Raw genomic sequence first — 72,089 nt, 5'->3', positions numbered from 1 at the left:
CAGTCAGTTTATAAGTCCACGAATTAGATGGTCCCCCACGGCCCAGACGTCTGCCCTGCTGAAGGTCTTATGTAAGAACCTCAGAGACGCATCTGTCACTGACAATGTTGGTTAATGCAGAATAACTCGCAAAAAAAGAAAGAACGCAATGTGAGAGGGGTTAAACCAAGGTCTGCCACGGCGAGTTAAATATTTAACCATTGGAGAAAAGATCAGACCATTTCTGGGTGTGTGCACATGTGAGAAGGGCTGGGGACGAGCGGAAAACATTTTCCCACTGGAAAGAACAAATTGGGATGGGCCCGCAGGGATTTGGGGGCAGGACCAGGCAGAAGAGCGCGGGACCGCGCTCAGCGGGGCGGTGCAGAGTTGGTCAAGAGCTGGGAGGCGGGTGGAACGGCAACACTGACTGAGGATGTTGCGTTTGGGGCTCAGAAAAAAGACCGGGGCAGGGTCATCTGATCCGCATTATGTTAGAAAAAGGAACAGAGCAGTGCACAAAATTCTGGGTTTTTTATCCCAGATTTCTCGTGTTTATTGCTTCACTGAAGTCTTTACATGTGCTGAACTGCAGCCCAGAAACTCCCAGGGTGGCACGGCTTCCACGGGCCTGCTGCCAGTTGGCACCTCGCGGCCAAAGGAAGGTGGACAGAGAGCCCTTTGGCCCTCACTTCCGAAGGACACAGCATGCTGGGGGCCCGATGTGTTACGAGTCTAGGCTTCAGCATGACAAATGCCAGTCGCCTCGTCACCTTTCTCCTGGCCTGGATCTGCCCTGAACACCACAGGCTATCACACGCCGACTGATCTTGGACTCCGAAAAATCCTCTGTGTCTTTCATTTTGGGAGGATACGGGGGATGTGGAGAAAGTGATAAAGGGGTACAGAGGGCGAACCAGCAGGACAGAGTTAAGCAACACCTCCGTTTCCAAGGAGGCAGCTGGAGTGAGATGCTAGAACCCCGGAAAAGGAGTGGGTGGGGCCCGAGCTCAAGCCCTAACCTCACCGTGATTTACTAGCTGTGTGATCTTGGGCAAGTCCCTTCACCACCCCAGCCCTTGTCTGTAGGAGGAGCCATTTCAATCAGTTCAGCTCTGTGATTCCTTCACATGCTGAAATCTGAACCCAATCCTACGCTAGACGCTTTTTCATCTCTTTCCTTTCCATCCTTATCCTTATGGAACATCCACTTAATACTAATACACTGATAGAGGAGCCCTGGTTTTGGGTGTGGCTCGCGACACTGGTTGGTGGGGTCTTGTGGCTTCCCTGGATGACTGTCTGATTTTCAAGCTAAGAGTTATGTTGAAGGAAATCACATCATCTTAGTTTCACATACTAAAAAAAAAAAAAAAAAAAAAAAAAAGGTTTCTATTTCCTTATTTAGAATTGCAATCCCTTCGTAGGTATAGCATTGTAAATAGTAAATGCATTCAGAATATAAACTCTTCCCATCTATTTACTTTGTAAAATAGTATATTTTAAACAATTTTACTGAGCAACAGTTTCTACCAGTTTAGCAGGTTTGGGTTGAAGGATTAGTAGCATACACTTGCCATAACTCAGCTCACAACTTCCAAGGGCAGCTTAAGGTCAATTTGCATTTTTGTTGAAACCACTGTAGTGTGGAAGACAGCCATGGCTGATCCAGTGATGATTGCAGTGCCACCTTTCTAGAACCTCTAGACTTTGATAAGCACAATCTGTCAACACACATATAAGCAGAAAAGCTGTAACCCTGAAATTTACTTTTTTTTTTTTTTTTTTTTGCACACTAGGCTGATAAAATTCAGCCATGAAAGCAGTGTACGGTTTTTCAGTGTTGGTTCTTCTAAAAATAAATTTCAAAGCTTTTGAATTTTGTAATTTAACATTTATATTGTATTCTTTCCAATGACTGGGCTTATGCAATCTTATAATTAAAGCTAAGAGTTAGTGAAACTAACTTCTCATATCCTTCTTGGGAGGGAATGAGAAGTAATAGCTATTCAAGTCATTGGAAACTCTAAACAAAATGATTAAAAGGCAATTCCAATGTTTCTAGACTTGAATAATTTCAAAAGAGTTTAAAAATTCAATCATGTCTTATGCCAGGTCAAATCTGTTTGATAAATCAAAAAAAACAAACCAGCATTTGTCATACTCTTGTTTTAGACTCCATGGCCAAAGTTCACTAGATACTTCAGATTTCCCTTAGAAAGTCAATTTTCTCAGCATTTATTTGGGAATGTCAAACAAATTAGTTTCCATTGCTATGGAAAACTAAAATGAACTTAATTCCAAAAATCCAGCTCTTTCTCTGGATTAGAAACATAAAAAGAAAGCCGTTCTCTAGTGAGAGCAGCTCAGCTATCATACCATTATTTTTTATTTTTTTCAGTTTGATGTCTTTGAACTAAGCCAGCTAGAAAAAAATTAAACTGGAGGAAGAAAATGAGGGTTTATTCTTTAAAAATAAAGCAGTATGTGAAATCTTACTCTAATTCAATATTAAAGATAGAAAAATAATCTGTTATATAGTGTAAATTGAGAGGTTTATAAGTTTCAATTTCCTGTAGCTTTGAACATTACATCAGTCTTGCAACTGGTTCTATATAATGTACTATTAGAAAAAAGAAATCAAGTTCTGTCTCTGATCCTCAAGCATGATTGTAGTCAGGATACAAATAGAGGAGGTCAATGATTCCTAGAGTTCATTACAGGGGGTTTTATTTAAAATAACAACATAAAAAAAGAAAGGCAGTATTTTATGTGCACTGTGAATAGACCAAAAAAAAACCTTAACATATTTGGATTTCTACTTGACCACACTGCAGGGAAGCAATATTTGCCACCCCAAAATGTGCCTCCTGGGCATGAGTATTATTTTATTTTTAAGAAATCAAAGACTCAAAAAAAAAACCAAAACGACTTTCTCCCTAAAAACCAAGAAAAATTTAGATAGGGACTCATCCAGGAAAAGGATCTCTGAGCAGAGCTAACTACAAAAAATACATAAACCAGGTATGGTAGACAGGAAGGACTAGCAAAGCATTTTGATCAAAGTTCTTGCTGTGCCCCATTGTCTCTGGGACAGTAGGGTAAATATTTGTTTACTAAACATTTGCTTTTCATCTCCATGTGAATTGCCTCTCTCCCCTTTGAGGTCTCAAATAACTACTTTCTTCAGACTGACAACTGTCCGGAGGGAGGGGACAGGGAGGATATGATGAGAGAAGGTAAAAAGATGAGCCAAAGAATGTGTATGCAAAACTCAGAGACATTCACAAGAGTGTGGTCATGGCCGGAGGGAAGTGCAGGCAGGGGCTGGGTGGAGGAGGGCAAAGTAGTGGAACATCTGTAATAGCGTCAACACTAAAAATAAACTATATACATATGGGTGTATGTACATTTACATATATATTTACATGTATATTTATGCATGCATGCCTCAACTGCTTGAATTAACATTGGGCCCCATATTCTTATAGAATATCCCTATCAAATGTACATGATTAAATTTGGTTATTTTCTGTTAATCTGCCTCTTGTCAATTTAATTCTTAGGCATACAAAAAAACTAGAAGAGTCAAAAACAGTTTCTTCCTCTTTGACAATATTATCCATCCAGCTTCCATTGCACTAAACAAAGGCTGGTTATTTTAAGAACAAACTTCTCCAGCGCTGGCCAGTGTGATTCAGTTGGTTGGAGCGTCATCCCTCAAACTGAAAAATCACAGGTTCAATTCCCTGTCAGGACACATACCTAGGTTGAGGGTTTGGTCTCTGGTCAGGGAGTGTGCAAGAGGCAATCAATCAATGTTTCTCTCCCTCTCTCTCCCTCCCTTCCCCTCTTTCTAAAATCAGTAGGCATATCCTCAGGTGAGGATAAAAGAAATTAAAAAGAATGTACTTCTCTGTATACAATAGAGAATCAGTGATAAGAAATTTAATTGTCACCTATTCCATATATAAAATGACTCTAAATAGAAAAATGTCTCATGATTTTATTAAGCCAAGCCCAACAATATGCAAAAAATCATAAGCTAGGCATGAAAATAACCTTAGTTACTAATTTATTTTCTTTCATTTATGGCAATTAATGACAATCCCAAAGGAAAAAAATTGAAATTGAGATGATTTTCAAGGGCATAACCCAGGGAGAATCAACATCTGCAGAATTTTAAGAGAAAGAGAGGACCATGTAAGGGTATGAGGAAAATAAAACAAAAAACATAGAACTTGAAAAGCATTGTTTTTTGAGGACCACAGGGAAAGGTTCCTTAAAGTAAATTGTTATTTGGCAAAGTCAGAAGAAAGATCAAATAAAATAAGCATTAAAAATGGTTCACTTTAACAAAGCATAATATAATTATGCCTGATAGCTTGCCTTAGTACTTACAGCAGAGTAGTGGGTAAAGAACCTAAATGTTAAAGCTTTTTAATACAGAATGGGGTTATAAAATTTGAAGACACGGAATGAAGAAACCTTTTTTAAAAAATCTCGGCTGTAAATGAAAATTGACAGTTGGCCTACTAATTAGAAAGGTGAATTTGTTTGAAGTTTTTCATACTGGCAGAAACTTGAACATGCTGAGGGAAATGATTTCGGATTATAAGAAAATGGCTTAAGCCCAATAATATGCTAGAATGACAAACATGAAATATACATATTTTAGGAATATCCCTTGGAAAATAAAAGAAAAAATATTTTACTGAGATATAAAAGATGCAGGCAAAATGGAGCACAGAGATAAGAACAGGTGTGAGGGTAGTTTGAGGCATGACAAACCAATGACAGCTAGACTCTTAGCTCCACACTCCAGTCACTTAGAGGTCCTCCCTTCATGCCTTCTTCCTGATGCTTTTAATCTTCCCATTTTCAGCATTTCTTTTGCACTTTGTCACAATTTACCTGCTCCAAATCTATTTAGGTTCTTCTTACTATGGTGCTGCTTGCTCTTTATCACTTTAAAAATCTTCACAAGATCAGGCAAACATTGACAAAAGCATTAACAAATCACACATTAAATGTTGTGAAATATCCTATGTCCCTAGCTTGGAGCCCATTATTCTGTGATGGTGAGTCACACATGGTCCAGAAAGTAGATCCTGATTACTTAAACAGCTTCTATAGCATACCTGTTTTTATTATCGTGCCAAATTTATGAATTTCAAATTTAAGAATGTAAGACTGATCTTGACCTCCTTTAGATTTGCTACCAAACAAAGTTTGAGTTGAGTAATTTCTCTTTCCTATTTATATTAGCTTAATGAAGTGAAATCAATGAGTGAGATGCGTAAGGGTGTGGAGCTCACTATGATATTTTGAATACATATTTATGATATTCACCAAAGTGCTGAAGTAACCTTGTCACATATATGAAATTTTCATAATTTTTTAGAATATCAGAATTCACCCTCTTTTAAAACAAAAACATCTTTAAGAAGTGATTCTAATGTTTTTCTTTTTGTCCCTTGTAATATTCTTTGTCTGGCCCTGCTTCCTTACATTATCATGTTTTTCTAGTTTATTTTCTAAATTATATATTCCCTCCCACTTTCTGAGGAAGGAGTTTTTACATACCCATTTGTTTCCTTCAGAAAAGAAAACAATTTTAATTTATTACAGACATAATTAATGATGAACTCTGATATAAAGACAAAATTAACACACAGCCAGAAGTCCAGTGAGGCATTACCCACAGTATGTACTTTTTATGTCTTAAATTACAATATTTTGTTGTTTTATGTTTGTGTGTTTTTTAATAAAATTGTTCATATCCCTCGGGTGTGTTTTCAAGTTTCATCCCCTATGTGGTACTAATTAGTTTGCCCATTTGCTTTCACAATATAACTTTAAGATCTATTTAACTGCTAACTGGTAATAAGCAGTACTAATTTCTAATTCCACATTAGAAATTGTGTAAAAAGCCTATTATGATTTTAGAGAGAAATTATAGAAAGATTCCATTATATAACCTTTATTTCAAGTTATTTATTTTTTTCTTATCTCTTTTTTTAAAAGGAATTTTTATTGTTGTTCAAGTACAGTTGTTTCTATTTTCCCTCTACCACTCCCTCCCCCGCCCAACCCATCCCCACCTCCCACTCCGATCCTACCCACTTTTGGCTTTTTCCACGCGTCCTTTATACATGTTCCTTGATGACACTTCTCCTTTTCACATCCAATATCCCCTCTCCCCTCTCCTCTGATTACTGTTAATTTGTTCTTTATTTCAATGTCTCTGGTTATATTTTGCTTCCTTGTTTGTCTTGTTGATTAGGTTCCACTTATAGATGAGATCATATGGTATTTGTCTTTCACCACCTGGCTTATTTCACTTAGCATCATACTCTCCAATTCCATCCATGCTGTTATGAAGGGTATGAGCTCCTTTTTACTTTCTGCTGCGTAGCTTTCCATTATGTAAAGGTACCGTAGTATTTTGATCCACTCATTTACTGATGGGCACTTAGGTTGCTTCCAATACTTGGCTATTGTAAATAAAACTTTTGATCTGGCAATTCCACTGCTGGGATTATACCCTAAGAATCCTGAAACACCAATTCAAGCCATTTAATGTCTTCAAATTCAGATATAAATATATGTTTTGGAATAATTGACTCAAGGTATAAACTATAGAATTTTTGGTAGCATAGGAAGTGCTGAATTATTAGTAGCATGCATTTAAAGGGCTAACATGCATTTCGTTGATTCATTTGTGAGCTTGGGATATGTAAAACAAATATTTATCCAAATATATATATACTTAGTAGATATTTATCCAAATATATGCATACTTAGTAGATATATACCCAAATATATACATACTTAGTAGATATAGTCTTGTCTATAGAAATATTTATCCAAATGTATACATACTTAGTACATATAGTCTTGTCCCAACCATTAGCACTTGGGGCAATAAACTTGAGGATTTTGTATTGCAAAAACCAAAACTCAGAAAGTGACTATTAGTTATCAATAACCCTTCAACTAAAGCTTTATAACAAGCTGTGACTTCAACTTATGGAAATCCCCAAGTTCCACATGTAGGTATTTTTGTCTTCCTATTCAGAAATCTCTCTTATTAGATTGCTATGATAAGGGAATAGCTATATTTACCTATGACATTTCCTTGAAACTCTGGGAAAAAATGACACTTAAGTAGTCTTCTTTTAAATTTCTCTTTTTTTCTCTTAATCCTCTAACATTTCCACATGAAGACTTAGTTTATGTGACCTGAAATATGGGCAATAAACAATTTAATATTATGAGAAAGGCCATATAAGATCTATGCTGCAGAGCATTTGGATTTCATTTTAATCTGGAAGATAAAGCTGTAGAAAATATTATACCTTAAAAAATAAATAACAATAACAGGGAAAATCAGACTATAAAGCATTTACTCCAAGTAAAGGAAAACTGTTCCCTATTTAATGCAAATTCCTTGAAACTGAATAGACTCTTTATTTCAAACTACTTTTACATTCGTTAACTCATTCATCACAAAGCTCAGAGGATTTCAAGACAATATATTTTATTCTCCTTGTAGGCTTGATAATTTAAGCACATTCACCAACTTTAAAGTGGGAGAATTAGACAAATTTAACATCTTACTCAGTGGCTATTGCTCTTTCCATAACACCTGATTTTTCTCTGCAGATGGAATTGGATAAAATGAATATTATGATTCAAGAGGAATGCCAGGTGTCTAGTGATTCATTTCATCATTGTCATAAGTTAGCGTAGCGTTAAATGATTACTAGATATAAGTATATTTGATATGGATAAAAAGAGAAAAGCTCTCTCCTCTAAAAACTAGAAATTTAATCAACAGACAAATATTACAAATATCACAAGTTAGTCTTGATTTCAACAAGTAAATTCAAACACTAAAGCAATGTCGGAATACCTTTTGGAATATACATAACAGAGAGAGCCATTCCTCTTCTGAAATTTACCTAGAGACAAAAAGCCCACAAGACAGTTTTCTTATGTAAGGAAAATTCTCATTCATATAAATGATGCTTTCTTTCTTTCTTTTTTTCATCTTCACCTTTGTTTTATCTTTGCCGCTATTATGTGATACCACTTCTCCAATTGCTTTCCAGTACAGAATCCCTATTCTTTGTTCTTAAACTTATCTTCACTCTGAGAACCCTGGAAATGTCATTCTTGAATTATATATTTTGTTACTATGTTTCTCCTGGATCTTTATCTCACTTCCTCATTTTTTTAAAGCTAAACAAATATGACATGTCAGGAATGACAGTCTTTTAATATCATGGCTGATTACTCCTGGAAGATGAGCAGAGTTTGAGTAATTTTTCAGACTTTGAAATACTAGACAAATTACTTTAACCTTTTTGAACTTCTACCTCCTCATCTATAAAATTAGCTGATATGTGATCTTAATTACATAATATTATGGAAAAAAATTTAGTATAGTCTGACATTCATTCATTCATTTTACAAATATTTACTGGAGCCAGTTTTGTGCCAGAATGTTTCTACTTACTGGGGATACAGCTGTGAAATAAAAGGAGTCTCCCTCTCCTGATGCTAAAATAAAGAATTGTAAGTTGTCATTTGGTAAGTATAAGCCAAGAAATAAGTAGAATATAAGGGGGATTTACAGTGAATGGAGGTCATCAGAGAAGATCTCTATGATAGGTGACATTTCTTCAGAGAACAAAAAAAAAAAACAATGAGGGAAAAGTGATGTCAATTTTTGGAGAGAACAGCATAGCAAGAAGATGAAACAATAAAAGTTGATATGCAGATAAATAGTTGATGGCGTTTGGAGAATGGTGATGAAGGGAGGTTTGTTAGAGCAAGGATATGCTAACTTAAAAATGACTAAAAATGAGATCAAAGAAATGATGGGTAACTAGAGCATATATTTCATTCAGATTATATAGATCCGTGAAGGTGCATGGGGTTTTAATCAAATAAGTTTAAAGAAATAGCATCTAACACTTTTACTTAGACAAGCAAACTTAAAATCACTAAAGTATCTCCTTTAAGAAATGTCTTAAAACCAGCATAATCTTGAGAAGGGAAATTAAATTTATCTTTGAGAGTAAAGCTATAAAACCAAGGCATAGGATAGTAAAGTTCAAAGCCTTATAAAAACACAGAGTGGTTTGTGAGTCAATAAGTATTTGTGGTAAAAGGTTTGCATATGATAATATATTAAAAGAAAGAATGTATAAAATAAAAGATTAGTGGATCAATGAGGAAAGCATAAAAAAGATAAAATTAGAGGAAATATAAAAGAATCATTGTAAGGTACAGAAGTCTTGAAACACAAGTGATTAAAATGTGTGTCTTCTAAGGTACCAAGAGCAAGTCTCTTGGAAAGATAAATGTGTGATGCCACTTTCCGGTTAGCAACTATTGATCTTTCAGATGGTAAATGCCGCAAGCTGTCTTTGATGTATTGACAGAGTTATTATATAATTAATGCATGATTAGATATGATGTACTGATTGTATTGCATATTTTATTGATTTAACCTTCTTTATTTTTATGTCATGTGCATCAAATGACCTGATTATAATTTGGCATTCCATACAGATTCTCTTATAAACATAACATGGGAATTCAAACATTTTGCAGCTATAGTTAATAAATTGATCTAATAGTTTTATATATCATAAGAATTTATTTAATGTTTCCTGTTTTCTGTTGGTAATTTGTTTTATTTTTGTCTGAAAAAAATTGACAATTATTTACTCTTAAAATATATATTGGTATGTGCGGTTTATTTTACATTTATTTTTTACTTTTATCACCTTAAGGGTATCACTTCCTTGTCTTCTGACTTAATAGTTTTTTAAAAGAATGCTAAAATCCTTATCTTTTTTTCCTCTGAATATAGTTTGTTCCCCACTTCCAGGTGTCCTCAAAGTATTCTTATAATCATTGATTCACAAGAGTTTAAATATATGTGTATCTGGCATTAATTTGGGGGGAGGGGAAATCATCCATTACATTTTAAATATTTCTTTTGTCCTGCTTTCTCTCTCTTATTCTCCTAAATTTTAATTACACATATATGATATTGTCCCATGACACCTGGATAATTGATACTGTTTTATTCTTGTTATTCGACCGTTTTTATCTTTTTATATTTTAGTTTGGCTAATATTATTGACCCATGCTCAGATTTACTGATTCTTCAGTTGTGTTGAGCCTACTGATAAACTGTCAAAGATATTCTTCATCTACTTTAACATGTTGTTCATTTTTAATATCTCCTTTTGATTCTTTATTATACATTATATGTGTGTCAAAATTTCCCATGTACCCACGTATGCTATCTTTACCACTAGAATTATTAACATATTAATCATCATCATTTTAATTTCCCTATATGTTAATTTCAACCTAAGGTTATATCTGAGCCTAGTCATTCATTGATTTCTTTCTTGACAGTGTATTAGATTTTTATTTTCCTGTTGATTCCTCTGTGTTTCAAAATTTTGGTTGGAAATTGGACATCTTGTATTTGATAGTTGTATCAGCCAGATTTCAAGCAGAGACGGAAAACAAGTAAAGACATATTTCAAGAGATTTATTGCAAGTAATTGGCTTATATGATTGTGAGACTTGGCTAGGAATGTTCAAAATTCATAGGTCAGGACACCAGGAACAGATGACTGAAACTTCTGGGCATGAGCAACAGCTGCTGTCCATAGGCAAAATTTATTATTCCCTTAGAAAACTGAATCATTCATTGAAAGCCTTTCAATTGATTGAATCAGGCTCACCCAGATTATCTTGGATAACCTCCCTTACTTAATGTCAAATGATTATGTACTTTATTCAAACCTTCACAATAATTCACCACAACACCTAGATTAGTGCTTTACTGAATAACTGGGGACGATAGCCTAGCCAAATGGAAACCTCAGAAAGGTCATTACAACTTTTGTGAGGGCACTTCTTGACCTAATCATCACTAAATCCCCACCTCCTAATAGCATCATTTTTAGTATATAAATTATTTGGGGGGAGGGTCCCAAAATTCAATGACAACCTTCTTAGTATAGTTTACTGCCAGGTATTTTCTTCCTTTGGTGTTGTTATAAATGAAATTGTTTTCCTAATTTTATTTTCTCCCTTCTCTCCAGAATTATGTTGTTTTCACTATTTACTACCAACACAATAAAAAATACTTTACCTAAATTTGTAGTGAACTATACATGATACCAATAAAATTATTTTAGTAATATTTCAGTTAATTAGAGAATTCTATTGTTAACTGTATGTGCACTCTATGTTATTTGACTAGATAGCTTTAAGAATAAGTGGTGGGAGGTAGGCAGAGACAAATGTATTTGAAAAAATAAATTAAAATAAAATTTTTTAAAAAGACAAAAAAATAAGTTAAAAAATGAATATGTATATTCTTAAAAGATTATTGTTGTATTTGTTAGTCTCTAAGAAAAAAATGTACTGCTATAGAAATGGCTAAGATATTTTAATTCGTGATGGACAATTCCTTCACCCACCAAAAATACATAAAATTAATTTTACATTTAAAATGCTAAAATATGTATATACATTGTGTACCTTGTTAAGACAATAACTATAAAATTTGATAGAGGATTGTATAACTACATTAAGTAGTTAATTCTAGGGTTTATTCCAAAAGACTTTACAAAGAAAAGAGCTAAGATATGATAAGAGTACAGTCAGAAATACAAATTATATATTGCTAAGTTTTAGTTTTCATCAATTATTTAATACAGTTCAACACAGTTTCCCCAGCTTATCTGTAAGACATTGATTTGAGGGTTTCACATTTTATCCATTCATTTCAAATCTATCAACTTTCAAGGGAAAATATATGCAACTATGAGCTAGATGTTCAATATCACTTTTTCCTGCCAAATTAAAATGTTTTCCCTGCTGGGAACTAAATCTTAAAAAACATTATTAAACTAGTGTGGAAATATATAAGCTCCTTACTTGTGTTAATTCAGCAATATGTATTAAAGTTTTGGACAATTGATACTAATTTTACTGATTAGATGATTTACATAATAATAACAAAAACCTTAAAACTGAAATAAATTATAGTTATCTCTGAGCAATTTCTCATAATAAAAATATTAAGATATAGACAAAATCTAAATTTTAAAGGTATTTTATCACATTAGATAACATATAATCTCATATGATTATCCATTTAGTGCTATCTTTTTCTTCTTCCAACCATCACTAGCTAAAGTGTTTATAATACTAATTCTGCTACAGTCACTTTCTCTCAGTTGATCCTTTCATTGTGTGGCAATGCATAAACTCTGCATTTTTACCCAATTCAATGTACCCAAACACAATAAGGCCAAGTTTCAAATATAATCAATATAAAATTATAATTTATATCAACCTTATCACTAAGGACACTTTACTCTGAAACCCATTTTTTTGCCCTGGCTGGTGTGGCTCAGTGGATTGAGTGCCGACCTGTGAAACAACGGGTCACCGGTTCAATTCACAGTCAAGGCACATGCCTGGGTTGTGGGCTAGGTCCCCAGTGGGGGCATGTGAGAGGCAACAACACATGGATGTTTCTCTCCCTCCCTTCCCCTCTCTCTAAAAATAAATAAATAAAGTCTATTTTAAAAACCCATGTTTCATTTTAGCACCGTTTTCATTTTATCACTGTTGTGCAGTTCACCATGTCTCTTAGTATTGTCTCCTGGTCTGTAACTGCCCTTGACTTTCTTGCCAGTGGAAAAATAAATTGGAACATGAATTCTTGATACACATACTAATGGTTTCTGCTTCTCCTTAGCATTCAGGGACATTTTTATTTCTGCTTTCTTTTATGATTTGATCAAGAGCTTAATTAGAACTTCCTCAAAAGTTGGCTGGGAAATAGGGACAAGCTAGAAGTGAGGGTGGACAGCGGAATGCAAGCTACCTTTCCTCCTCATACTAGCTCTAACTGGGCACTTTAAACTTTTGCTTTATTTTCATAACATCTTTGCAGGAATTTCCACATATTAACACATACATTTTGCTTTCATATTTTGTTATCTAAAGAAAAAGCCTCTTAACTTGCCTACTTGCTCTATGCAGGTACCTGTGGTATAAGTTAAATCTTATTGTGCCATGTTATCACTTAGCGTTCTTCAATGATACTCCGTTAATTGATATAAAGGTTCAACTCCCTTAACAATACAAACGAGACAACAGTCATCTCCAGCCTTCTCTTTGTCTACCACCATTCTTCTGCTGTCTTTAATCTAGCATCAAATTCCCTAAAGCATGTTTTGCAGATGCCATTGCATGACATGTTAAGAGGTTGTATCAAAACAAGTTTAATCTGGATGAATAAACTTCAAAAACCCTGGGCTAAAAGATACTCAAAAATATTTTAAGTGAAGATTTTCCTAAAGCAATTAGGATGCATTGTAAATCTCCAAGAAATATATAAAGTGTTTCCTCAACCATTTGATGAGAGTTTTTTTCTTTTTAATGAAACATCTTGAGTTGTGATGTTTTAGCCATATTACTTTTGAATAGCATGCATTCTTTTTTCACCCCCAATCCTTCTGCTTTAAATGCCTTTCTCCAACTATGTTAAATCTTAAAAGTTTCCTCAGTCACAAACTATTTGAATCCTTTTTGAGCTTATCTCTCTATAATAAAGAGACAAGAAAAGGCTAAAAGTGATCTTTCCCAGACACCCTTGCCGCTTGGATTCTACATATCTCTAAGAATAAGCATCTCCATGAAAAGTGTGGAAGCAGAAGAAAGCAACATTAAGATAATGACAACATGTGAAGTTATGGGATATTCTGCTGTCAGGCATGTAAACTTCTCTGAGGCCTGGTAAAATAGTATAGATGCTGAAGTATGGGCAACTTTAACCATGATGACTTCAGAATATCATGTGTTAACGGCAGCACATTAATGATCTCTGTTGATTCTTTCAGTAGGGCATCAAAACTCGGTTCTCTGAATCTTTCAAAAATGTTATAATCTAACCAATTTCTTTATTTTACCATTTTTCCTACATAAGCTACTTGGGTTTGGAGTGGAGGATTATGTTGCCTTAACCTACAAACTTTACTGATAGAATTATTATCAGAGGACATATGAGGTTAACATATACTTAAGAAATTGAGAATCTAGGAATTATTTTCTATCCTATATGAGTTTTAATTCAGTGGTGATCCATTTAACTTTTGATGCTGGTACACTGATAATTTATGGCATAGTATGGTGAAACAGCTAAATTATTAACTGAAATAAGTCATTTATTAAAAGTAGGATTTTGATGAATACTGTATTAATTTTTATAGAAAACTGAGAATGGCAGGAGGAATAGAAAGATTAAGTGTTTTTTAATTTTATTTTTAATTGAATTTATTGGGGTGACATCAGTTAATAAGACTATATTTCAGGTATGCAATTCTACAATACCTCATCTGTACATTGCATGGTGTGTTCACCACCCCAAGTCAAATCTCCCTTAATCACCAGTTATCCCCCCTTTACCCTTTTCTACCTCCCCCACCCCTTTCTAAAGATTCAGTGCTAACGGATTGTTTCTAATTGTACGGGAAATCTTAAAGAAAATGTGAAACTGAAAGTTTAAAATCTCTGCTGGATACCAGATTACAGAAAACAGAGATTTCTTTCTTTTTTTCTTCCTTCCTTTCTTCCTTTCTTTTTTTCTGACAGAATATAGACAGCAAAAATTTGATGTAGATTCTGATCTTGTTACTCAAAACCTGACCGTTGTGAGGATGGAATGAGTTAATCTCTAAAAAGTCTAACAATGCTGAGTGGATGGAGTAAGGCCTGAAGGAGTATTAGTTACTATTATTCACTACCCCTGGTTGGTTAAGAGTTAATTTTCTTTGACATAATTCAAGTGTCATTTGTTTATTTGATTGTCTATTCCATATCAGGTTATTTTCTTTTAGAGTTATACTTTTTTTAGCAGCAAAGCAAATTCTTAATGTGCGTGGCCATTGTGATATAGATTGCTTATATTTTATATTTTGTAATTACGTGGAGTGCATAGTTTTCATTTTCAATACAATTATGTAATGTTATTTTCCTTTATGTCTGACTTTCAACAAGACACAAATAATTCTCACAAAATCTCTGTGAGAGAAGATAGCTGAGCTTAGTCAGTATAAATCATTCATTCTATAGCATGGGCTAGAAATGAGAAAAAAGAAATGCATCTACAATATGCTTTGCCCAGAGCCATGCCCTCCAGTAATCATCAAGAAAGAATAATAGGCTAAAAGCTGTTTATATCAGAGGATATTTTGCCTTTATGTTAAGGTAAAAATATAAATCCTCCTTGGAGAACTGAAAAATCTAAATAGACCGATCAAAAGTGAGAAATTGAAACAACCTTCAAAAATCTCCCCCAAAATAAATATCCAACGCCAGATGGCTTCACTATTGAATTCTACCAAACATTTGAAGAAGATTTGATACCTATCCTTTTCAAACTCTTCCAAAAACTTAAAGAAGAGGACATCTATCCTAAAACATCTTATAAGGTCAATATAACCCTGATAACAAGATCTGGCAAGGATAACACACACAAAAAAGAAAACTATAGATCGATATCTCTGATGAATACAGATGGAAAAATCCTAAACAAAATACTAGCAAATAGAATACAACAATACATTAAAAAATAATACATCGCCGTCTAGTGTGGTTCATTCCAGGGGCACAAAGATGGTTCAATATAGGCAAATCAATCAATATGATATACCACATTAACAAAACAAAAGATAAACATAGTATGATATCAATAGATGCAGAAAAAATATTTGATAAGCTTCAACATCCATTTATGATTAAAACACTCAACAAAATAGGAATAAAGGAAAGCAACTCAACATAATAAAGGCCATATATGACAAACTCTCAGCTGGTATCATATCTGATGGTGAAAAACTAAAAACCTTAGCTCTAAAATCAGGAACAACACACCGATGTCCAAGCTCACCATTCTTATTCAACATAGTTCTGGAAGTCCTAATCAGAGTAAGCAGGCAAGAGAAAATAAAATAAAATAAAATGCATCCAAATTGAAATTAAGAAGGAAAAGTGTCACTCTTTGCAGGTGACATGATATTATATATAGAAAATCCCAGACTTGACTAAAAAATTATTAGAAACAATAAACAAATACAGTAAAGTGGCAGGATACAAAATCAATGTACAAAAGTTCACTGTGTTTTTACATACTAACAATGAAATTTCTGGGGGAAAAAAACTAATTTTCTTTTGTAATTGCAACAAAAAGTTAAAATATCTAGGAATAAACTTAAATCATGTGAAGGACCTATATACTGAAAACTGCAAAGAATTATTAAAGATACTGACAAAAACACAATGAAATGGAAAGTATTTTGCATTCATGGATTGGAAGAATCCACATAGTTAAAATGCTCATATTACCCAAAGCAATATACAGATTTAATGCAATCCCCAACAAAAAGCAATGTCGTTTTTTAAAGAAACAAAACGACATCAGATGTGAATAGAATGTTCTATGTTCCTTGAAGCACTATGTACAGTAGCCAAGACATGGAAACAAGATGTGGTACATATATACTATGAAATACTACTCAGCCACAAGAAAAGATGAAATACTGCCATTTATGACAACATAGGTAGACCCTGAGTATATTATGCTAATCAAAACAAGTCAGAAAAAGCAAGACACTATATGATTTTACTTGTATGTGGGATATAAAACTAAAACTTGTGGACATAGAAAACAGTACGGTGGTTAACGGGGGTGGTTACCAGGGTGGTGGAGGAGTGATAAAGTATACGGAGTCAAATACATAGTAACAGAAGATGGTTTGACATTCGGTGGTGGACACACAATGCAATATACAGATCATGTATTATAGAAGTATACAGTTGGAACCTAAATAATATTATTAACCAGAGTTACCCCAATAAATTTAATTTTATATATATGTGTATATATGTACATATATGAGTGTATATACATATGTGTGTGTATATATATGTGTATACACACACACATATCTATATTCCTCGGTATTGGCTCAGTAGAGAGCCTTCACTGTAAAACAGATGTCTCAATGCCTGAAGGGTAGTTCATCTGAGTCTGAATCAGAATCACAAGTGTTCTTATCAAAATGCTTATTCCAGGTCCCCACAGCAGATCTAAGAGATCATGGTATGTGGTAATCTGCAGTGTCGAAACATTCCCAGTGTTTCTAATGCTACACTTGAGGAAATAGTGCCACAACTACTTTTTTTTCTCCATGAGAATTTAATAAACTGCTGAAGGCTACACATAGTTAAAGGCTGTAGATATGATGGAAATTTTAATTAGATGTGTCTATTCCCTTGAAATGTGAAAATTGAGAACTAATTTCAGTGTTCTCATTAGATGTCATTTTTTAGTTTTGTATTCCTTTTTCTTTAAAAGAAAAAGTTTCATAGAAATGACATTAACATTTAAAAAGTACAACTTGTTTTATAATAATGTAGTTCAAAGTAGATGCATTCATCAGATTAAGAAATTATTGACTTAATTAGGAAGATGGCAGAGGAGTGAATGGGAGTCACTCTGACCTCCTCCCAAGACCAAACTGGAATTGTGACTAAATAGTGGAGTAATCACCTGGAAAACAATGGAACGATAGTGGGAGAAGAGCCTTGGAGCCACGGACACTGGATTCGACTCTCACACATCCCAATGGGTGAGAAGTGCGGTGGAGGCTCAGAGGGTGGGCTGGGTGCCCACAGGCACTAGCACCAGAGGGACATTGAAATGGCCAGTTAGCGTCCCCCCGAGAAGAACGGGGTCTGAATCATAAACAGGAACCCTTAAACTACAGCAGCTAAAGCCGAGAAAATACAGACAAAACGCAACCCCAAAAAGCTTAGGGGCGCTCTCTGCCAGAGACAGGTGGCTGGGGATGCAAAGAGACATTTAAAGGGCCAACACAAAAATTGCAGCGGCAGCCACCCTCCTTGATCTCTGGGTAGAGGCGGCAGCAGGGTGGGCTGGTGCCTCGGAAAAGACTGGTGAGGAAAACTTTGTGAAGAGAACTGACACTGCGGCCGGTGGAGGCCCGTGATAACGCACCTTCCACTCTGCAGCTACCATCTCACTCAGGCATAAGGGAATCAGTTAACCTGCCTTTTGTGCGCTCCGCACACAGCTTGTGTGCATGTGAGCTGTGGGGCTGCGTGCAGACTGGCTGGGAGAGCCTTGAGGAGAGACTGGAGACGGAGGCGTTGGGGAAAGAATGGGAGGAGGAACCGGGGAGTCCCGACTCCCTCCCCGTCCTGTAGTCTCCATTGTGGGCTGGAAAGGCGCGACCCCAAAGAGGCAGAAGCGGGGTGCCCACGAATCAGACCACCTGCGATTGAAACGCAGTCTGCACAGGGGGTGGATCCTTGGCCGAAGGGGTCACAGAACTGCCTGGAGGCCCCGAGGAGAGACTAGAAATGGAGGCATTGAGGAAAGAACGAGAGGAGGAACCGGGGAGTCCCAACTCCTTCTCCTTGCCTTAGTCTCCATTGTAAGGGAAGAGGCCACACCCCCAAAGAGCCAAAAGCTGAAAAGCACACATAGACACCCCCAAAACACCCAGAGCAGGCGTGCACAATTGCACCGAGTGACCGGCGAGGGTTGGCGAGCGTCTGTGTGACCCGCGCGGGCTGGAGAACGCTTGCACCGGCCTAGCAAGGCCTCCCACAGATTGGCACCCATACGGCCTGCGAGGGTGTGCACAGAGCGGCAAGGGCAGGCGTAAACTGACCCGCCAGCCCGCGATTGCAGAGCAGCCCACAAAATTAGTAGATCCCGGGCGGAAGGGGTCACAGAGCTTCCCAGAGTCCCTGGAGGAGAGACCGGAGACAGGATTAACCTGAGAGTCCTGGAGCTGACTTCCTCCAATTTCTGTAGTCCCCATTTGGCAAGGGCAAGCAACGCACCCAAAGAGCCAAAAGCGGGGAAAACACACAATAGAAGACCCTAAACTGACCAGTGCCGGGGAGCTCGCCGGCCAGGGGGGCTAGATGAGTACGCAAGGTCGCGAATAAGCCCCCTGGTCTGGGGCAAGCACACCAGAGGCCGGGCAGCGGAGTATCCTGCCCGGCGGGGAGCGTGATCAAGAAGCCAGCGTGAGAGTGCAGAGCGATCCCAAAATATTGTCCAGCCCCAACCGAAGGGGTCACAGAGCTGCCCCAAGCAGGAGTCAGACACAGACAGTAGACTCCTGGAAGGCTCAAACAAACAATCAAGGTCATATAGGGTCAACAACTGTCATCATCAGAGGCAGGCCCAGAAAGAAAAGTAAAGGGAAAAATAAATAAATAAATAAATAAATAAATAAATAAATAAATAAATAAAAAGACCCACCTACTACCATAGAAGTTTAATACACAAAGTCAGGAAATCTAGACAGCCCAATTTAAGCAGAAGCAAAAATAAATAAAAAAATAAGTAAATTACTTAACAGACTCCCACAAAAATGGGAAGAAAAAGAAGTTCCTCCCAAATGAGTGGAAAAGGGGACTCCCCACAGAAACAGCTAAATGAAATAGAGGAAAGGGAACTATCAGATACTGAATTCAAAACAATGGTTCTAGGAAGTTCAATGAGCTCAGCCAGCTCAAAGAGAACTATGAGAAACTGCAGAGAAACTATCAGGATCTTACAACAAATTATATCAGCCTTGAAAAGGACATAGAAACTATCAAGAAGACACAAGAGGATATGAAGAATACCATTTCTGAATTGAAGAACACAGTGGAAGGAATCCAAAGCAGGCTGGATGAAGCTGAGGATCAAATCAGTGAGATGGAGGATAAGGTAGAAAAAAGCTCCCAGAAAGAACAGGAAATGGAAAAAAGACTCAAAAAGAATGAAGAGGCATTTAGGCAAATGCAGGACAACCTGAAACGCAATAATATCCGTATAATAGGGATACCAGAAGGAGAAGAAGAGGAGCAAGGGATAGAGAACCTCCTCGAAAAAGTAATGATGGAAAATTTCCCTAATTTGAGGAGAGAAAGGCTCTCATGGATCCCGGAGGCACAGAGGACCCCACTCAAGAGGGACTCAAAGAGGCCCACTCCAAGACACATCATCATTAAAATGGCAACTATCAAAGACAAAAAGAGAATCCTCAAGGCAGCAAGGGAGAAGGAGAAAGTAACATACAAGGGGGCCCCGATACGCCTAGGAGCTGACTTCTCAACAGAAACACTACAAGCCAGAAGGGAATGGCAACAAATATTCCAAGCCATGAAAAGCAAGGGCCTACAGCCAAGGCTGCCCTACCCAGCTAGGCTCTCAATTAAAATAGAAGGGGAAATATGGAGTTTCCCAGACAAGAGAAGGCTAAAAGAATACATCTCTACCAAACCAGCACTCCAAGATATGCTAAGGGGACTGGTTTAAGCAAATGAAGGAAAAGAATGAGACAGAGAGAGGAACACAGGTACAAGGAGAAAAGATGAGTAAGTTTCTCTCAGTAATATCTCTCAATGTGAATGGACTAAATGCCCCAATCAAAAGACACAGGGTAGCTGAATGGATAAGAAAACATGACCCACACATATGCTGCCTACAAGAAACCCACCTCAGAGCAAGAGACCTACACAGACTGAAAGTAAAGGGATGGAAAAAAACATTCCAAGCAAATGGGCTAGAGAAAAAGGCTGGAGTTGCCATACTTGTATCAGACAAAGTAGATTTCAAAACAAAAGACATAAAAAGAGACCCAGAGGGGCACTTTATAATATATAAGGAAGAATCTATCAAGAAGACATCAACATTGTAAACTTATATGCTCCCAATATAGGAGCCCCCAAGTTTATAAGGAAATTGTTGGATGACTTCAAGAAATATATAGATAGCAACACACTGATAGTAGGGGATTTCAACACCCCACTGTCAAAAATGGACAGATCTTCCAAACAAAACATTAATAAACATATCGTGGCGCTGAATGACACACTGAATCAAAGAGACTTAACTGACATATATAGAACCTTACATCCCAAAGAAGAAAAATACACATTCTTTTCAAATGCTCATGGCAGTTTTTCAAAGATAGACCACATGATAGGACACAAAGCAAACCTCTGCAAATTCAGGAAAATTGAAATAATACCAAACTTTTTCTCAGACCACAAGGCCTTGAAACTCGAAATCAACCTCAAAGAGAAACTTCAAAAACTTGCAAACTCATGGAGACTGAACAGTAAACTATTAAATAATGAATGGGTCAATAATGAGATAAGAGAAGAAATCAAAAAATTTCTGGAAACAAATGAAAATGAACAGAAAACAGTCCACAACCTATGGGTCACAGCAAAGGTGGTCCTGAGAGGGAAGTTCATAGCAATACAGGCTTACCTTAAAAAGATAGAAACATTTCAAATAAAAGACCTAACACTACAACTTTAAGAACTGGAGAAACAACAACAAATAAATCCCAGAGCAAGGAGAAGGAAGGAAATAGTCAAGATTAGAGCAGAACTGAATGACATAGAGACAAAAAGAACAATTCAGAGGATCAACCAATCCAGAAGCTGGTTCTTTGAATAGATAAATAAAATTGACAAGCCTTTAAGCAGACTCATCAAGAAAAAAAGGGAGAGGACCCAAATTATAATATCAGAAAAGAAAGAGGAGAAATAACAGCTGATACCACAGAAATACAAAGGATCGTCAGAAACTATTATGAACAATTATATGCCAAGAAATTTGAAAATCTTGATGAAATGGACAAATTTTTAGAAAAGTATAATCTTCCAACATTGAATGAGGAAGAAACAGAAAGCTTGAACAGACCGATAACAGCTGGGGAAATTGAAGCAGTCATCAAGAAACTCCCAGCACACAAAAGCCCAGGGCCGGACGGTTTCCCAGGAGAATTTTACAAAACATTTAAGGACGAGCTAACCTCTGTTCTTCTCAGACTATTCCAAAAAATCCAAGAGGAGGGAAGACTCCCAGACTCTTTCTATGAGGCCAGCATCACCCTGATCCCAAAACCAGATAAAGACCCTACAAAGAAAGAAAACTATAGGCCAATTTCGCTGATGAACATAGATGCTAAAATCCTCAACAAAATATTGGCAAACCGCATCCAGCAATACATTCAAAAGATTATCCACCACGATCAAGTGGGATTCATCCCAGGCATGCAGGGATGGTTCAATATACGCAAATCAGTGAACGTGATACATCACATAAATAAAAAAAAAGACAAAAACCACATGATCATCTCGATAGATGCAGAAAAAGCATTTGACAAGGTACAGCACCCATTTATGATCAAAACACTCAGCAAAATGGGAATCAATGGGGCATTCTTCAACGTAATAAAGGCCATATATGAAAAACCTACAGCCAATATCATACTCAACGGGCAAAAACTGAAAGCTTTCCCACTAAGATCGGGAACACGACAAGGATGTCCGCTCTCACCGCTTCTTTTCAACATCGTATTGGAAGTCCTAGCCACAGTGGTCAGACAAGAGAAAGAGATAAAAGGCATCCAAATAGGAAAGGAGGAAGTAAAGCTATCATTGTGTGCAGATGACATGATAGTGTACATAGAGAACCCTGTGGACTCTACCAAAAAACTCCTCAACCTAATAAGTGAATTTGGCAAAACAGCAGGATACAAAGTCAACATTCAGAAATCAAAGGCGTTTCTGTACACCAGCAATGCAACAGAAGAAGAAGAAATCAGAAAAAAAAATACCATTCAATATAGCAAGAAGAAAAATAAAGTACCTAGGCATAAATTTAACCAAAGACATAAAAGACCTGTACGCAGAAAACTATACAACATTGAAAAAAGAAATTAAGGAAGACACAAATAAATGGAAGCATATACCGTGGTCATGGATTGGAAGAATTAATATCCTCAAAATGTCCATACTACCCAAAGCAATTTATAGATTCAACGCAATCCCTATTAAGATACCAATGACGTATTTTACAGAAATAGAACAGACATTTCAAAAATTTATATGGAACCATAAATGACCCCGAATAGCCGCAGCAATTTTGAGAAAGAAAAACAAAGTAGGAGGGATCACAATACCGGACATCAAACTCTACTACAAAGCCACCATACTCAAAACAATCTGGTACTGGCACAAGAACAGACCCATAGACCAGTGGAACAGAATAGAAAGCCCAGAAATAAGCCCAGGTCTCTATGGACATCTAATATTCGACAAAGGGGGCAGAAGCATAAAATGGAGCAATAACAGCCTCTTCAACAAATGGTGTTGGGAGAGCTGGACGGCTACATGCAAAAAATTGAAATTGGATCATCAGCTGACACCATACACAAAAATAAACTCAAGATGGATAAAAGACTTAAATATAAGTCGCAACACCATCAAAGTCCTCGAGGAGAACATTGGCAGGAAACTCTCAGATATCCCACGCAGCAATTTTTTCACTGATATGTCTCCTAAAGCAAGGGACATAAAGGAAAGAATAAACAAGTGGGACCTCATCAAAATAAGAAGCTTCTGCACGGCTAAAGAAAACATCAGCAAAATGAAAAGGGAGCCAACCATATGGGAAAATATATTTGCTAATGATACATCAGATAGAGGTTTGATCTCCAAGATATATAAAGAACTCACTCGACTCCACTCCAAGAAGACAAACAATCCAATCAAAAAATGGGCAAAGGACCAGGGCAGATGCTTTTCCAAGGAGGAGATATAGAGGGCCCAGAGGCATTTGAAAGGATGCTCAGCATCACTAGCCATCAGAGAAATGCAGATCAGAACCACCATGAGGTACCACCTCACACCGGTTAGAAAGGCCATCATAAGCAGATCCACAAACAACAGGTGCTGGCGAGGCTGTGGAGAAAAGGGAACCCTAGTCCACTGTTGGTGGGACCGCAGACTGGTGCAGCCGCTGTGGAAAGCAGTGTGGATTTACCTCAAAAAGCTGAAAATGGAATGCCTTTTGATCCAGTGATTCCCCTGCTGGGACTATACCCTAAGAACACCAAAAAGTCAATACAAAAGAACCTATGCACCCCAATGTTCATAGCAGCACAATTTACAGTAGCTAAGTGTTGGAAGCAACCTAAGTGTCCATCAGTAGATGATTGGATCAAAAAGTAATGGTACATATACACAATGGAATACCACGCAGCAGAAAGAAAAAAAGAACTACTAAACTTTGCGACAGCATGGATGGAACTGGAGAGCATTATGCTAAGCGAAATAAGCCAGGGGGCGAAAGACAAATACCATATGATCTCACCTATAAGCGGAACCTAACCAACAATACAGAGATGCAAGGAAAATAAGACCAGCAACACTGAAAGGAAAAGAAATCAACAGAGACAAGAGGGAAGGAGGGGGGGCGGGGACAAGGAAGGGAAGGGGAAAGTCAAGGAACATATAGCAAGGACTCATGGACAAAACCAAAGGGGAAGAGCTGAAGGAGGGAAGAAGGGAGGGGGCAAGGGAAAGTGGTGGGGGGGAGGCAGAGACAAATGTATTTGAAAAAATAAATTAAAATAAAATTTAAAAAAATGAACACTAAAAAAAAGAAATTATTGAATTAGTCATTGAAATTCAGGCATAGGAGAAAATTTATTGGTGATTTCAATTATTACTGTTGCATGTTATATACCATTTGTAATTATTACAAAATTATAAAACCAGCAATGGAATGCTTAACACATGCTAATGATATGCAAATTTTCACCCACATAACATTGTTTATCTAATAATGATAAAGGAATGCTATTATATAATTTGTTGTTGCCAACTAAAGTTTTGTTCTTGGAAAATAATTTTTTGTTTCATTTTATTTTGCAGGGTTTCTGTGAATGTCAACAGTGTTAGGGTATTGCAAGAGAAATGCATGAATATAATGTAAATGTAAAACTGCATTTTCATCATGCTGAAGTCAGTAAACTTCTGCAGTGCACACAGGCCATCTGCACCTATGAAACATTATCCTAGAAGATCACTTTTCTGTTTGGGATTTAAACAACCTTGGGCATCTGGTCCTTTGAAATCCAGGCGATATTGTAAAGGCTCTATGGGCTTAAAAATCATGTCTATCTTCATTTCCTTTGGGATAAAACATAGGTTAGAAATCCAAAGTCAGTTTTAACTTATTTTACTGAAGAAAATAGGAATAAGAACAGGTGCCTTGACAATGTAGCAAAAATGGTGAAACAACACCTGTAAGGTATAATGACCTAGAATGCATCTGTGTTCCCAAGGCCCACCGAACTGGGTGTAAAATCCAAACTCCTAGCTCATCCCACAAGACCCTGCAGGGTCTGGTGTCTGCTGACCTCTTCAGCCGCATAACACGCCGCTCTTCTTACCTTTTTCAACTGTTCTCCAGCATCAGTAGAGCCACAGTGGTCTGTTTCTCTCTCACATGGAACTTTCTCTCTCTCTCCCTTCCCCTTTGCCTTCCTCTCCCTCTAGAAGCAAAGAAAAAATGTCCTCGGATGAGGATAAACAATAAATAAATAAATAGAAGGCATCTCCAGTTAGGTCTGTCTTCTTCTCATTCTTTATTGCACCTCCTCTGCTTTCCTTACACAGTACATGTTACGTATAGAATTTAGTCATTTTAGTAATTTATTTTGTTTTTTTCCTGAATAGTCAGTAATTACCAGGAGGACAGAAAATACATCCATCGAGTTAATTACTGTATACTACACACTTAGCATGGAAACTCAATAAGTATTTTTAAGTGAATAAACATTGTTTTAATATTTCCCAAGGGTGTTATACGCACAAACACATGCACAAATAAAAATAAATCAAGTACTTAACTCTCTTTAGTTTATTTCCTCTTTGGGCTTGAAGTCTAAATATGTCAGCTCTTCACTAATAGCTCAACTATTCTAACTAATCAGTGTTTGTATTGTTCTAGAAATAAGATGTCTTTCACTTTTTTATGCTGACAAATACACAATGGAGGAGTGATTATATTTGTTTATTTTCATTTTGTATATAATATAGTCATATGATTCAAGTCAAAAAAGTATAGAGAATAAGCAATAAAGATTTTCATCAGAATTTTTCCTCAAGCAAAACTCATGCATTGTTCCATATCTCCTTTATTATTTTTCAGAATATCAGCACATCTTGGACTTTTTTTCATGTAGTGTTTTAAATTTTAAATTAAAATGTACTCATCTGAACCACAGACATATTTCATGTTACTTTTATATCTCTTCTCCAAGGGAAACATATAATGTTCTTTAAGAAATTTTTATTGTACAGGCTAAAGCTTGCTTACCCTTTCTTCGCCCCACCTAATGCTACATCACTGTGAGTAAAATTAAAACAAATTGTATATACACTATGATAAATGTATGTATAAAAACATTACTTATTATTTGGCATCACATACAAGTAAGAAAGCAATTCTACCAAAACTATCAAAAGGGCTTCGTAAAGGAGTTATTTGAGACAGGGTTTGACCTATAAAATGAATATAAGTGGATTGTGATAAATGGGGAAAAAGGTAAATCTTTTACCTTTGTTAATAAAATAAAACTAAGGTCATTTAAGATTGACAATGGAGACAAAATCCATTTGGACAGGCATAACTGAACTATGAAATATTAGCTTCAACTGTATGCAATTCACCTTCTTTTGGGAGATAATTCACATATTAGAGCTGTTTACTATCTTTATTGCCTTCTAGAGGACAAAAATCTAAGGCCCTACTGAACTTATTTTATAGTGGAAGAAGAGACATAAACAAACTATCTAGAATATTTAATAGTTTTAAGATTAAAAAGCTATGGGAAAGAGCTAAATCAGGAACAGAGAAAGAAAATGGGGTTTTATGGGGTAAAATTTTAAATAGAGTGGTCAAAGAACACCTGAATAGAAAGTGACATTTGAGCACAATCTGAAGGTGAGAGAAAGCCAGGTGTGATGAGTTGTGCACTGGGTACATTGCTGTAATCTGAGGACATAAAACAATGCCCAACACATAGTAAGCACTCAACAGGTGTTTGTTGGATAACTGAACAAATAATTTATTTTGCGTTGATAAAGGGAGTGTGTGTATCAGAAGTAAATATCAAGAAAAGTAAATATCGGAAAATTGGATTGGATACATGAAAGGACATTTATTTTGTTATGAAAAAAATTAATCTTGCAAGCAATGTGGAATCTATGAATACTTTGATATTATACTTGTAGACTTCCTAATGATGCCATAAATCACATTTCTTTGTTGAGAAAATAACAATGACAAAGTGGCAGAGCAAAGAGAAACATTTTTCATACCGTAGAGTTAGAAATAAGCTCATGGCAAGCCTCTGGATATTTGATACTGGTGGCATAGTTGACAGAGAAGCTGAGGGTTCAGACATGCTTTTTTTCTAAGCTACTAACAAGATTTCAATTGTGCAAATACAATTCAAGATGAGGCACAGAATGTAGTTACTAACACTTTCCAAGTTTCTGACTCAGTGACTGAGACAGATCAAGAGCAATTCCAATCACTTACCTAATGAAGTCAAAGTATGAGCAACTTGGCTCTGGAAGGATAAAACATTGAGTTCCATTTTGTACATACTGAATATGGAATGCCTTGAATTACTGACAGATATTTGGTTTATTATACTACATGCATTAAATAAAATAATATGGACGCAAATAGAAGGCTGATTATTTGCATTTGGGAGTGAAGGTTTTAAAGAAAGCAACAAAGAGAAAGCAATGTTTGAGGCAAATTGTGAAAGATGAGATGGCATTGGCCAGGGGCAAAAATAGAGTACTTTGGGTGATGGGCACATAACGCAATATACAGATCATGTATCGTAGAAAAGCACACGTGAAACTTCTGTACAATGTCAGATCAATAAATCTAATAAAAGTGAATAAATAAAATTTAAAAATAGACTACAGGTCATTTGAGGTAGGGAAAATATCTTAAATTCATAAAACCCTAAAAATGCTATGATATGGACAAGGAAGAGATAAAATACTTATATTTCTGGCATCTTTATTTAATGGTGAATAAAAAAAGCCAGGCAAACAAACTTACGTTGTGCACAGAGACAAGTTCTTACATTAGTTTTTCACATGATCTTTTCTGTACCTTCATTCTCCAGAGTACCATCCTGGCTTATAGTCAAAGTCCTTAAGGAAAGATCTGCTCCTATAAAGCATAGACATGTGTCTGAAAGCTGTAAAAGACTTTGCTGGATTTGACTAATCGGAAAAGAAGCTATCACCATGGTCACTTAAGTGTCTGAAGAATGTTTTGTTTACAGTGGAGTATTTGTGATATTGCTAGTCACTTCCCATTACCTTTTGATCCACAGGAATGGCACTATCAGAAGCAATTGACTTTGACATTGTGAATATATTTAATGGAGTTCAGTCATGGCTGTGAGTTTCATATGCTACCCACTTGACTTCTACTATAATCAATTATTATAACTTTAGCGATGGTTAAATTGAGTGACCTCTAGGGCTACATATTTGAAATAACACTTTAGTAAACCTAAGTAATATATAGGCCAACTGGCAAATCCCAATTTTAGTTCATGATGGTAGTATCACTTAAATGAACTTGGCAAATAACCAGTTTAATAATATGAGTGATACTTTTGCAAAAGACATTATATCTTTATGCTCCAGTGAATCAGGCAATTCTAAAGAAAACTGTAAAAATCTAAGAACAGGCTTTTGTCTCCTTTATTGCCTTATCAGACATTTTTAGTACTATTGACACTAGCTCAATTATCTACTATTTGCATACATACATATATAAAATATATTACTAGTAAATTTAGGAAGTAAAATTTGGATTAAACTCTAGTTACTCTGAAATTTTTAATGTGTGACCTAAAAACTCTATGAAAACAAATCTGGTATTAACTGAGCAATTGACCAAATGTTCATTTAATGCATGTTGTAATCTGCCTTAGTTGTACATGCACAATATCCAGAACTCAAGAAATATAAAGCTTATTTTGGAGTAATATTTTAAGACATTAACACACAGTTAATAATACACCACACTATAAGGAAAATGCCAAATGCCAAAGCCACGTTATAGTGGACAGAAAGGATTTTATGACATGAAAAGAGGCTTGCAGGCCATATATATATATATATATATATATATATATATATATTTGATCAACTTGTTTTTCTCAATTTAACATGACAATCTTAATGAGCATATTACTAATACTGCGACTGGAATCCAATGAACATAAAGGTCCCAGTCTTCTGTAATTCTTTCTATTGAAGTCAGTATCAGTTTATCAGTGGCAGGCATGAGCATTTAAGTACTGGTAATTGATTTGCAAATCATCATTCTAATCAACCAGACCTCCAGCCTTGGACACAGATTAAATGCCATTTTTCACAAGGTCAGTTTTCTTTCTCCCTTATGCAATGTGTTTTTCTTCCCAATTATTGATTTCCAAATAGTAGCATTTAATATGCACTATATAATAATAACATTTCTCTAAAGCTGTTGACAATCTGCTTCTATAATGTCCTCAATATGTTTAAACTTGTTTGACTAGATCTAAAAGAGATATCCCTGTGTTTCTATTAAACAACATATAAGCCTATAATAACTTAAATAATAATAACAATAAATTCATGGTGGCAAACCTTAAATGAGTTTAATGCATACAAAGTATGTAGCTCAGGACTGTGAACATAAGGAGGTACACATGTGTTATCTACCAGTGGTACTACTAATAATATTAGTACTGCCACACCAATATCACCACCGTGACCATCACCACTGTTATTGCTTGTGCCCCATAAAATGGAGATGCCCACTCTTTTATTATCTTTCCTCTAATGAAGTGAAAATAAAGATTAATTTGAAGGAGTAATATACAGAAAGAGGGAAATAAAAGGCTATTTGGTATGATGTAGAAATACTACCTATCTTCTCTTTACTAATCCAATAAAAGTTTTGAGAAGAGATCAGAAATAAAGGTTATCTGCCTGCATTCATCCAGAAATGCTTAAATGTTCTCATTACATATTTCTATTGCCTTCTAAATGCATTGCTCAGTTTCTTTTTTTTATTTTTGCATTATCATATCAACATAAAACATGTCACTCTTAAATTCAAGTGATAATAAAGTAATTACTGCATCACTTTATGAGCAAAAAATCATAACCAGAGCCATCTGCAAATTTCAATATATTATTCACTGAGTTTTCTAGATCGTTAATAAACTTGAATGATAATAATATAACTAACACTGACTTCCAATGATCATAATGTCTACTTTTTATGGAAGTGTTTACAACATATTAATTTCTATGTTTCTCCATCATTAGTTTGTTTTCATATATTGAAATTCTTCCTTTTGAAACTAATATAAATAAATTATTTCTATGATAATTTTATGTAAAACCGTATCACTTCTTTAGCTAGGAAACAAACATGGAAATATTATGACTTTTTCCTATTTTGTAGTTATGAAAAAAAGTTTTTTAATTTCTCTCCTTTATTCAATACTTATTACTTTCTGTCTTATGCCAAGCACATGGGCTATGTTCTCAATCAGAATATAAACGTCTTTAAAAATTCTCATACTATATATAGAAACTCAGCCATTATCTTCTTATTTTCACTTGTCCATTACAGATATGCTAGTGTTCAATATTGAGATCACATTATGACATATAATATGAGAAAAAACAATTCAAGCTTAAGAAAAGCCTCAAAATGTTCTTTTAGAAGACATTATTTAACACTTCCTTAATAAAGATGCTTGCCTATCATGATACTAACAATGCATGGGATTCAGATATTTACTGCTTCTGATTTGTGGCCAGCTCAGCAAAAGTATGAGGACATGATGTAATTCTGCTTTAAGCTACTGCACTTTTGAAATAGACTTCTATCTGAAATATTGACTTACCGTTTAGCATTTATTAGCTGTCACAGGTGGTTCCTGTAAGAATAGGCACATTCTCATGCACATGGAGAGAAGAATGTTCATACTCCATGAGCTTGGGGTGAGTGGTGAGCATCACAGATCTAATCAGCTGGCCAATTGGACTGAAGAAAGGAGACCTGAGAAACAATTGTTTTCTTATCTCACAAATAGAATTTTCTTTACCAAAAAAAAAAAGATGAAGTGTACAGATAAAGTCTCTTCATTATCTACAAAAGAAAATTGTCAAGTTGTATAAAACAGGACAAAATGCATCATTTAGATCCACTTCTAGACCATAACCCATATTTTCAAAGCCTTTCCAATATGGACTAGGGATAAAATACACAAATATTAATCTGCTAATCTTCTTCTAAAGTTATTAAATACAAGAGATACTTTGTCAATTAAAATTATTTACCGTATATTTTCTTGGTCTTACAAATCAATTTTAATTTAAAATAAAAGAGTGATGTCACTTCTTACAAATCTGTAATTCAGTCTAAAATCCTGCTCTGTAATCACTTTCAAGATTATTTATTTGCTAATATGTCCCTTTTCTTCCCATGGAAACAATGAAAGGAAAGAAATACCAAGTATTTATTTTCTCTTTCATAATAGAGCTAAAAGTAAATAAAATAAAATTTCTCTCAAATAATAGGAATTTTTGGTAATTGTTTAACTGTTCATAGTTATAGGATTAAACCAAATTCACTGTTTATCTTTTTATCTCCATTTCAAGTAAAAAAAATTTCTCCCATATAACATTGAATGTGGTATTTATAAATAAGTTTGAATTAAAGTTAAAAATTATGTTATGTGTCTATTCAGTTTCCTTAATTTACTGACCAATGGAAATAAAACATTAAGCATCTTGCAGGCTATATTTGATTTTACATAAAGACCAATAGAATTATGAGATCAGCACTCATTAAACCCTAGGTGGTATAATAATTAGAATGTGGATGGTATTTTTAACCTTCAGCTTCCAATATGTATAACAGAGAGTCAGTACAAATATATATATATGTATCTATATATATACAAATATGTATATATATAGATACATATATATATTTTTTTTTTTACTTTGCACATTTAATCAGTCAAAGAAAAGATACTTGGTAACCATGGCAAACAGCATAATTAGTTGACTATTGTGATCCTTCAAACAATCAGAAATCACTCTAGTATCTTAAACATCCTAGGAATTTAGAGGAAGGAGGGCAGTCTTTGACTGATTTGAGCTTTTTAATGAGCAAAAACAGTTATGCTTGCAGACTTAGGCCAGAAATATTAAAAAATTAATTAATTTATTTGCTATGGAAAATTTCTGTCTGACCAACTCTCTGGTAAACAATTAGCTTCTCTATGTCTCAAAAAACCTAGTTAAATTTGTCAAAACAAGAAAAATTTAGTCAGTTATTTTAGGCAATTGATTTTTACAATGTGTTCAATTAATATAAAGAACTAAACACAGACTCTTGTTAGATTGACTCCTGATTACATGAACAGTAAACTTTGCTTTTCTGATCTCATAATTAAAGACACTTAGTTTTATCAACTATATGGTTCATATTTTAAGAAAACAAATAAACATGTAGGTATAATTTTATTCAAAGTTTTTCAAAATGTCTTACTTGAAATTTAAGATGGAGGGAAGTTGCCTTGAGAAAAATCAGGAGAAATAATTGACATAATTTCCTATATGGTTGATTGTTTATTTTGTGGTTTATTTAATGTAAAGACTATAGAGAAGATGTGGGAAACTGGATTTTAAGACATCTCTGCAGAAATTATTTATTGCATGTCTGATATCAGTGCTTGAATTACTATATGACATGCTGTTAAATTATTTGGAAAAAAATACATGTGTTCATAAATCTGAAGAAAAACATAGTGTTTCTAAGTCAACTTCTTGCAGAAACAGCTACTAGAAAGAAAAGAAAACAAAGAAATAGTAAGGCATTAGCAAATCTTGTGGAGGGACAAGTCTATTCTGTAATTTAGTAATTCTAATCAAAGTAATGGTAACTTGCAACTTCATTTATTATCTATTGATGTCATTATTTTCTGTAAAGATGAACAATACTAGGCCTTGGCCAGGTAGCACAGTTGGATAGAGCATTGTCCCAATGTGCCAAGGTTGTGTGTTAGATCCCCAGTTAAGGCACACACACAAGAATCAGCCAGTGAATACACAGATAAATGGAACAACTAATTGATGTTCTCTCTCTCTCTGTCTCTCCAACCAATAAATAAAAGTTAAAAAATATTTTAAAATACCAAAATAACCATGTACACATGGTGTAAATTCCTTTCTTCAGCATTATACAGAATGTTAAGAATTGGTAAAACTAGAGAATAACAATTCTAATTTATTTCAATTAATTTATTATAAAGACCAAATATTTCAAATTTTTGTACTTTTACTTTGTACCCTTTGTTTTAATATAGTTACAATTCTCTTCAGGAAAAAATGAACTATACAAACCAGCTTATAACTGAAAGTACTTTCCACATGCATAGCTAAGATGCTGTAAGGAAAAGTCATCACTAACTGTGAAGGTCTGCCTGAGAAAGTGTATTGTGCAGAAAGGTTGATTGTGCAGACCATTTAGACTCATGGTTTCTTTGACATTTCCAAGAAGTCATACCTCTTTACCCTAATACCCCCCACAAAAGCACAAAAGCTGTTCAGAAATTTAAGAACAAGTTCTAATTGTTGTATTTACCATCATTTTACTTTAATGCTAATAAATAAAATACGTATTTTAAATAAACCTGTGATTAAATAGACAAAAATACACACATAATATTGTGACAATTGTCAAGTCAACAATTCCCACCAAGAGAATCATATATAGAATATCAGCATTTAATAAACTTCACTTCTATAACCCAGGTTGAGTTTAAATATTTTATTTTTTGTGGGCCTTATTCTAATGTCCTGGTGGGAATAGTCTGTTTATACTTCATAACAAAATTAACAGATCATTGTCATAAAAAAAAGAGATTCAAAATTATTTCAAGGTGAATTTGTATGCATTCATGTGCCACAATAGGCATTTTTTATGTTTGGCTAAAAACAAAAATAATTAAAATGAGTGACTAGAAGATAAGGGTTTGGCAGGTTCATGTGTTGATTTACTGCCAACTAATTTTGCTAATATCATAATGCAATTGTTCTTGATATTTTGAGAGGTACCCATTGCTTTTGAACAGACTAATTTGGATTTGAATGACAATATGCAACCCAAATAAATTTAATAAAAGCCGAATTCATTGCCTTATACAATGCAAGTTGTGGGACAAAACAAATCTCAGACAAAATTGGGTCCAAGGACTCCTCTATCCCCCTTTCCCTCTCCCCTCCCCGCCAGCTCCCCACTCCCACATCCAGAGCTGCTCTGTCATGCCCAACATCATTCTCTTCTTTGTAGATTAGGCTTCTTCACTGGAAGAACCTGAATACTGAATACCAGCCGTATTCTTTACACTCCTTCAGCTCCACAACTTAATCAAACAGAAGGAAGTTGGGTTTTGAAACACACATTTCCTTAAAGTGCATTAAAGCATAATTTGTGCATTTCTGCACATGAAAATTTTCCTGAGAAGTTCAATCTTCTTCAGATTCCTAAAGGTGTCTCGTAGTATATACATTTAACGACCCATTCCAACTTTCCTTTGGGTTACTGTTGCTCCCCTAGTCCAATGATAGACTTGTAGTTCTACTACCTCTCAGTCCTGGTCAAGATGCCACTGACTTCTAATGCTCAGTTTTCTGGCCATGGTGATTGGTTCTGGATAACAGAAATGACCCTTCAAAACCAATGAGAGGCCTTTCCTCAATGTTTTTATTTTGAGCTGGCAGTAAAGAAGTAAGGAATCTTACATTTAGCATTGGGCTTATACGAGTACTATAATAGATAGATAATGTCTGCAACAGCTGCCCAACAGTAATTTATGCAATGCTTTCATTTGCTTGGCTAAATTCGTAGGCTCCAGGTAATTAATTGAATTAATCCAAATCAACAAACAATGTGGAGAATCTACCACATGCCAGGAACTATTCTTGTTGCCTCAGTCTTAAGCATAAGTAAGATATATTCACTTTCTTTACGAGTACACACTTCTTTACTCAAATGTTCATACTGGCTGACCATGGAAAAGGATGAAGTTGTCTGAAGTAGTGCAGTGATCCTCAGCCTTATCAAATTCAAAGTCTTCTTTTCTATAAGATAAATATCCCTATCAAATTCAAATTCCTCTCTTCTATAAGATAAATATTTCATAAAACTCCCTTTAACTTCCAGGGTTAAAATCTATGCGTAGTATTTCCTTCTACATGTAATTTCAAAAATATTCACTATAGTTAGTGCCCTTAACTATAACTTTTAAAAGCATGAATGATAATTTAAAATAAAATGTTTATTTAAATATGTATGTTCTACTTAAACCAGATTAGCAGAACAGATCCAACAACATACTCCTTAGGGACAATCCTGCCTTCCAGGTATTGGACTCCAGAAGATGAGAGAGATTGGATTGAGAGTGATAATTTTGTTTGTTTGGTTTGTTTTTTAATTTCCTAAAGCTCCATCCCCTGCAGTCCACAGAACTTACCCAGGTCACACCAGCATGTTGTGTGAATATATATGAAGGACAGCTCAGACTTGAAATATGATGCCCTCAACTTTCTTAATAATTATTCCAAATATTTTAGTTTGTGTGACAAATTTTTGAATTAAGCACTCATGTAATTTGGTTTATTTCCTTAATGAAGATGAAAATATTATAATGATCAATATACACAGGTTTCAGTGACAGCTGCAATGGGCTACGTTACAGTAGAAACTTCAGTCTCACCCTGATTTTTACATTGTCTCTATGTCCTTTCTTTAGTAACATTCATATTTGAAGTGCCCATATTGTTAGAATTTTATTTTGGCTTGTTTCTTAATAGGTAAGCAGTGATATTAAGTAAGAAGTTAAAAATCCTGCTTCCTGAGTTTGCTAATTCAAATATTAAGGGAAAATTGGAACTTGATTTATAACAACAGAAAATCAAACATGAATAAGGACATTGTAAACCTGAGAATTAATAGCAAAATTGTCAACTGCATTGAAATTTACAACATCATCAAATTTCATTGCCATTGCCATGTGCAAACAAGTCCAAAACCTACTTAGAGTTAAGATTTTAGCAAGCAGTTGGCTATAAACTTGAAGAATCACTGGCAGGACTTTAAAGAAATGTGTTGAGTAAGCAAGAAAATTTGGTCATGGCAAGTTGATGATCAAGTAAAAAGCAATAATTCTACTGCCTATGTTCCTGAAAAGCTTTAAAATTTTCAGAAATATGAATTCAACAATAAAGTCCAGAAAAAGATGCATATGTGAATACAACACTATACTCTAAGTAAGGCATGTTTGATGATATGAATAGTAATGTAATGGGTTGCAGTGGAAGAAACTCGACAAATTATTCCTACGTGAGGCTGTATAGATATTACAAGGTTGAAGCTGAAAGAAATATTTCATTTAGAAGCCAAATCTAAGTATTAATATCTAAAAAGGCTGAGATTTGAATTCTCATTTGGATTGTCTTAATTTGGGCAAATCCTATGGACAGGCATGTAATGACATAATTTAAAAGCAAAATGACATGGTTCTCATTCTCATGAATATTCTCATTCATTATTCTAGAGAAAACAGGAATGACCTCAAAGCAAATATTTTATGTTGCAATATATAATTGTTATATTAGGTAAGGTAATTTTTTTACTTGAATTAATTAAATTTGGCTCCATAATACTTTATCTATCTACCTACCTATCTATCATCTATTCATCCATGTACCTACCTATCACCTCTGTCTAATTTCATAACTAATGTGTGTCTGCAAAGAGTGGGTTGCAGAGGGGAGGGAAGCTTCTCTGCAGGAGACAAAAATGTACACCACAGTGTGAGGATCTAGAATTTTCCCTGAAGGAAGTATTATTCACATTGGCAGCTGTCTGAGAAGAGCACGGTTCCGAGGTAGAAAATGAGAACCATTTAGATGGGTAATATTGTAGAGGAAGTTTTTCTTTTCCCTTCATGTCTTGGTATTTGGGTCTGTCAAGGACATGTGGAGTCTTCCTGTGGGGGCTGGTTTTCTCTGGGAGCCATGCTACTCTTTTAGTGGGCATTTTAGAAAAGAACAAAAGAGAATGTCTAGGTTGTCATGTAATATAAGTACCTTGGAAATTCGAAGGAAGACCCACTTGCCAGTCTATCTGTCATGCACACTAAATATTGAGAGATGTTCACTGAAGTCAAAAGTCTGCTTAAATTATCTGCATTTAAAACCTAACTTTGTTTTCTGACCTAACCTGTAGCTGTTTAGTATTACAGGTCTTAGTAAGGCATTTGTTTGTTTTTTTTTCATTTTTTTTCTGTATCATAGCTTGCTGTTGCATACAGTGTGCTCCCTTATGTAGATCTTCAATTAAGTGTATTCGGAAGCCCCCTACCAGATGGTCTAATGCTAAGATACATGCTCAACAGCAAAAGAAGTATTTCCATATGGAACTGATCTCATAGAAGATAGCTTAACCTAACAGTGGGGGAATGATGGGGAGCTCGAAAGTTGGAAAATTTTAGTGTAAGTAATAGCTAATAAGCTTGGTAAGCAATGCATGTAAAAGCTATTGTTCCAGTAACTGAAGATATGACCCATCCTGATTCCAGGAGACCATAAGCAGTTCCACCTTTGTGCCTAAGGAGCACTGCAAGCAATCAGGATGGTATCTGAACCATTGTACTCCAGGCTGGTATAACCCGTGCCCAGAACACAACCAAAAACCACCAGCTGGGGCACAGCTAAGGACCACTACCCAGGGTGAGAATGCTGCAGTTTTTTAATCCAATTAACTTTTCCCTGAATTCTGAATCCCTTACCTACATCTTGTTCTTCCTTTGTTCCCCTTATAAAAAAATAGTCGTTTTAAAATGGAATTTAAGACAGTCTGTCAGGGTACAAACCCACCGTCTTCTCAGATTGCTGGCCATCTGAATAAAGCACCCATAAAGAATCAAATAAATAAATACATAACTAAATAAATAAAACTTAACTCTGTTTTGCATGCAAACCAAGGTGTATTTTGGTAAGTTTAATATATACTTGTGTTTTTCTATAATGTCATTATTGTGAAAATCAAGGTAAATTGTACTTCAGTTGGTATATCGGGTGTTCACTCAGGCAACAACACATCAGCATTTGTACCTGCTGCTTTTATTCAACTACATTGTACTTGCTGATTCCACTTAAGGTTCAAGCTTGGTTTGTTATTTTCCTTCTATTTTTTCTTTAAATATGTTTTTGAAAACTATGTGTTTATGTTATACTATGCCTGAATTTCAATTCATTGCAATATGTAGAAAGTTGAAAATACTTGTTATCAAAAACAGCATTCAATCTAATAATGAATTAACTGACAGAGGTAAGCAAGGAGCTGTTCAAAAATCTTATCTTGGGAAAGCTCTCAGTCCTGGTTTGGAATGAGAATAATTAGAATAATGGATATTAAAAATATTTTTCATTGATTAAATGTTGATTAAATTACAATTAAGATAATTGATATTAAAAATATTTCTCACTAATGAAATGCTGAGTGGCAAAAATGTTCTAGAGATGTGTTTTAGTCCTTGATGTAAAGAAGCTATGCAAACCCGGTGACTGTAGTAGCCTCTAGCCTTAGGGACAGCGTCTAAAGCTTGACCATGAATGGCCTTGATTCCAGGCCTTGTTTTCAAAGGTAGTTAAATTCTGCCTCCAGAATTTGGCTGATTGTCACATTTTTCTTGGTGAATATTTTATGTAAAATTCTATGCGAAAGTGTTCAAAGTTCATATAAGGAGGTGATGAGGAATCTGACTCCATTTTTGGATGTTTGACTGCTGACAACTTTTTTTTCATTATTGATTTTTAGAAACAGAGGAAGGCAGAGAGAGAGAGAGACAGAGAGATTGATTTGTTGTTTCACTCATTTTTGCATTCATTAGTTGACTCTGCTATGTGCCCTGACTGAAGGTCAGACCTACAACTTGGCATATTGCCACAAGGCTCTACCCAACTGAGTTACCCAGCCACGGCCACTGCTGACAGTTTTTAAGCCTCACCCTCCGCTGGTGTCTCACATTTGGACAAACAGATAGAAAAAGTCCTAAGTGTCCACTTCTATGTTACTGTTGTGAGATTTAAAGCAAGCCATCCCTTGGCAGTGCATAGAAACTCTTATCCCCACCCCATGCCCTAACCATGATAAAAACCAGGCCAGTCTCGCCGTTTTGCTTTCTCAAGCCATTTTGAACCAGCTTGAGAGGCCTTATTCTGCTGTCCCCAGAGACCTCAATTGTGTAAGTAATAAATCACTTTATACCTTCTCAGGGTGCATGTATGTGTGTGTGTGGGGCAGGGGGGAAGGACATCATGTCTAAACATCTGAACAAGAAAAAGTAAACCTAATTTTAACCTGTCAAAAGCAACATTGAAAGCTATAACTAGTAAAATTAAAAGGCGAAGGGATTAAGCAAAAACAAATAAGCAAACAAACAAACAGAAAGCTCATAGATACAGACAACAGTATGGTGATTACCCATGGGAAACAGGATTGGGGGGAGACAGGAGGGTATATTGGGAATAAACAGTGATGGAAGAAGAGCTGACTTGGAGTGATGAACACACAATACAATATACAGATGATGTATTATAGAACTGTATGCCTAAAACCTATGTAATTTTATTAACCAATGTCACTCCAATAAATTCAATAAAAAGGGAAAAAAGTGCTAGGAGAAAATAACCATGAGTTTAGAATTGCATAACCAACCAAACCTCAGAATGGAAGTAAACATTTTCAGATATATTAAAAACAAAAGTTCACTAACCTCTCTTTAAAATAACTTATAAAGGATATATTCCAGGATAAAGGAATTGACCTCAGGAAGCAGAAAGATGTTTGAAGAAATAAAGATAAAAGAAAGTGGTTCCCATTTATTTTTATAAGAGAGGCTACTATACAAAGATATTTATCATAATATGACATAATAACTGAAACGGAAACAAAAAAAAACCTAAGCTGAAGATACACTGATTTAGGTGATAAGTCAATTAAAAGAATTCCTGGACAAAGTGATGTCCCTATACACACACACACACACACACACACACAGAGAAACCTTAAATGTGTGTGTGTGCATGGTGCGTGTGTGTGTGTGTGTGTGTGTGTGTGTGTGTGTGTGTGTGTAAAGAAAGAGAGAGGCCTAAATGCCACTGCTTTATGAAGGCACGGGGATTTCTGAGAAGGCAATATTGGAGAACAAGGAGAGTTGAGGACAAGGAAATCAAGCAACCTGATGGAAATCTGGAGTGCAGTTGCTTAGCCAAATAACTTCTTAGAATTCCACCTTACAGCATTTGCAATGCTATGGTAACAATCCTTGTCTCCCTAATAACTCAATGAAACATTCTGTGCGTACAAATGTCTTGATAACGACAAAGGAAAGAGCATTTCTTAACTAGGTTGACAGTGTGTGAGATAATACTCCTACTACTACTAATAATAAAGTATAGAGAAACCCTAAACTAAATCAGTATGTAGGGCATCCTGGGCTCAGAACCAAAGGTGATCCTCAAAATGGGGAAGACAAAAATTAACAGAAACCTTGAAAGAGGTAATGAATTATTACAGAATTTCCAAAGACAATATAGAGAAGTTGTGCATTAGTGTTATTATATGCAACTTAAAGGACATCAAGACAACAGTTATGCCCTTTGTTTAAATATATGCACCAGAACATGAACAAGTTTCACTACATAATGGAGTTATTTTTCTATTCTTTCCTCCCTCCCTCCCTTTTTTTCTCCTTTGCTTCCTGCTTTACCTTGTGGAATGGGACTACATTAAACTAAAAAGATCTTTTAATCTTGCATCACTGTCCCAGAGAGGCTAATCCCCCCCACCCACACCCCCCCACACACGCACACTAGGTACAATACCAAGCTCTCTAAATGCTCTCGGCCTGTTTTAGTCCTCCTCACAATCGGTAATTATAACACACACATACACACATAAACTGACGTGCAACTACTTAATTAATGTCTTTTCTTGTAGAATTAGTTTTAAGGAAATGAGAAAGCTAGGCTCATGTCAGGGTTTTTTTTGTTTTGTTTTGTTCTGTTTTGTTTTGTTTTGTTTTTTCCCATTCCCTTCACATTCTTATGGGCATGGTACCTTGCACACAGAAAACTAATGCTCAGGAAACTAATGAATTCATTGTCCTTTGTTTTATTACATTTTCCTACAGGTAAAATGGAGATATCCAACAAATATTTATTAAACTCTCACTTTCTGCAAGATACCTGCTAGACTCTGAATCACTTTCACCTTGAAACAGAAGGGATAGGAAACCCTGTCCACATGGAGCTGCTGTTCTAGTGAGTAATACTGAACAATAAACCACATTTAAAAATGAGTAGGCAGTTAGTTAGGGGTTGCAATTTTAAATAAGATGTTCAGGAAAGGCCTTAGTGACAAGATAAAATTTTTTAAATGTAGATTCCATCACAAATTTGCAAATAAGCAAGACAAAAATAGTAGCTAGTTCAATAGAAGTAATTCTCTTTACAAATGAAGTTCAACACTAGACTATTTTTCTCATATATGGAAAGGACAAGCATATATATCTATCTGGGAAGCAGAAAAACTTATTCAATAATTAGGCAAGCTTGAGGAAAATCACAGCAATTAGAATATCAACTTTTTATGAAATCAATATATTGAGAAAAATAAGCACCATGGACCTTTTTAATGAAGTGTATACCAAGCTCTAATATGTCATGCATAAATTGAATACCATTTATAAAATATGTACCTATGTCTTCTTTTTATGTCTAACTTAACAGCATATCTCTTTGATATTTGTATTGTCTGGGGCCTCAAGCAGCAGTTAAGAACTCCTGCTGCTACTGTTCATTTAGGAACAGAGGAAATCATAAGCTAACAATATAACAAATAAGGCCTCTATTTATTAAAATAGGTTAGAAATATATATTCTGGTATTTTAGAGTTAAGTGTCTTGGTCTGAAAAACTTTGAACATCACACTTGTGTCACTAAGGGATGCACCATGTGAAGAGAAAGATGTAAAGCTTAGATTTTGTAGCAGCTTTTGGTTAAATCAAATATTCTAGATAATATGAAAAATAAAAGTTTTGGAAAGAACCTATCCTTAGATGTTAATGTGCATATTCACAAGGAGATGTATTTAGGTTCTGATACAATTCAAAAACAATAGACAAATATCCAAAAGTCTGGCTTAGATTTTTTTTTTGTAACACACATGTCAGTTTTGATATGGGGGAATGAACTTAATAAATAAGAGTATAAATATAAAAATGAAATCATTGATTCAAAAACACATATGGAGTACAAACAAGACTATCAGTATGTTTTCACCATGAAGTATTCTGATTCCTTTAACATATATATATCTTATAATCACAATACATTGACATTAGGAGGGATCCTAGAAATACATTACTGAAATTCCTTACTTGATGTATGAGTCCTAAACAATTGTCACATAATCTACCAATGACCACCTAAATAATAAAACAATAAAACTTTCATTTCTTTTTGAGGTAGGTTAGTCATTCCAATCTCAGACAGCACGTTCCAATGTCAGATGGCGTGCATGGTAGAAAGCTCTCCTTATCTAGCACTGTAATGGAATCCCTAGAGGGCAGTTAAAAGTTAAAGACTGTGGAATTTGGTGATGATCAATCCTTACCAACAGTATGACTATGAGGAGGTGAACTAATGCCCTGAAATTTGTTTCCTCAGCTATAAAATGGAGATGATGACAGTTTCATCAGGTTATTATAAGGACTAACTGAGATAAAGAATGAATGTGCTAAATAAGCATTTCAAGAGGTCTAGCAACATTATATTCATAAAACTGTAGGGTGGGCAAAGGTAGGTTTACAGTCATTCATATGAAAAATGATACAACAACTATTAAGTAATTATACAAGAATAAATTCTGTGTTTTGTGTACTCACAAGTGTAAACTTACGTTTGCCCCACCCTGCATTTAGGCATATTTTCTCAACTGTCTTTGGCCACTTGTAGAAAGTTTAATTATAATTTGGCTACCTAAGTGCAATATGTAAATAAAGGCTTGAGTTATACTGTTCAAATAAAATTGCCAGATTTAAAGATCCATGGTTACTTCTGACAAAACACCAAATAGTTGCGTGCTATCATCTCTTCTGTGTTTATTCTCCCTTCTGAAAAGCTGTTCAGTTGCAGAACCATCATTCTTGATCCTTCCATTGTCTTTTATATGATATGGCTTCGAGTTCCCCTCTCTACATAGGTCTCTTCTTCGGGGTCACTCCTCATTATTTGTAGCCTTTCCAAAACAAAATACATAAAATTTCACATGCACTTTACAAGCACACTGACCAGTATTGGGTAACATGGGACTCTCATTCCCTTTTTTCCTAGATCTTATTTTTCTAATTAAGTAATCTTCACAATGCATATCAAAGTATTTTCTTTGAGATGATACACTCCATCTTATTTCACTGATGCATTAATTATAAATAGCAATTCAAGTAAAATTTCAGAAACGGAACTTTCAAACTTCTGTAAAAAAAAAAATAATCATGCACATTCTTCATGGGACCCAGAAAGCCTGCTCCTGCCTTGGGGTCTTTGTCCTTGCTGGTTGCTGTTACAAAGGTAATCTGCTCTAGTTATCTATTTGGCTCCTTCAGGCACTGTTCAAATGTAGTTTTTTAGTAATTCCTTTCCTGATCACCGTATTTAAAATTACAAACTCCCATCTTGAACTCTCTTCTCTGGGCTTTTTTGCTGTCTAACCTTTTGTCTGCTTTACTTATTTTGGGCAGTGACTGTCTTAACCTACTAGAATGTTAGGGTCATTGAGGGCTGGAATTTTTTTCGGTCTCCTTTTTCATTGTTGTATTCCCAGTGACAGAACAGTGCCAGACTAAAGTAGATATTCAATCAACATTCATTAAATGAATTATTTTGAAAACAGTAATATTGAATTTTTTTCCTCCATTAAAAAGGAAATAAGGCTAGTTACTTACAATAGTCACTAAAACACAAATACAGTAAATAAAATTTTGATGCAGTTAATCAAAACAAAAACCAGTTTGTAAATATAAATACATTTCTAAAGAGAACATAAGTGTTCGTGAACTTCAAAATATTTGCTCTGTAAAAATTGATGAAACCATCATTAAAATAAATTATTATTTGAAAGTATTAATGTAAAAATATACTAACAATTTCACTTATTTGTGTTAAGGAAAAGACAAAATGTTCCATTTTAAATCTTTATCGATGAAATTATAATTTTGTAGCTAAGATAAAGACTAGTTTGTAAAGTAACTCATCAAAATTTACCAAGACTTTATTTAGAGTTTTGTTATTTTTCCTTTAAATATCTTCAATAATTTTTAACATATTTCAAAGTGAAATGAAGTAAATATAAAACAAATAATACTCTTTCACTAATCCTATCTTTAAAAATAAATAAATAAGTAAGTAAATAAATGATGTCTCTTGTTTTCTCTTTCATCAGGGATAACTGTTTTTAATTATGTTAAGATTTTTAAAAAGTGACCTAATTCTAAATTTTAAATTTAATAGATGTAAAGATGCCAAAATACCATTGATCTTTTCAAATATGCACTAATACACTAATATTCTTCCCTGCTTTTTTATTTAGTTTTGTTTTGTTTGTATTTGAGCAGAAGGAAAGAAATGTCACAGATGAATAGCCAGAAAAAGGAAAAAAAATTTTTGCTCTCTAAATCATGAAATAACACTAAATTAAGGAATCTTTTCTTCTCTCAGGCCAACTATAAAATTTTACATTTTATATCTCAAATTTAAGTGTTATGGTTCAGATCCATTTGTAATAGGTAAACTCATTCTTCTTCAAATTTTCCTATTTTTAAAATGATAAATTATTGTGCCTTTTCAAAAAATAAACAAAATGCTCTTCTTGGGATAAAGTGGCCACGCTGTTAATAAAGGAAAAGTTAAAAGATAATACTGAGATTCTCTCAGAAACAATAACCAAAATCAGGTCATTAGGGTCAAAACAAACCACATAAAACTTTAGAAAAGGAAAATATAAAATTTACAATTCTTATAGAAAACTTTATGACTAAATATGTTGTAGAACTGAGACCTATTTGAATTTCTGAAAGCTCATACAATGCAGTTATTTTAGTCTATACACAAGAGTCTACAGCAGCACTACATAATAGAACATAGCACTATCTATTAGAGAAACATATGAATGTTCACACTACATGAGATCATTAAAGACCATGTCAAGTCAGACCATGTTTTTCCCCTACATGGATTATTAAAAAATTATATAATTTTTCACAACTTTTTGAATTTTAGAAGTGCATATACAAAATTGCAGATCTGCATTTAAAAAGCAAAACTGTTACAGTAGGTAGTTAGCTACTTATTAATAAGAAAGGGGCAAAGGGAATGAGACATTATTGAGCATAATAAACCAGGGAGCATAAGGCTGCTTCCTTATAAACCAGGAAGCTACAGCTTCACACGGTTGGGGAAATTGCAGCATTGCTCCACAAAAGGAATTAACATAACAACTCTTCCTCCACTCTAAGTATAGGCAGAAAGGAGTGGCTTTTCAATCCCCCTGGTCCACACCCCAGACTATGAAGGAGAGGGGAGATAAACTCATGCACTATAACAGCAAGAATGACCAGACAGCCTGTCAATCTAGCCTGAATAAAGAAGGAACTGCGTCCTGGCTGATGTGGCTCAATGGATTGAATGCAGGCTTGTGAACCAGAAGGTCACAGGTTGGATTCTTGGCCAGGCCACATGTCTGGATTGTGGGCCGGGCCCCAGTGGGGGATGCATGCAAGAGGCAACCTCACATTGATGTTTCTCTCCCTCTCTTCTCCCTCCCTTCCCCTCTCTAAAAATAAATAAATAAATATATATATATATATATATATATATACACAGATATTTTTAACAAAAAGAAGGAATTGCTTGGGAGGTGGATACCTCAGAAGCCCACAAAACTTTGTGAAGTTGATTTGTCATTTTGAAAGAGCACCTGACCCTTCCCAAGCCAAGAATATGTACTTCCAGCTTCACAAAGAAGCTCTCTATCTGTCTCTGTGTCCCACACTCTCCCTGTGCACTCACCCATGCTCTTTCCATAACCATGTGGCCCTAGCAGTCGTGTGGCTGACAGCCACATGGACTTCCAATGCAGCCTCCAGGCAGGACCCTGGATACTACAACACAGCAATGGATTGCAGCCAAGAATGGAAGCTAAACTAGGCAGATGGAGAGAAAGCCTGGACTGAGCTAAGCTTCAATATGTCACAGAAACTCTGGACACTGGCCTTTGTTTTGACCTTGCTGAAGACACAGCTGGACTTTTTCTATGACAGGAAGGATGGATATGTGTTATAGGGACAGCCTGCCACCCAAATAAACCTTGCCACCCTACAACCTCCTTTGCGTGGGTCAGTGAAATGTTTTTCTCTAGATCCCGTGAAACAGCCCCACTATTTCAGGAGTGATACAACAAAAGAATCCTTTTTCATATGGACTAAGATTTCACTCTATAAAGAAGATATTCATGAAAACCACATCTAAACTTCTACCAGAGAGGGAGAAAAATAAATATCTACCACTGACAGAAAGCAGGCCCAACCTCAAGTATAAACCATACCCTAAGCTTCAGTTTTCTTAACAGAATCTGGTATTCCACATGCAACATGAGCTTGTTTTTAGGTTTATCTCATGTCTATTCAAACATGAAACATCAAACATCAAACATGATACATTTAGGTATCAAAGCCGTCTGATTTTTAATTTTTTCTAAATTAAACTTATCAAGGTAACATTGCTTAATAAAATTATATGGGTTTCAAGTATACAATTCCATAATACATAGTCTGTTATTGCATTGTGTATTTACCACCCAAAGTCAAATCTCCTTCCCTAACCATATATTTGAACCCCTTTACCCTTTACTACCTCTCCTCCACCCTCTTTACCCTCTGGTGTCTGTGTCTATGAGTTCTTGTTTGTTTCATTTGTTTATTTTCAGTTTTATATCCAATATATGAGTGAAGTCAGAGTCCTTGACATTTTTGTCTGACGTTTCACTTAGCATGATTCTCAAGATCAAAGCCCTGTGATTTTAAAGAATCAATACTCTCATTTTAACTAAGGGCTTTTATAGTATTTTGTTTTGGGTTTTTTTTGTGAGCATTCAAATAAAATAACTACACATATTCTACAGAGTTTATGCGGGAACTGAGCAGCAAAGAAATACCTTTCTCCTCCAAATGTTGTTAAGAGGAAAAGCAAACCCATAGCAATTGCTCTTTTTCAAGATTATCATATCTATGTACTTGAGTAGTATTCCACATACAGCTTCATCATATTTTTACAAATGTGGCTGGCTGAAATGAGGGAGAGAATTAGATTTAGTCTTATTTACAAGAAAAAAAGTTGCCATATTCTTTGTCCATTTAATCATTCAGTCAGTATTAGAGAGGGTTTTTAAACAGCCAATACATGTCATGATTTCAATGGCTGGGAGAGAGTTCTCAGATTATTTCTGATTCTCTTCCATGTACTGACTCTGCCCTGGGCTGATCAAACCTGTCCTGCTTGCTGTCTTTTAATCAGGTTAAATCGATGTTTGAGAACAAATACATACTGTCAGGTTTATTTTTATCACCACTCTTTTTCAGATAATGGATAAGCAAAAAACACCGGGAAACTCATTCCCTCAGACCTTTTCTAAAAAAAAAAAAAAGAAAAAGAAAAAGAAAAGAAAAGAAAACCTTAAGGCTAAACTAGGATCAGACAGTTCTCAGAAAGTACTTTAACTTTGAAGAAATTCTAGACCAGATTGAGCACTTATTTTACTTCAACAGTACAATCGCATTTCATTTTCTCTTCTTGCGATGGTGTCCACTCTGGGTCCCTACTGCATGTCAAATGCAAATATTCAGAAGGTTACCAACAACAGTGTTTACTTGACTAGTTATATCTAGGTTGTGAAAATAAATGCAACAGAAATACCAGCAGTACTTTCTAAAACACACTGAAAAATAACATCATGATCTTCGGTGCAGTGATATTGCACAACCGAATCTGGAATTTGACTCTAGATTTGGACGATTCCTATCAGAGTATTTCACAAGCCAGCCAGACATTCTTTTTAAGTGAACAATTATATTATTTAAAAAATCATTAAAGGGTAAAGCCTAGAAGCAGCAGTTGGTTGCAAAGACTATTCAAAGGACAATCAGTACCGTTATCATCACTGTGCAAGAGCTCCAGGCTTGGCATCAATCTTGTGGGCTGCTCCTGCATATTTGACTCATCATGCCAGAAGCTTCATCTTCAGGTTGTATGGTATATATACTCTGGATGTCTGTTCTTATGAGTCAGAAGGCATGCAGCTCAACTGGAGCTGAAAACAAAAGGGAAAATGAGAAATACACATTTCATACTGTAGTTATTATTCAATGAAATAATATATTATAAATTCACTATATTTATTCTATTGATAGGTGAATATCTAATTTCAATATCTAGCTAATTTCAATAGATATTGAAAGATATACCCTTTTTTTTTCAACTGGCATTATCAATCTGTTTTAAACTTAAAGATTGCTATTCAAATAAAAGCCAAACTTCCCATCAATCTCCAATAATTGAAACTAAAACAATCGGTAAAATTCAAATGGAGGACCCTTATTTTAAAACTTAAAATCAGGCCCTGGCTAGGTAGCTCAGTTGGTTAGAGCATAGCCCCAATACACCAAAGCTGCGGGTTTAATCTCCCATAATCAGGGAATATGAGTATACAAGAAAGCAACCAATGAATACATAAAAAGTGAACAACAAATTCTCTCTCTCCCTCTCCCCCCCATAAAATCAATAAATAAAAAATTTTTTTAAACTAAAGCCGGTGTAAAGAAATTATTGAAGACATGTGCATTCCAGTTTTGGTACAAAAAAAAAAAGGTCCATTCCTACAAGAAACCTAACTCTTTCTTAATATGCATTATTCAAATCCTTATTTGTGCTTGATAGCTCAGAGTGCATGCATTAGAGCTGCCCCACATTCTTTATAAAAAAGGGTACCCAGGGACATGCCAAATGAGTTATCTTTTAAAAATTCATTAGCATAATTGCTAAGCTAGTCTTCAATACATCCCATTTCTCTTTCTTTATTCATTCTACATTGCAGCTTTTTAATCTGACACTTTTACAAAAAACAAGAGACTTGCTGATTCAGCATCATCTTCTATATAAAAGGTATTTATGCTTATTTCTCAACCAGTTATCTATGCATTTCAATACTTTGTTCTCAAAATGTGAAGTGAAATGTGCTTTTCCTTACCTAAACAATTTAAGGGAAGAGGTGGAAAGAAGGATAATTTTGTGGAGGTCTTCTACTATAAAAAAAAATGGATTTTAGTATAATAAAATGTGGTACAGAGGTTTTATATATTTCTTTTGTTATTTTAGCATATTTGAATAATTAAACACAAATTGATGGAATTCCATCTTATTCTATACTGTTTTCACCTAAAAATAAAATAGCCAAGTTGATAGGCAATAAGCATTTACTTGGGATAAAAAAAAATTTGCAGTTGGGGGAGATACAATCAAGAACAAAAATAATATTCTGATTATGGGGTGAGGCCAAAGGGGTTCATGAGAAAAGGAAAGGAATAATTATACAAATAGAAGGAAGGAATTTCTATTGGTGTTAATAAGCTAAATTAATCTTTAGCTATACATGGCTGTTTACTGATTCTAAAGAATGTCTTTGATTTTTTGTCCTGCGGTCATGAGGTCTACTTTCCTGTTAGCTTTATAAACTGTTGTCTGGCATACATTTTGATTGGGCCCAGTGTAGAGGTTATTTTTCCCAACTTGAACATTCTAAAGCTTTAGCAGCTAAGAGCTTCAAGGCAGTTCTTCTGACATGGTTGCCCTAGGTCCATTTTAAAATGGCTCCATCTATGTCAATATTTTGCAACTGCAAAATATTTTCCTTTTTCCTTGAAAAGGATGATGTCTAGCCAAAACAACTGCAGTCTTTCACTGAGAAAATATAACAGTAGTATGTTACTCATTCATTCAGTTTCTCACTTGTTCATGCAACTATTCATTTGAGACATTTTTAAAGAGTACTTACATTACAGGCACTGCATAACCAAAAAAAAAAAAAAAAGTCTTAAAATGATCAGACTCAAGGTGAGACAGGACGTTTTGTAAAAAAAAATTTTAATTAACAAGAGTTCCATTAGAGTCTTCTAATGTGATATGTGTGCATGCATATATGTGTGTGAGCAGATTACAGCAAGATTGAAAGAGTTTGCACAGTAAGTTTCAGTCTTAGTCCTGATGCTATTGACTGAGTTATCATGAGTATATTGCTAATAATTTTAAATTTCATTTTTGTTTCTATAAAATGGAGATCATAATCATCTCATAGAGTTCCTATGAGGATTAAACTATTAAAATACATAAATTACTTAGATAACTGGATGAAATATATTAATTTATATTAATATATAAGTTATCTGTTGTTTTTTTAAATGACATATCAGTATCTTTTAGTAGGTGCAACGGTTAGTTTTATGAGTCAACTTTGTGAGATCATGGTACCCCTTATTTCATCAAATACTAATTTAGGTGTTCCCTTGAATGTATTCTGTAGATGTGCTTAGTATCTACAATCAGTTGACTTTAAGTAAAGGCAAGTGCCCTCAATAATGTGAGTGGATCTTATCTAATAAGCTAAAGGTCTTAAGAGCAAAAGCTAAGGTTTGGCAGAAGAAGAGGAAATTAGATTCAAGAGGTTATATAACTTTTGCCTGAATTTCTGGCCTGCTGATATGTCCTACAATTTTGGACTGCTCTGTCCCACAACCACAAGAACCAATTTCATAAAGTGAATTTATACACCACACACACACACATGCACTGGTTTTCTTTACAATGTTATAATTTTTGTTTCTTTTAATTAAGTAAAATTATTATGTATAACATATTATATTATTCACATATAATAATTTCTTTCAGATATAAATAATTGGCTAGGATTGTCATTAAAATAGTCATTAAAAGAAATGAAATCACTTCCAAGAAGGTTAAACAATTATAAAATTGAATGCATCTAAAAGTTGCTTTGAAAAACGTAAAGCAATAAATAAATACCAACTGAATTAAAAGAAAAAATTTTTAAATCCCAATTTTTTTTCTAATTTAACTTACTGCTGTTGAGAATATCATTTGTGAGATTCTGATTCTAGAAAATGTGTTATGGTTTTATTTTGGATATATCACATGGCTTTAAAAAGTGCCAGAGGTGTAGGATTGAGTGTGGGTGGCAGAGGGTGAGGGGAAAATGGAGACAACTATACTTGAACAACAATTTAAAAAAAGAAAAAAATAAAATAAATAATGTATCCCAGTTATTAAAAAAAATAGAATTTTATTTCTACAGATGTGGAAATAAATTCCAAAATAATTACCTAAAAACTTGAATATTATGGCCTATAGAAAATGAGATGTTGGGAAGATGCTATTTTTATGTAATGTGCCTTAGAGGTATAGTTAACTCTTTAAAATATACAAATGTATAACTTCTAAAACCCAATTTTATTTTTGAACAAGCAGAATGTAACTTACAGGTACGCAGACAGAGCTGTAAATCCAGGTTCTCCCACATACTTAGCTATGTGGGAGAAACCTTGGGTAAGATTCTCCATTTCTATGAATCTAAGTTGTTTTACTTATAAAATTAATATAATACCATCTATCTAATAAGATTACCACTAAGGTTAAGTTATGGAGAATGTAGTATCTTAATACATTGTCCAGCACATAGTAAACACCAAATAAATGAAGATTAAAAATTGTACGGAACTGAAAATTGATTTTTTAATTACTTTGAAAGTTTTTCTAATAGCTGTTTTGCATATTCTTAAGTTAGTGCCTTTGCATTATAATGTGCAAGAGGTTTATGCATTCTAGAAGATTAAAATTTAAGGCATAGATTGGATACGGCATGATTACAGTATAACTAATGTAAAATAAAACTATTAGAGGTCGAATACAACTTTGAAGAGATTTAAGAATTAGCATTAATATCCAATTAGTAACTATTAAGAATTTAGTGTTATATTGACATATGTGTTCTCTTTATATCATAAAATGTTGAATATACTTAATTTGCTTTCCAAAAAAACCCATAAGATGAATTATAGTCAATGCTTTCATTTCTGCTCATAACTCGTTCTTTAACCACAGATTTTTTTGGCTGAGTTGTAAGGTTTGGACTGAATGCATTAGAGCATTTTATAGCTGCTTGCCCTCCTGATTGGTACAGGACCAAAGCTGTTTAATTCTCACTGGTCTTGCTGAATGTCAACAAATGCTTACTTCTGCAGTAAGGTTTTATATTACATTCCACAGCTGAGGAACACTCATAATTGAGGAAAAAATATTGTTAAGCTCCAACAGAGGTTATTTGAAATGCAAATTTTATTTTGATTTTTTTAAGATTTTTAAGGAAGACACCTGGGAATAAACGGTGATATTTATAGAATGGCATAAATATTTTGAGAATTTTGTAGAAGAGCTCATTGACTGATATTGGAAATGTTTCAAATAAAATTAAAAATAAGTTAACTTTCTCTTATTAGGCAGGATATGAGATGTTAGGAGAGAAACAAGTATTCTTCCATTTTAAGAGAGATTAATTTTTATGAAAAAGTTGATGTTTTTACTAAACTCACTGTTGCATTGTTACTGTTTCCCCTATATTTGTGCAAATAAAAGCTAACATTTATTAAGGAAGTGCTTTGTACTAATCACTATAGTAAATTCTTTACCTATATCCTGTCATTTAGTCCTGATTAAAAATAACCAATTTTCTAACTATTGTTTTTCTCATTTTACAGGGAAAAAAAAACCTTGAAAATGTTTGAAGGAACATGCATTGCTCAGTGTCTCAGACCTAGAAATTTTTGAAGCTACACTTTGTTCTAAGTATTAGTTGATATTGATACTCTCTTCATACACACACAAAAAAAGATGGCTCATTGTAGAGTGTACCCAGAGATGTCCTTTCCAAAAAATTTGTATTTATTTCTAAACTGTCACCATTAAAACTAAATTATTTTATATTAAATAAACATTTTAAAAGAGGTACATTCTTTAACTAGTAGTACATTAAACTGAATATAGATTTTTACTTTTCTTAGGGAAGACTAGTTTAATCAGATCTTTCCACAAAAAGATTAATTAGGAAAACAATTTTCTTGCTTAAACCAGTGTCACACTAACAAGACCGTAACTTCATCTAAAAGGAGAAAACAGAGTCAGTTACCTGCATGTTGCCCAGCTATAATGCATCCTAAATCTTTCCAGTATTCTGGGAAATGACTTCCCCACGGGCCACCTCTTTTGGTTTGACTACAAGCCCAGGCTCTTTCACACGAGTAGCTCTGCTATTTAGTCCAATGACTTCCTCAAAAACCTATGCCCTAATAGCCCCACATAGAAAATTTTACTATCTGATTATTACTACTAAATGCTGTCCTTGTTTCCAGGTTTCTGCAAGTGAAGGATTGTTAGAGTTAGTTAGTGGCTAGTGTCTGCTAAGAAAAACTTAAGAATTTGAAGTTAGAATAGATCTGATTCTTCTCGTCTAAGTCTCTCAGTATTTTAAGAATTCTCTCTGCAGATGAAATGCAAGGACTTTTACAGGCTAGATTGTGTGAAATTAATTTTCTGCATGCAATTTGATTTTAGAGCAAATGGGTTGTTCTCAGGTTGATAAGAACCAGTATCTCACTTTGCACACTACCTGCTGGCAGGAAGTTATGCACCTCAGAGACTGCAATCACTCTTTCAAGCCCTGGATATTTTTTAGCTTATGGCAATAGTAACTTACTAAGTGTTAAGAAAGCATTTTGTACAACCTAAGATTTCTACTCATTCTGGAATGAGCTTATTACCTTATTTGTTCAAAACAGTTGTTGTAACTTTAAGAGATACAGAATTTTTGATAAGGTAGTATATTGCTCAAGCGATAAGACAGCTTGACTCCTTTCATCTCAATATAATGTAATATTGCTTTTAGGATTTCATAAAAACATAGCATTTTCCTGAGCAAGAAAAAAAGCTTTAGGGTTTGTGACCAAATTGCTTCATGTTACAATGTTACAAATAAGAAAACAGATTCAGAAAACAGCTGGAAGGACACTAGGCATCTCCTACTTCCTAAACACACACAAATGCACCCACACACACATCCCACTTGATTAGTTCGCTGACTATCTTCCTTTCACCCTTTAAATCTCAGGTTGAAATCCATTTTTTCTATTAAAATTGTCTTGGCCTCCTAAGTAGAGTATTTCTGTCTCCTCTGTGTATCTCCTACCACCACGTTTGCCACAGTTTGTGGCTGACTTAACTACCAGTGTACGCCTACCAGACTGTATGTATTTTCTTTATATTGCCATTCATCATATCCCTAGAAGTTTGAACAGCTTAAGGTCATAGGATATATGTTCATTGAATATTTGCTGAATGAATAAATGTAGGAAAAAACAAAACTTTAACTCAAGACTCAGAGAGAGACCCATCATAACCAATCTATAACTTCTGAAATTATATTATGCAGACACATCTATATATTGCCCTGTATATGCAGTTTCCTGATTGCCAGCATATTCTATACAATTACATTATTTTTTCCTGTTTCTTTCCAGTGAAATATTTCAATAAATGTACCATATTTACTGAAAATAATTTCTTTTTATTTCATTCTCTTTCCAACATGCAACAGCAGAAGTATGTGTGTGTCGAGGTGGGCATGGGAGGGGTGCTTTCCTTAAACTAGCATATCAGACACACTTTAAAGATGAGTAAGAATCATAGATTATGTTAATCACTATAAATCATTGGAAGGGCACACATCTTGCTAACTATAGCTAGTCAGATGCTAATCAGAGGCTCATTAGCTTTAAAAATATCAACCTAGTGTGTTTTCTGTGCAATGTATGTTCTCAGAAGACTAATGAGTTGCATTAGAGACCTTTCACCAAGACCCAATATATGAATATATTTTCCCACTACCTTAGGATTGCACAAAAGATGTGAGGAAAAACAAATGACAAAGTGTCATTTAACCCAAAAATTACTGGGCACAGGAGGAGGAGGGAAAGTGATGAAGTAGAAAGGAGCTACGATCCCCATTAGCCAACTCTATATAAAAATCTCACTATTATAATACAAAAGAGAATCTCTTTATAATCTATCTCATTTTATTATCTCTCTGATACAATACAAATAGAGAATTTACATCTTCAAATATGTTAAACATAGGCTTACTATGTAAACAGTAAATCATATGTTAATATGGAGAGTTATTAACTATACTATTTTTGGCTTACAAATATGTGCATTTTTATCTTAGGAATTGCAATCTTGTAATAGAATTTAAACTATTCAAAACTATACAAACTATTCAAAAACATCTATGTTAGAAAAAAAGAGCCCAACATAAAGATGCTTGACCACTAATATAATACATGGGTAGTTATTCCTGCTCTTACCACTTAGTACTTCTTTGACCTTAATATTTCTCAGCCTCAATTTTTTTGATATGCAAAATGAGAATAACAGCAATCCCATCTTATAGTTTTATTGGGAGGATTAATAATGCAAAAGCCTTTTGTTTAATGTCTGAAGTAAAGTAGGCATCCAATAAAAACAATTATCGTTTGCTCAAGCTTCTAGATTTAGTGTATCAGAAGGCTCAAATACATATATATCACCAATTATGCTATGATAACACTATTTCTAAATTGGCAAATTAAATTCTTGAAATTATTCCTGATTTAGGAGAAAGGCATTTTTTTCTCTCAGTAACAATAAACAAACAAAGATAGTTTTAATACAAATTCCATGTTGGTTTGTTTTGTTTTGTTTTCTATTGAGTCTCTGACACTGAGTATTTTATTTCCCAGTGTTCAGAGACTAGATGTGGGGGCGGGGGGGGGGAAGCATAGAAATATAGGCTGGAAACCCAGAGACCAATGTTAATTGAAGTCATTTCAAAAGGATTTTAGCAAAGTCCCTACTCATCGGTTGAGATTAAACACTCTTTGGTATTTGGTATTCTTCACAAATCCTAATGAATAACTTACTTGGCAATATGAACTAACACAATTCAGCTACGTTATTTGGACATTACTCCTATTACAGCTAATTCCTTCTGGTTCAGAAAAAAATGGGGGGGGGAAAGAATACAAAGATTGAAAAAGCAAAAGCCCACAACTGAGTTCTGGACATGCTCCCACTTTCTCTGATACTAAGGTACTCTTCTTTCCCGTACCCCAGTTTTTTTTGGTTAAGTGGGAATCAAATTGCTAAACATGGAGGAAAGAGTAGCAAAATAGATTGTCAGAACATTTTCCAAAACTAATCTTATGTGTTGCTGCTAATTTGCATATTGCTGCTCAAGTTGAAGTCTGTTAAGGTACTCTTGAAGCAAAAATATGAGGAAATCAATAAATCTTATGTATTTATCAAGATGCATCTCTAACTTCTGTCTGTTGGAATGGAACATATTATATGACTAAATATAGATTTAAAAAACATGTAAACAGTCACATACCAATATTAAACAACAGTATAAAAGATGTCAAGGAGAAAGCCATGTAATAAAAAGACAAAAGAGATAAGAAGCAAATTAGAAAAACAGAAACATGGGTAAAAAAAACTTTTCCACTCTCCAGGAGCCATTTCCCCATTTCCCCAGATGGCACACAGAAAAAGGAAGGTGATCGTGTTGGGTACAGAGGTAGAGTTGACCAACCTGTAGATGAATATCTGATAGTGGATAACAAGACAAATGGAAAGAGAATTTTGACACACATTATAATTCTAATTTTTTCAGGAGAGAAGATCTAAAGCCTTTGTGCTTTAGGAAGAGCAAGTTTACCACATCCACTTTGCTGTGTGTATAGGTGCAAGGCACAGCAAAAATAACCTCAGTGGTTTACTTGAACCTAATATATTTTGGTACATGTTTTTTAGAAACTGCAAATGACTAGAGGAAGGAAATCTATCCAGTTACTTTATAGTCGGAATGATTATTCACAGAGAATTTTGTCAGTTCTTAATAGCTCTGTTCTATTGCAGATCTTGTTCTCAAAATTTTCTAGGGCATTTACATATTCAAAACTGGGCTTTTCTTCTTAAAACTAGTGTTTCTGGCCATTGTTTAAATAATAGTATGTGTCTTTTTCATGAGGAATAATGGAAAATAAGAAAAATGAATTCTTTGAAATTGCATAATACTGTTATACTTTATATTAACACTATTGTATTATAGATCAGTCAAAATAAACCTCCATCAAAAGTATCTGTGTTTGTAACATATTAATAAGAGCATAGAGAGGATGCTAGAAATAGAAAACCCCTTTTTATTTGTCTGAAAGCAAAGCAATACAAGTTTTCTTGTTTCCATGTAATCACTATGAGGCAACAGTGACCTATGTGTTAGTCAATTGAGCGACACTCATTTCTCTCCAGGATATTATGTTTAGAGATGGTCTCTGTAAAATGGGACTGATCTTCAACTCAAGATTCAGTTTGGTTTGTTGATGAAACTTTTCTCGTACTTCCTAACCAGGTATATTGGTAAGTGGTATCATTCATGTCCTTACCCATCCCCATTAGAGTAATGCATTTACAACTGGCAACCTGACTTGATCAACAATTCAAAGTATATCTGTTTTTTCTAAAGGTATATAAAATTCCTTTCAGTGAAGTGTCAACTGTTGCAACAATGGCAGAAGTTCATTTACAATTAAATATATAAAACCATGTCTGTGGTTAAGGAGTAATCATTTTTATAATACCTGAAGTAATGAACACAATGAAGATTTAAAATAAAATTATCCATTGCAAAACAGACATTTTGAATACTTATGTAAATTAAAGGTTTATGACATGAAAACAAATGTGATTTTTATTACTTCAAGTGGGTGTTTCTGAATGAGCATTTGCTAAACATGGTGAGAAATGTTTTGTATTTTCTTATGCAATCATCAAAAATGCTGCATGTACTATCTCTTAAAGGAAAAGCTCAAGACTACATATTCTAAGTTGTCTACATTGAGTTTTTGATATATTGGTTAAAAACTCTGTAAAAACCTAACTTGTTAGTGATTATCATTATAGTTCCTCAAATTATTTACGTCTATATGAGATTCATACTTTATATTGGATAGGGATGCAAAAAATAATTTTTCTTCCACCTTCTTAGTTCTTCTAGCTGGGCTAATAATCAACATGAGTCAGGTTAGCAGAAGAAATGTCCAAAGTTAATTAGGGACATACATGCTGGAGTACCATAGGATATGAGACTCAAGGATGCACTGAACAGTTGAGGTTTATACACCATTCTGGAGCTAAGGAAAAAGCAGAGGTTGTGGTTTGGGACTTCAAAGGGCAGGGAAGTAGTTCACATGGAGATGGCAAAGCAAATGTTTGGTAAATAAATGTTTGCTGGGCCATCTGTAGCAATGGGACACAGACAGGACTTTGAACAAATAGGCTTTGCTCGGTTCCCCTCTATCACACACTACTAGTTTTATTAAACCATAGTTATCTGTTGGTGGGAATGCAGACTGGTGCAGCCACTGTGGATAATAGTATGGAATTTCCTCAAGAAACTAAAGGTGGGACTGCCTTTCAATCCAGCAAGCCCACTGGATCTATACCCTAAGATGCTGGGACTATAAGAATCCTGAGACACCAATTCAAGAGAACCTGTGCACCCCGATGTTCATAGCAGTATTATTTACAATAGTCAAGTGCTGGAAATAGCCTAAGTGCCCATCAGTAAAGGAGGGGATCAAAAAACTGTGGAACATTTACACAATGGAATACTACTCAGAAGAAAGAAAGAACTCCTACCCTTCACAACAGCACAGATGGAACTGGAGAGCATTATGCTAAGTGAAATAAGCTAGGCGGTGAGAGACAAATACCATATGATCTTACCTATAAGTGGAACCTAATCAATAAAACAAACAAGGAAGCGAAGTAGAGCCAGAGACTTGGAAATAAAGAACAAACTGATAGTGACCAGAGGGGAGGAAGGAGGAGGATAACGGGGGAAAGAAGGGGAAGGGGCAAGCAAAGGAACACAAATAGAGGACTCAAGGGCACAGACAATGTGGAGGAATTGACTGTGGGAGTGGGGGGGTGGTGAGCAAGGGGGAAAAAGGCAGGACAACTGTAACTGAACAACAATAAATTTTTTAAAAATAAATATAACAATATAAAAATGTTTTTAAAACTATAGTTATCTGTGATGATAACTCTCTAGAGGAAGTCCTCTCTCTAAATTCATTTTAGGCAACTACGAGGAAGGTCAAAGGTTTTTCCTAAGTCTTTTGTTCCTTAACAACCAGAAAATCAATATCCCAAAAGACATATTTTGGAGTGGCACACTCTGCTTCCCTTCATTTAGAAAGCATAGTTCTTGGAGGGAGTTGTTCGAACATATTAAATGTATATTTGAAGATATTATATTGCCCAAGTGGACCAAAATACTGGTACATTGTAAAACCAATTTAAGTTGTAACACATTAAAATGCGTTGTTCAATTTTTATATTATAATTTTCTATATAATTTTTTAATTCCATATTTCAACCACTGTGTAGGTCAAATATTCTGTGATAGCCTAAGACATATTTTTAAAATGCTGAATCTGTGGGAAAGGATTTCTGATAATGATCTTCCAAAAATTTATAGAATACAATATATTTTTAAGTTATTTGCCTACATTAAGAATGACTCAACCATATAGTAAAAAGATACTTTATATGAATCTCAGACACTGAATACTCAAGCATCAATGATAAAATCATAATACCAATAACACACAAAATGTAATACAATTTTAAATACTCTGGCTATTTAATCCACCTACATTGCAAAGTTAGATAACCATGATTAAATTACTGATCAACACATTTGCAATTTATGACCTTTAAAATTGTAGCCACCTCCCACCCATTCTGATGGTTAATATTTTTAGAAAACAAAATATAAAAATTGTTGAAGAGTACATGGAGAAATTAGATCTCCTGTGCACTGTTGGTAAGAATGTAAAATGATGCAGCTTCTGTAGAAAATAATATGGTAGTTTCTCAAAAAATTAAACATAGAGTTACCATCTGATCCAGCAATTCTGTATCTGGGTATTTATCCAAAGCAATTAAAGCAGTCTGAAATAGATATTCATATATCCATACCAATATTATTTACAATAGCCAAAAGATAAAAGGAACTAAAGTTCCATTGATGGATGAAGGAATAAACAAAATGTGGTGTAGATATACAATGGAGCATTACTCAGCTTTAAAAATGAAGGAAATTCTAGTACATGCTACTACCTGGGTGGTACTTGAGGACATTATTTTAAATGAAATAAACCAGTCCCAGAAAGACAAATACTGTATGATTCCACTTATATGAGATATCTAGAGTAGTCAAGTTCATGGAAACAGAAACTGGAACAGTGGTTGCCAGAGGCTGGAGGTAGGCACAAGTAGGGAATTTTTGTTCAATGGGTACCAAATTTCATCTTTGCAACATGAAAAGAATCCTGAATATGAATGATGGTAACTTTTAAACAACAGTGTGAATGCACTTAATATCAATGTTCAGTACACTTAATAGAGGTTAAAATGATAAATTGTATATTTTTTCATTTTGCCACATTTTCTAAAAAATACGTAAACCATTACAAAAAATTCCACGTAATAGCTTATTCACTTAGAATACACTCTTGAATACATTACTATGACATATTCAGTGTGGTCCTGTAGGCAAGATTAACATTAGTATGCAAGACCCTCTCATTAAAACCATGGAAATAAATCACAATTAATTATGAAATTAACAATCAGGTAAAGACCCAGCCTATACAAATGAATTCATATAAAACTTCCTCTCCCTAACCAATGCTTCACTATGACCTATTTGGATTTAATAGAAATCTGGCAATTGTGGAACTTAATAAGGATATTAGCAAAACTGAATTTGAAACATCCTTTTCTAAATATTCCCTTCATTTATAAAAGTTATATATGACCCAGAACTTCACTTTTGAAATCAAAATTTTGATTCATGGCAATGTAAGGAAATAAGTAATCCTGTGTATGTGATATGTCTGTTTTTAGAAACCAGGTGCGTTGAATTAGATTGGCTAGCATATTTACGCACCTCAAGAACTGGCTAAATTAGATGACAATGAGGGATTAAAGAATTAGCATAAAAGTGAATTTGCATGACAGACATAAGTTATTTTCACATTCAAGTGGACAAATTCTCTTTTAACCAAAGCAGCTGTAACTTGCAGCTGATATGTGAAATCAAAATACTTAACCATTCCTTCCAACATCTTGCCATATTAATTAGGATGCTTTCTACACCATAGCACTCTCGCCACGAAACATCACATCAGAACATAAAATTAACTGGTGACTGGTGACTTAAATGAAAAAGATCACATTTGAAGTTGGAAAGAATAAAATGGCCAAGGAAAAATTTGAACTGCAAATGCAGTATTATCATATTTAGAGTAGATCTGCAAAAGAGTAGGTAAAGTTAGAAATGATAGATGATAGATAGATAAATAGATAGATAAATAGGTAGATAGATATAGATAGATAGACAGACAGATATAGCTATCCCTACAGTGTTTACCAACCTACCAACTTTTCCTGCTGATGTTTTGCTACAGAATACATTGTTGAGTGGATTTTATCAAACACACAGTGACACAGCTGATGAAGACACACAGTGATTTGTCAGGGTAAGATTCAGCTGCATGTAACAAAAATGTTAAAACAATAATGAGTTAAATGAGATAGATGTTTATTTTTCCTTCCCATAAATAAAGACTTCTTCAGTATTTCTACTTTACTGCCTGAACTACATGCGTTCCATTCCAAGGCATGTTGCAGTCCAGGAGAGTAGCTGTAGTTTGCATTATAGGCAGTCAGGGTACAAAAGGGAGAAGAACCAACATCCATTTCACTAAAATTCAGCTCCCATGCTTTTCTCTTAATGCCTCTCAACACTTTATTGGAATTTCGCTGGCTGGAAACTGTCATCCCTAGCTGTAAGGAATTTTGGAAATCTGATCTTTTAATTGTTTCATTACTGCTTAAATTAAAATGGAAGTTCTATTACCAAAAAAAAAAAAAAGTGGAAAGTGGATAATAGAAAATTATAGTCTGTTATAATTAATGTTTTGATTTATATATGCTTCTGGGGTTTTTTTTTCTTATTTTACCACATCCTAACATCTTTAAAACAAATGGCTAAGCGTTTAGGTCAGACATAAGCTGTTCATGCAATGTGAAAATTCTATGAGGAAAGCTGGGCCTGCTGTATTGGTTTTACCTATTCTAGGCACCAAAATTATGATGCAATTGTACAGGCAGAGACTACTCTGTCAAGTTACCCCCATTAAAAAGGAATTCAAGTGTTTGATGTTTGCTCACTACTATTTACAGGTTTCACAAAGGTTAAAATGGATTCTGTTGAGCAGGATTAAATCTTCTCTGTGTTGAAGATCTAATCCCACAAACTGCAAGCAAAATATGATGACGTATCGATGAGGGCCAGGGTAGCTGGGAAAATACCTTCTGCGTTAGTGCTGTTGGGATCCTTTGATTTCACGCCCTCTCTCTGATATATAGACATATATATTTTTTATATATATAAAAATACACACACACACATCTCTCTCCAAATCCTTCTTCATAACATTTATCAGTTAGTAATAATCATTTGCTTACATACACTTTAAATATAGCCCTTAAATATTGACGCTCTGTGGCTCCTCTGACAATGTTAGATTTCATCTGTATCCACAACCCCCCCTAATTTGAGCATTGACTGCACTCCATTTGGAGGAACATAATCTCTCAACTCTAGGAGTATATCCTCACTGACTTCTACGTAGAAATATTTCAGTTTTTGTTGGATGAATGTCTTAGCGCTTAGAATTTGAGTGGAATATGAGTACCCTTTTTGTACGTACCATGAGAATCGAACTAAGTAACACAAAGTTAGTAGAAGATTGGGTCACTGAATGGCCAGCATCACTTGAGTTATACTTGGTTCTCAATTACCTATACCTTCTGTTTTATAAAATTTCTCTAGAATCAGGAGGCTTTCTAATTTCCGTTATTACTGTTGTAAGGAAAAATATCCACTACTTTTACAGAGTAAAGTCCAATCATTAATGAAAGAGAAATGTTACTTTAAATGCCTCTGAATTAGCCTACTTAATTAAACTAATTCAGTGCCAAATAACTAAACAGCACTACCAAAAGTAATTGGTAAGCACAGATCTTTGATTACAATGCAAAGTGAATTGGTAATTGTAGTAGGCTACAAAAGAGACCCCTAAGTGATATACCATCTTAATTTCTGGAATCTGTGAATATTAATTTATATGAAAGTCTTTGCAGATGGGATTACATTAAGGGTATTGAAACTGGGAGATTATCCTGGATGATCCAGGTCGGACCTGAATGCAGTTATAAACATCCTATAAGAGCAAGGCAGAGGGAGGTTTGACACACATGGAGGAGAATGTAGTATAAAGACAAAAATAGAGATTGGAGAGATGCAGGCATCAACCAAGGAATACACCGGAAGCTGAAAGAGGAAATACATAGATTCTTTCCAGGGGTCTTCAAAAGGAAGGTGGCCCTCTCAACACATTGATTTTGCCCCATGATGCACATTTCAGATCTCTGGCCCACAGAACTCTAAGAAAGTAAATTTCTGTTGTTTTAAGTCATCCAGTTGGTGTTGTTATGGCAGCCACAGAAAACTAATTCAATAATTTTAACTAAATAAGAATACTTTGGCTTCCAAATTTTGCTTTTAATTGTTTATGTGCATTTGCTTCTTTCAGTTTGCCTGCACCACCGGGATCCTGCTTTATAGCCATTTCAGTAAACTGATAGCAAGATGACTTCCTGCTACTACTGCTGAGAGGGCCTGTAAGAGGTTATTGATGTCCTGTACCACGCATCAGGCTCTGTACAAGGCACTGGATAAAAACAAAAACAAAATGAACCCAAGGGATGCAACCTCTCTGCAAAGACTGTACATATTACTGAGATAGAAAAACAGGCAAAACAGTAAATGCTAAACTATCCTGTTTCAGATTAAGTGGTCAGGCATGACCTTCAAGAATATACGATTATATCTCATCTTAGACCTAATTAATGACAGTCATAATTCAGTTATATGATGAATAAAAAATGTATAATCCAACTCTGAGCTGTAATACAATATTGACTAATAAAATCAATTTAGTGGGTTGTGACCAGCCATTAAAAAAGACAAGAAAGCAGCAAAAAAAAATGAGATATCACTTATGGCAAGGACAAGCATTGTTTTAAAAACACTCATTTCAGTTTACACACACACACACACACACACTCTTAACCCAGGTCATGATATGAAATTTAATTTTTACTATGGACTATGGCAACAAAAATTTAAAAAACAATCTTCCAGGTAGCGGAATCAGCCACTGAATAGTTCACAAGGAAACGAAAAGTATTTGACCTCACCCTAGAGAGCACTGGATTGGACAGGGATTAGGCAGGGTAGATATATGGGGGAGGCACAGCTGACCCTTGAACAACATTTATGTATTATATACTGTATTCTTATAGTAAAGTAAGCTAGAGAAAGGGAAATACTATTAAGAAAATAATAAGGAAGAGAAAATACGCTTACAGTATTTATTGAAAAAAAGTGTAGAAATGGCCCCAAGCAGTTCAAACCCACATTGGTTAAGGGTCAACTGAAGTTGGGTATGAGAAAGGAGAAGTTGGCAGTGCTTGCTCGTGCATGGTGGGTCAGTCACAGCAACGCGTTTTCATTTTATTTTAGAGCAATAGGGTGCCACTGGAAGGTCTGCTTTTCCTCTGCAACTGTTTTCTCAGCTGTGTAAAAAATGTATTGGAACAAGGCAGGTATAGAAGTAAGGATGCTGATCCCCAAGACAAAACACTGGCCTAGGCAATATATGGTGGTGTGCACATAGGTGGCTGTGATGGTGTACAGGAGATTCTATTGGAAAGAGATTGAAACATGTGTGCCAAAGTAGTGCTAATAATAAAGTATCTTAACTAATTTGAAATTAACTTCCTTTTCATCTTTCTTCATATGTGATACCTGGAAAGCACACATCATTGTCACACAGAAATGGAATAAGATATGTAATTGTATTAACATTAAATTAATTTTCTTGACTAATATGACCTAAATTTTCCACCTGTCTTCCTTCTCTTATATCACTTCAATTTTCTCTGTGATTTTCTGAAAAATAAAAAGTGTAAAGTGATTAAAATTTAGGGAGAAATAAAAATAAATATGAAGAAAACTGAAACGAAGACTTGTACTTCTAAAAATCATCCTGTAATTTATTTAGATTCCAAATTTCACCTGACTGCAACTGTTAACTTTACACAGCAGCCAGCCAGCTGATTCCAGGGTTGGTTGTGCCCCTAGAATTACACTGTTCAGTTTAAACAGAAAGTGGGTTATGTATACAAATCCATAGAGTCAACCAACTGCAGATTGAAAATATTAAATATATGTAAATATTATTGCTGCTGATGTGTACGAGGTTTATCCAAAAAGTATCCAACCATGTACTATGAAAAATAGAGACATTTATTGAAGAAGATACAAGATACAAGAAACATTGTACACAGGACAACGATGCCTCAGTCCCCTTCAAAGTAGGCACCTTGGGACCTCACACAGGTCTCCCAGTGTCTATTCCACTGTTCAAAACACTCTGCAAAATCCTTTGTTGAAATCACCATCAGCTGCCCCGTCATATTTTCCTGAATCTTACCAACACTCTGAAATCCCTTCCCTTTCAAAGGTGATTTTATTCTTGGTAAAAACCAGAAATCGCAAGACACCAAATCTGGGCTGTCGGGGAGCTGAGTCACCTGGGTTATTTGATGTTTCACATAAGTCTCATGTGATGCATGACTGGGCGCGTTGTTGTGATGAAGCTCCCAATCACTACTTGACGACGTTTTCATTATATTGCATTTCTCAACTGATGAAGAACATTGAAGTAGTGCTCCTCATTAATTGTTTGGTCTCGTAGAGTATACTTGTGATGGACAACACTGTCCCAATCAAAAAATACTGTTAAGATGGTCTTGATCTTGCTGTGACTCTGCAGCAACTTCTTTGGGTGTAAAGAACCAGATGACTGCCATTGGGATGATTGGGCCTGTTTTCCCAGATCATAGCCATAGACCCACTATTCACCTCTGGCTGTGACCTTCTTGAGGAAATCTGGTTTATTTGTAGCAGTTTGAATCAAGTTATTAGCAACTGCAGCATCATGTTCCCTCTGCATGGAATGAATTTTGCCATGACATGTTTCATGCCAAGATCTTGTGTCAAAATCGTGGACACAGTAATTTCTGGAATCCCCGGATCAGCTTCTACCTCTCACATTGTCAATCACCAATCTTTGTTGATTGCAACCTGTACATGTTCAACATTCTCAAGTGTTCTGCTTATTGCAGGCCTTCCAGAACATGGAACACTTTCAACAGATTCTTGACCATTTTTGAAACATTTATTCCATACTTTTATTTGTGCTGCACTCATTACGTTGTCCCCGAAAGCCTTCCAAATTGTCTGAATAGTTCCTGGGGAAGAATGTTCAAATGTAACACAAAATTCGATGCAGATTCATTGCTCCACTTGCTCAGTCATTTTGAATGTGATAGCCGCATAGGACACATGCTCACTCAATGGTGTCTACTGCCCCCGCTGACTAGTGCAGTGAAATCGTCATTGTTCACACATGCACATCCCAGTCCACTATCCTAGGCTGCGAAATTACATAGATGTGGTGCAAATGGTTCTCATTATATTAACAATGGCTGGACTTCTTTTGGACAGACCTTCACGTATATACTATGTGGTTAGATCTATGATGGCTGTGTCTGTACTGAACATCTACAGACTATTTTTCTCCCTAACAGTGCAGCATAAATTGCATTGCAGCAAGTGACTTAAAGTATATAGGCAGATATGAGTAGGTTATATGCAAATGCTATTTTATATAAGGAACTTGAACAGCTAAGGATTTTAGCCCCATGGGGGTCCTGGACCAATCCCTGGTTCAAGGGATGACTACCTGTTTTAAAACTACACATTGGGTCAATGATAAAAATTATTTATTGATGGTTTGCTTGATTTTGCAATGCTTTTTTTTATTTTCCAATTGAATGTTTTCTACTTTTTTCCTAGCAGAACAGGCATAACGTCTAGATATGTAAGCAATCAAGAGTGGGATGGAGTTCTGTTATCTGGCACCATGTTTCATTGTATGTCAGTGCCCTGCTAGTGACTTTACAGACTGAAGAGTAATTTTGTCCCTTAGTTTTACCATAACTTAAATTCAAAAATAAGAGGCAGAGAAATTTGCCAAGGAGAGTTTGATGTGTGCACATTAATTCCCATCCCTTTAGCCTCTCCTGGGTACTTCTTTTTGTGTCATCCAAAGGGGAGCCTCTGGGGAGGAGCACTCGATGTGATGAAGATGAATTGTTTACTCGTTGTTATAGTCAGCTTTGTCAATTAGCAGGTCCACACAGACCAACCCACAAATGCCCTGGGGCGGGGGCGGGCAGCCTCATGTTTCACCAATCCAGAAATTCAGTATTCTCTCCCTTTTTCCAAAAGTTAGTTTGACAACCTGCAGGTAATTCTTCAGGCATTTGGACAACAACAGTATTTTTGTGCATGAAATTAACAGCTCTGTGCATGGGTATATTTCCCAAACATAGGTTCTGTTTGGAATTTCTTTAGCTTTTCCTGGAGACACAAGCTTTAGCTGATTCATGAACTTTTTGATTTGAACCCTGTGTCACCCTCTTAAGTATTTATGTAATTTTACAAAGCTAATAGGCAAAGAAAAGTAGTGGTACGGCAGCCAAAGCATTCATTCAAGGTGTTAGTAATCCAGATACTAAATATCTCTTAGAATAATTCACTTAAGAAAGATTTATTTTAAATCACATCTTTGACTCAATTTATTATATAGGTACAATTTCATCCTGGTAAAGAGTGAAGAGCCCCTGATGCTGAGCATATTTGAGCTGCTCACAGAGAGATAACCGAAGGACTTCTTTAAATCTTGGTTTAGTACATGAATACAACTTTCCTCAATGAGAGAAGTGTTAATTCATAGATAATAGTCAACTGCACCCCTTATTGTCTAATTCAGGAATTTCAGGCTATTGCAACTTAGTTGGAAAAAAAATCAAGTCGATTTGTTTTTAATACATTATATATATATATATATATATATATATATATATATATATATATTTCTACTACCATCAAAAAAAAAAAACAAAAATAAAGCAAAAACAGGACAGGAATGAAGAAAAGGTAAGCAAATAAATCACTTCAATACGAGCCACTTACCTATATGTATTTTTTTTTCCTTTTTATTTCTTGCTCCCTTCTTAAGGGGACAGTATCTCCTTATAAAAATATGAAAAATCTGGAAGAAGTGATTAATCTTGTCTCCAGTTGTTATTGTAGTCTTTGGCTTGTTCAGGAGCTTGTATTGTGTTCTGCCTTTAAAGTTCATTAATTGCCTTTTTTCTTGACATAAAATCTTTGCTATTCTACATTTTTTTAAACAGAAATCCCTCAAATAGAATTTACCAATACAAGAGTCCTCGAATTTCAGTTTTGTGAGCCAAGAGTGGCACCTACTGGTAGAATAAATTTGTTTCATAACTGGATAGAAATTTTTCAGTTCATAGGTATATAAGTATATTACCTTGTGAGACACCATGATATTGCTTCCATTTTATTCATTGACATCAAAATTAACAATTATAAAATATTATCTATAGTCATCTTCTATAAGTTATAGTTAAAAGATAAAAGCTGGCTAATATCTACCAAGTTAAAAAAATTTAAATAAACGTAGAAATGGCTATTTAAGTTTCAAGTCAAATTGAAATAAATGTGCCTCTACCCTGGCCAGGTAGAGGATCTTCCCAATATGCCACAAGGTAGTGGGTTCAACCGCTAGTCAGGGCACATAAAAGAATCAACCAATGAATGGATAAATACATGGAACAACAACATTCTCATTCTCTCTCCCTCTCTCCTCCCCCAAATCAATAAATAATTTTTTTAAAAGAATCAATTGTTTCTAATGTGTCTGGATTTTGTCAAAAGTTAGTGTCTTCCAAAAGATGAAGTTAAGAGCTAGAAATGGACAATATGTACAAGATCTCAGCTAAGCATAAAAACACTTTGAAATTAGAAACAGGTTATCCCACAGTGTAGTTGGTGTTTCTAAGCATAAACTACATGAATATCAATAAAAAGGCAGAAAATATGTAAATTTATGTAATAAATACAAAGTGAAAGACGATATTTTCTATCCTCTATTCCTGTTCCTACACATGTGAAATGTAGCAGCATTATCCATCTCCTTGCTCAAACCCAAAAACTTAAGAATCGTCTCTATTTCTGCTTTCCTTTACTTTTTTCATTTAATTCATTGCCAGGTTTATTGAAACTTTTCCTCTAAATTATATCCTATATTTATGTTTCACTTAAATGTTATTGCTAACCTGTGCCAAACCACCATCTCCTTACCTGGAACACTAGGCTACAAATTGGGGTTTGGGCATCTATTCTATTGCAATTCTAATATTTAATCTTATTCTAAACACAGCAAACACAATTTTTCAAAAAATGTAAATCTCATATTTAAACTGGATTGTGAGCTGCTCAGGAGCAAGTGCCTTAACATGTCTGCGATATTAATAACTGTTTTGCCATTACATTATGCCAATTGCAATTTCTTTAGATTAACAAAACAGCATACTAAACTCTCCCAGGTCATACACATGCATTTAATTAGATGTATTTTTAAAAGATATATAAACACATTCACAGGATTAAGTTTGCGATTAAATGGATTACATATTTGATGCATTACATCATCTCCATTTTACAAATATCTCAGCAGAGGAAAACATTGCTTTTTATAACTGTGTTTCAACAAATTTGCATTTCAGGAGTAATAAAGTTACACATGTTAATTATTTGTCTTTGATTGTTTTCATTAGGTAGTATAAATGCCTAAATTATAGTGGTCAGTTATAACTCAGGGTATCCACGATGTTGATAACAGCTTTATTGAAACACAATTGACATACAGTAAGCTGGATATTCTTAAAATGTACAACTGACAAGTTTTGACATGGGTTAGCACCTATGAAATCATCACCAAAGTCAAGATAATGAACATATCAGGAATCACTAAAAGATTCTCCAGGCCTTTTTGTAATCTCTACTGTCTTCTTTTGTCATTTTCCCCCAACACCACACGCTAATCCACTTCTGTCCCTACAGGTTAGTTTGCGTTTTCTAAAATTATATGTAAGTGAAACCATATAGTTTTTGCCTGGCTTATTCCACTCAGGAAAAGTAATTCTGAGAATCATACTTACTGTATCATATATCAATAGTTAATGCCTTTTTATTACTAAGTTATGTTTAATTTATAGGCATATAATATATATTGTTTATCTGTTCAACTGGTGGTGGATATTTGCATTGCAGATTTTTAGTTTTTGAATATATACACATGATTTTATTTTTCTTCATTAAATATATAGGAATAAAATGTCTTGGTTACATGAAATATATATGTTTAACTTTTAAGAAACTGTCAGACATTCATCCTTCCTTTACATACTAGCAAAGTCTTGATATTGTGAGTCTAATTTTAGTCACTCTAATAGGTATGTAGTGGTACTTCACTATGTTTTTGGTTCATTATTTCCTTAGTGATTAATGATAATCAGCATCTTTTCTTGTGCTTATTTATCATCTATATATATGTGTGTGTGTATATATATATATATCTATATATATATATATCTTCTTTAGTGAAGACCGCTCATATCTTTGGTTTACTTATTATTAACTTATTTTTTAGTTTTAATTGTTTATAAAATAGATATGCAAGTCCTTCATCAGATATATGGTTTACAAATATTTCTCTCAGCTGTGGATTGTCTTTTCATTCTCTAATAGTATCTTTCTTTTCTTTTTCTTTCTTTTTTTTTGAAACAGTATCTCTCAAAGATGTGTGTTTTTATTAAGATTGGAACTTATATTGTGAAAAATGCTCTTTCTGCATTTGTAAAATAACCAAATATATATTTTTTATTTTTTAGATTAAAATGGCAAATTACATTTATTTATTGCCAAATGTAAAAATAACCTGACAGTTTTGAGATAAACCTTGCTTGGTCTGGATATATTATCTTTTCTTTTTTTATATAGTTGGATTCAATTTGATAATTTCTTGAAAAAATTTTACACATATGCTCCTGAAAGACATTGTTTATAACTTACTTTTCTTCTAATTCTTCCTCTTACTTTTGCCTGGTTTTGATACCAAGACATTACACTGGCCTTTCTAGCCTGAAACAAAGGATTTCAATTCCCACAAAAATTCTTAGTGGTTTGCTATTATCTCTTTCTTAAAGGTTTGAATGAATCACCAGTGAAACCACCTGGGCCTTAAGTTTTCTTTATGGGAAAGCTGTTAACTACAAATCAACTTTCCTTTATAAATAAAGGATTAAGAAGTTTATTATTTTTCCTTTTTATATGTATGTGTATCTATCTATCTACATATATGTGTGTGTATTTACAACAAATATGGAAATTCACACATTCTATACTCTGCCTTTTTAAGGAATTGATTATTATGGCTTTGATATAGTTCAATAATTTCCCAGAAACACAAGTTTCTCTAAATTATATCATCTAACTC

Source organism: Pteronotus mesoamericanus, unplaced genomic scaffold, assembly GCF_021234165.1.
Source record: "Pteronotus mesoamericanus isolate MK-2021 breed Mesoamerican mustached bat unplaced genomic scaffold, CSHL_Meso_final scaffold_174, whole genome shotgun sequence".
Taxonomy (NCBI): Eukaryota; Metazoa; Chordata; class Mammalia; order Chiroptera; family Mormoopidae; genus Pteronotus; species Pteronotus mesoamericanus.
Note: the sequence above shows the minus strand (reverse complement) of the source record.